This window comes from Manis pentadactyla, chromosome 2, assembly GCF_030020395.1.
Source record: "Manis pentadactyla isolate mManPen7 chromosome 2, mManPen7.hap1, whole genome shotgun sequence".
NCBI lineage: Eukaryota > Metazoa > Chordata > Mammalia > Pholidota > Manidae > Manis > Manis pentadactyla.
Window position 1 is genome coordinate 160,964,184 of NC_080020.1, and position 70,968 is coordinate 161,035,151.

Below are 70,968 nucleotides of genomic sequence, written 5' to 3' on the forward strand. Positions count from 1 at the left end.
CCAAGACAGGTCCTTCTGTTATTTTTCAGAGTTGGGAAATTCTCCCCTCCTTTGGCTTCAATGAAATCTACAAGTCTTATTATCCTGCTATTTCTTCTGGTGAATCCTTTTGATTCTTCTTTCGTGCTACTTTTGCTGTTATTAAGGGTTTTGATATGGGCCCCCTTCCCTTCTCAATCTACACATAGTCCCTGATTAATTTCTTCAATTCCCATGGATTTGACACCAAATTCTAATATATGCAGCCCTATCATTACACTAAATTTCAGATCTCCCTCTCTCACTGGCCCCTGATTGGTATCTTCTGAAGGTTGTCAAGTTCTTAACAGCCAACATGTCCACAAGAGAATTCATTATTTTCTACCATAAACCATGCCATCCCTCCTATGTCTGCTATCTCCTAATAATATCAACATGTTCTTTGCTCAAACCAGAAATAAAGGCACTATCATCAGTACTTTATATTTCCACAAACCTTGCCTGTTTCTCCTTCCTAAATAATTCTCATGTGATGTCCTAAGAAGCCACAGAGCATAGGTGCTAAAGATCCTTTCTCTAATGGAGACTTCCTGGCTTTAAATCTTGGTTCTTTGACTTAATACCTTAACTTTTTCACTCTTTGAATCTTATTCTATTAAATGGGGCTAAGAACACTAAGCATTCTTACTTCAAAGGATTGTAGTGGGTTGCTAAGTATAAAATTATTGGAACAGTACATGGTGCACAATGAGCACTTAATGAATTTTAACTATCCTTTTAATTATTTTCTGCTCTTAATTCCCATTGACATTTTCCTAGGTTAAATCCTACATCATCTCCCAAGTGCTATATTGGTCTCCTATGGTTTCTGATCTGTCTCCCTTCATACTGTCTATACCAAAGCCAAAAGATACGTTTACTACTATTGCTAGCATTCAACTATGACCCCCTGGTTCTTAATAGTAGAGATTCTAATCTCCCTAAGTTGAAGCTTAAATTCCTTAGCACATCTGCCTCTGCCTTGCATGACCTGATCTCTGATTACCTCTCCAACTTCACCTTATACCACCTCTTCCTTCGCTTACTGTCTTCCAGTTCCTTGAGCCATTCACCTTCTTCTTATGTTTGGGTTGACCGTTGCAATTGTTGGAATACTCTTCCCATCCTACTGACCCTCAGTGTAGTACCTCCACCCTTTCAATTATGCCCCTCTAGCATGTGTTTCAGCACACTATCCAGTTCTTCCTTATCATAGCATTTTTGTCATGTCATACAATAACTAATTTTCTTGCCTGTAAAATATCCTTGGAGATACTATCATCTCTAATAGGACAAAATGAGTGGCTGGCATATAATACTGTTTATTAAGTACGTATTGAATGAAGAATACATTTAACTAGGAGCTTCCATCCTGTACTATGCATCCTGCTTATTTTTGCATCTGCAAAACACACTCCATTTTTCATATTACCATCATCTCAATCATTGAAGTCAGGAATGTTTTGCCCTACTTGAATCTCTTCTTTATGTTAAAGTTCTCCAGTTTATTGTACAATTCTGTTATGATTTCTGCCATCTCACTACTCCACAATACTCATAATACTCTAGATGAATCCAATTGTAAGTAAATGAAGTATCCCAGGTTTTCTCAAAACACGATAAACTATTGAGAAATGAGATACTTGACTTATGTAGAAATTGTTGCTTCTATGCTTGTTTGTATAACATACTCTGACCAAAAGCTCTATTTCCTTTTAATGAAAAATTAAATTCTTCTTTCTTAAAGTGGAGTATCTTTCAGAAAGTGACATTTGAAAGTATTAGAACTCTATACCCACCCTAAACATTCCTATTTTAATCCCTAGGTGAGCTCTTCATTGGATAACACTTTATTAGACAATGTTGTCTTGCCAGTGGGTTTCAGCCCCGGGCAAGTTCACTATAGATTCAATGAGACTGAAAAAATGACAATGGTGCATTCTTGGGGTGAAAGCGTTTATACCCAACTTTATTTCCATGATGGCAGGTCAGTCACGAGAATCCCGTCCACCTAGAGCAAGCCTGCATGCAGCAAGCCGGTCTCTGCCGCTGGGCCTCTCTGCCCCTACAGCTGTCTCAGTCTTGGTCCTTGGCACCACCACCAGTCCAGTCTCTGCTTTTTTGCAGCCTTGCAGCCCTGCAGCCTTGCAACTGTCTAGAGCACTGGGCGGGGCTCTTTATATAGAGTCAATAACAACATATTGCCCACATGTGTGTAGCGAGCAAGACGACTAGGGTCAGGTGAGAATCCTGGCCACAGACACCTTCACTTTCTCCACGAAATATCAAAAGTATTCTATGGAAAAATAACTCCATAGGCTCTCAATTGCTGTTACTTCAATGAAGAATATTCCACAATCCTGACATTGGGAAATACCAAATTCAAAAAGCTTCTTTACCATGGGAATTCTGAAAACTTTAAATATATTAATGAGCACAGAACATCTGAGAGGGTGGATAAATATGTGGCTTTCCCTTAGGATTACTTGACCTTGGAATCTTTATGTGAACAGCACATCATGGGATTAGTGTAAACTCCATTTGGGAAATGTATTTTTCTAAGTAATAGATCTCCTTAAAAACAATAAAATGCTGTGTAGAACTTTGTTAACTGACTTCCCTAATGACCTTATTAGGAGGTATTTTAATACTCCATGTGACTGAAACAAAGCAAAGCATATAGTCTCTCCTTATAAACAGATTTAGAATTCAGACCCACTTATAATCCCAACTAATCTGTCTTTTCCTTGGGCACTTTTCTGCTAGAATAAACTGGTTCTTTTACTTATGGATTTTTTTTTCCCTCTATGTCTTGTCAATGGGTTTCAGCCCTGGACAAGTTTACTATGGATTCAGTGAGACAGAGAAATGACAATGGAACATTCTTGGGGTAAAAGGGTTATTACCCAGTTTATTCTCCCAGCGATAGGTTGAGCTCTAGAATCATGTCTGCATCCAGCAGTCTGCAGATCTGTAATCCTCCTTCATCTCTGCCTCCACGCAGAGCACTGGGTGGAGCTCTTTATATAGTGACTCAGTCAATAATAGCTTATTGCCTATGGGTGTGGAAGTATTAGTCTAGTAGTAGGCCAATTACATCATCAAATAGGTTAGGGTCAGGTGAGGATCCTGGTGATAGGAGCTTCCATTTTCCCCACAGGTAGCTTTCTTAATGCATACAGAGTTTGAATTATGTCCAAACTCATTTTTATGCATTCTTTTCTGACATCATATTGTAAAACAAATAAAAATGATTACAGGGAGTCTAAAATCCCTTCCAACACTGTAATCAGTTGCATGGATCTTGTAAGTAAATTACTTAGACAGGATAAGCCAAAGTCCATGTTTGATCCTCTCTGTTCCCTTTCTCACCAGTATTCTTAATCCCTGTCTGAGAGGAACCTCTGGCCTAAAAAACACAGATGAATGAATGGTATCTCCTGAGGCCAGTGATTGACCAGGAACTTGTCCACTTAGATAATGAAGGCAGTCCATATTTATCTGTGCTCTTTGGTGATATATTTTTATTTCACAGTGCCATATATGGTGTGGGCAAAATTGCAGTATTTCCAGAATCTCTCACCTGGCTTAGTTTATCTCCATATCAATAGGTGTTTCTAAGGGGTGGAGAGAAGTAGCCCATCTCTGTATCAACAGTAATTACAAGGGTGAGAGAGGGCATATCTGGATCGGAGAGGTTGAGTGGGGCCCCCTCTTCAGCAGCCAGGTCATGAGAGACACGTGGGACAGCAGAAGTGGAAGACTGCTCATGAGCAATAAATGGGTTTCTCCCACTTTATTTCTCCCTTTGACTAAGTTCTATTTCAATGTTATTTTGCCCCAGGACTTCCCTTCTGGAGTTACACATGGTAGAAGCAATGGGCCTAATTTCCTTCAAGGAAAGAGGAATGTCACATATGGAGAGATCTATTTTCCATTTATGACACCAAGTTTTTATCATTTTAATTATTCACTCTTATTTAATCCAGACAGATTCAACATCTGCTTTGCTATTAGGGAGATTAAAATATATTTGAGTCCTTGATTTTAAAAAAATCTCATACATCTCAGAAGACTTCATTATGTCATTTGTAAATATGGAAGAATCTGTTTGCAAAGGTACATGTTTTTCTTGATGGGCAAAGGAAGAGCATTTTTAAAAGCAACATTTCCCCTGAGAGTTCTAGAGAGCATCAGTTCTGCAGGATTTAGTTAGGTAGTAAATTGAGGAAAGGCATTGTGTTTGAGCATTTCAAAAACCCAGGATTAAACAAAGTGAGATAGGTTTCTTGACTATAGTTTCTGACAGCCTTTAATGTTCACGTGCCTTGTGAATTTCCAAAGGTGGCATGTCATATGCAACGTTTCCTGAATTTAATTTGATCCTAGAAACCTCTTTGGCTGTAGTGGTTGCTGGAGGCAAATTCTGGCGCGCTGAGACCTCCACCCCTTAAGAGCCAATCACCAATGCAGAACACACTCTACCCCTACTACTTCCTCACCCAGGAGCTGCTGCTCCCTCTCTCTGGGGGCAGCCATTTTCACTAACAGATAATATAATCTCTTGTGTGAGCCCCTGTCTCCTGAGTTGTTCTGGGGTAAGGAGGGTTCCGGCGAGATTCCATTTCATATAGTATGGTGCTTTTACTTAAAATAGAGGATACCCATGTATGTAGAAATAGGTACTTAATATATTTAAATACATATACAGTAAATGTGAATGTAAGCCCTTGGAAAATGTCTGAAGAACCCCACAAGGAAATGGAGGAGTGGGACTTGACTTTGATCCCATGTCCTGTACTACTTGAATTCTGGCAGGTGTGCAAGCTCATCGACCTGCGCTACCCACCACCGGCTAAGGAGGGCGCTGTGGGCTCCAGCATCCCGTCGGCCTCCGCGGGGACGACGTCAGCTCGGGCGGTGCCGCATGCGCAGTAGAAGGAGCCGAGGTGCTGTGGGTGTTGCTACCTAAACTCTTCCGGTCCGAAGTCTTGTTCTGGCCGAGAGGGAGCCGAACTGGCGGCTTTGGGGCTCTTGGCGTTGGGTGGATGGTGTCTTGGGGCCCAGATGAGCCAATGGCATCCTGCCCGCTACGGCTGGGGCCAGAGAGGCATCTTTTCCGGACCGCCCTCCGACGAGAGGAAGGGTGGAAGCCACGCCCCCGAAAGGTGAGCTGCCTCGACCAGGTGCGGGCCCGTCCTGCTCGCAGCTCCAGGGCCTCGTAGCTGCCTGAGCTCTGCCGCTGCGTGTGGCTGGCGCGCCTCTTCCTGGGAGGCCGTAACGCTTTCACTGCTCTGCTCACAGTAGCTGACGTGGACAGTGTGTTTTTTTTATTTCTCCAAGGGCCTTATAAAAGCGAGGCGCGGGCCCTGGTTCCCCGGGTGAAATAGAGAGGGACTGCTCTTTAAGATGGGACTGTCAGTATTGGGGCCACCCCTTACTTACCAAAATGGAGGCCCCCGCATTCCTCAAGCTGCGCTATTTGCCACAAAAATATTAACAAGAGCAAAGGTCAAATGAAAAATCTACCAGTACAACGAAACTTTCACTGAAAAAATGTGTGTTGTTTCCAGGAATCGCAAAGGGCATGCTGTTGCTTTCTAACAGGTCTCATTTGAGAACTCGCCCTCTGTATATTCAAATGGTTAATTTTGAGGCTTTGCTTTCAGTTAACTCTACTCCTTGAGATCTTGCTTTATGCCATCTCATAGCTCATTAAGTCCCCTTCGTTTTATGTCCTGAATATCTTTTCAATCTGTCCTCTCTCCTCCATCAGCATCCTAATACAGAACTTGCCTGATCCATTGCTTTTAGGTCCTAATTAGTGTATATATTTATTGATTCTTGTTACTGTTCACTCAGTTCTTCACATAAGACATCTTTTTAATATGCAGCTTGGAAAGTTCCCGTAAATATCGCACAAAAGCATTGCTTTAGGAATAAAAACAAACTCGTTTCCATGGCCTTCAAGACTGCGTGGTATAGAATCCCCTCTTTCCCAAGACCCATCTTGTGTCACTTTTGCCCTAACTTTCTATACTTAAGATATGATGAATTAACCTTAGTTAATTCTATATAAAATATTACTGCAGGCAGCTCAAATACTACCTTTTACTGTTACCCCTAGCCTTATTAAGTGAAGTTCACGGCCCCCTTGTCTATCAAATTTTCTTTTAAAATATGAACTTGAAGTTCACTACGCTTGCATTTGATGGCATTGGTTGTATTAGGACTAAAAATAAAGTGTAAAGTGAAAGAGTTAAACTGTTTCAGTCAACATGTGTGTATTAATGGCACCTTAGTATTCAGGATTGGGCTAGATTTTATTGGGGATGCAGAAGTTCTGGCCGCCTCTGGTTTTAGATGTGTCGTATTTGTTGAACCCTTTGCACTGTTGTGTTGCCTTGTCTGTTTTCGAGATGGGGAAGCAGGAAAAAGGGGAGTATAGGTTGATACTGGGTGGGGTTGAATAGGTGGAGCAGTAAAATGCAGAGTAGAGAGAAGAGAGGCCCTACTTTTGGGTTCTGCTTTTCATTTTCAAGGAGACTTCATTCTATGCAGAGAGACTGGCTGACCTAAAAATTGGCTAATAAGAAAATGTATTGATAGGTGGAAAGACTATATCACAGTTGGACAGTGGATTCCAGGGACCTGTTTCATTGCCTTCAAAGTTCATTTGGAAAAGGTAAGCAGTATTCTTTAAGAAATCCAAATTCACCGTGTAGAACACTGGTTCTCAACCCTGTCACACCCCATTTTCCCTTTTTTGTAGGAAATACTTTGTAATACCCTTTGGTATCCTGAAATGAAATTCATCTAAGTACAATCTACTTCCATTCTTAATTTTAAAGAAAGAAAACAATGTACTATAACATAAAGAATAAATAAGATAAAGGAATTCATAATACTGTAGTATGTATTTACATTTAATAGGTAAATGGCCATAACTATGCTAGACATAAAGAAATAGTTACTTGTTCCGTGTAATCAGAAAACTAAATGAGGCCTGATGTAGGTGAGTTATTTTGCCTAAGTGGCCAGAGTTTTCATAATAATGAACAGCTCTTACTTAGCAGATTTCCAAGTAAAGCAAAGCCTTCACTTGGTTGATAAGGTGACAACTGTCTTAATGGATTATACATTAAAACTGCAAAAAAACAGCCTTCATGTTTATTCTTGAAGTTTGTTTCTAAGGCTTAACTTACGAACATATTTTTCACCTACATGAATGTTGACTAGAACATTCAGAAGTCATTAGGGGGTAAGACACATTTGTAGGACTGTTATGAATTTGGCCAGATGCCTGGCATCTATGACCCTACGCACTAAATGCCATTGAGACACCTTTGTTACCACTGTCACAACCCAAAAAATAACCTGATCAGTATGGTCATGATTTCAGCATGGAAACTCTGAAAATTGAACTAAGAATGGAATAGGTGGGGAAAGCATTTGACTGTCATAAAAAAGGTGAGAAGAGGTTCATGTCACTAATTAAACTGCCCAGCATAGTGTGGATGTGTCTGTGGAAGAACTCAACTTCTAATGTATGGGGAATTGATGTAATTTGTGACTCATAGGTCAGGGTTCCTTTTTTTACTTGCTATGTCAGTTCTTTTGCATCTCTGTACTTAAAAACTTAGTCGTTTCATAAAGATAAACATATGGTTCTTATTTACATCCACCAACCCCAAGCATAGTGTTTTTTGACATATAATAAATACTTAACAATTCTTGTTGAATGAATGGACTCCCCACCAGCATTTGCAGTTCCTGAGGGGTTGCTCCTGTATTCCTCCTTTCTGTGTGATTGGCCCAACGCCTCAGTTGCCTATTCCATGGCCTCTAAAAGTGGATTCCTGAGGTTCCACGAGGGTCCCTGCTCAGTGCCTGTCTGGAAGTCCACCAGCAAGAGAAGCACAGGGAGACTCTTCAGTTCCCTTTCCTCCACGTTGCCCCAGGTGTCTTGCACACTGTCATTATGAAAAGCCTCTCCTGGCTCTGTGTACTCAAGTAGTTTTATTCAGTGTTGGGATTAAGGTACCATAAAGGGGATAACAGGGCTGTAGAACCACTCCCAGTGCACCCCCTTTTCATACAGTAGAGTCAGGAAGATGAAATATCTCTGTGTGACAATGAAATGTAACATTGGTCTCCTGTGTGTTTTATGGAAGTCACCAAGGAAAAGCAGCCTCAGTACTTGCCAGTCTCTCCTCAAGCACACTGGAATACAAAGGAGAATATGTTAAATGTCAAATATTTGCCATGGCGAGAAATTTCTAGGAATTCAAAGGAGGGGAAAACCGTAATAAGGTTAATCAAGGAAGGCTTCCTAAAGGATTAACACAAATTGGTTATCTGAAATTAGTTATTATTCAGATAGCTGAAGGTGGTATTTGATCCATCAGCTCCAACTTTGTGAGAAACTGGAGAGTTAATATGCCTTGATGTAATTAATTTACTCTTCAAAACTTACAGTATTATGCAGAAGACTCAACACCATAAATCTGTCAAATCTTCTTGCATTAATTATAAACTTATCATCATCTCAAATAGGCTCTTTCTAAAATTCATATAGAAGAATAGACTTAAGTAGCCAGGAAATTTCTGAAAAAGAAGAATAATGGTGGAAGGGGAACATCTAGCTGTACCAGATATTAATCTATGTTAAAGTGTTGCTGTACTATAGGTGCTTTTTAGGGCAGTGAAACTATTCGAATGTCACTGTAAGGGTAAATACTTGTCATTATATACTGGTCAAAACCCATAGAATGTACAATACGTTGAGTGACTCATAACATAAACTAGGGACTTCAGTTGATAATGATAGATCAGTGCCGGTTCATTGCTTCTAACAAACGGACCACACTGTTCTGGAATATTGAAGGTAAGTCTTTGTTGGGTGAAGGAGAGAGGGTATAATTGGAAGCTCTCTGTGCTTTCCACTCAGTTTTTCTGTGAACCTGAAACTGCTCTAAAAACTAGTCTGTTAATTGATAAAAAAGTATGTTGCTGGCATTTGAATAACCAAACATAACAGTATGGAAAAGAGCACATAAGTAAGCCAAATACATAAAAAAATGTTTAGCAATAAAATCCACCCTTCACATACATAAATATTCTAGAAGTATTTATAAGTGCCTATTTATAGGCACTCCCCTTGGAGCTGGAGATGCAGTGGGGGGCAAAACTGATGTGGTCCTTCTGGAAGTTTACTGTCTGGCTGGGAGACCAACATGAAACAAATAAACACAGAAATAAATGATAGAAATGAGCTTATTTTCTTCCTCTAATCTTTCTGAAAGAAAGCATTATACAATAGTTTGTAACTTCCAGAGGAGTGGAAATTTTCCTTTGCATCTCATTGTTAGCATCACGGGGCTTGAATAAATGGGTAATAAAATAAAGGATATTAAGCACCCATCTGCTCTTTCTTATATCATTCTCTCTGCCAGAGTTTTGAAGAGAATCTTGCTCCAGAAGAATGTTTTTCCCCCTTGGATCTTTTTAACAAAGTCCAAGAACAGAATGAAGAACTTGGACTGATTATTGATTTAACATATACTCACCGCTATTATAAGCCAGAGGTAAGTGAAACCCTTAATTGAAAAGAACCTTTCAGATACTGTATTAGTTCATAGTCATTCAGTAGTTATCATCTTACATAGGTGAATTCAGTAAATATCATCTTACAGTAAGAGCTCCCAATTATACCCTCTCTCCTTCACCCGACAAAGATTACCATCAATATTCCAGAACAGTGTGGTCCATTTGTTAGAACCAATGAACCAACACTGATCTATCATTATCAACTGAAGTCCCTAGTGTATGTTATGAGTCACTCAACATATTGTACATTCTATGGGTTTTGACCAGTATATAATGACAAGTATTTACCCTTACAGTGACATACAGAATAGTTTCCCTGCCCTAAAAAGGCCTTCTTTCAAGGATAATAGTTCAAAGAAGGAACCAAATGGTTTCCTTAATTATACATTTGGCAGTAAGCTTTGTATGTGCTTAAGAAATGCTGTAAGCTTTCGTGTTCTCTATTTTGAAAATGAAGTAAACCTGTAGTAAGAATAGCAGTAGTCTAATAGAAAGGAATACCTCGTATGTCCCTAGCACTTATTTTAAGCAGTTGCCTGAGCATGTGTGAGCATCAGAGGAAAAGACAGTTCTCTCAGTTGCATGCTTTCTATTCCTAATACCTTTTGCCATTGATACAGAAACCCATATAATCTGTTGGCCCATGTAGCATATCAGTGGGAAAGAATTTTCCTTCTGACAGTTGCATGGACTTGGGAGACAATGACACCTAACGTTTGTTAGTATTTGCAAAGCAGTTTGCCATGTAAAAACTGCTTGCACGTACACTGACTTAGTTGATCCTTGTAACAGTCCTTTGCTGATGAGGTAGTAGTACTAATATCTCCTAGTGATTGTCTTTCTGTGATATTAGCAGTCACTGATGATTGATAGTTTCGTCCATTAATTTGTTTGGGGCTGTGAGAAATGGTGAATTCTGTTGTTGTTTTCTTCATTTATTAGCTGGGTATACTTCCATCAAGAGAAGTTGCCCCTCATTATCTATTTGGTTGCCCAGTTGTAGTGTCATGATTCTTTCCTTTTATTTAACAGTTTTCAAAATAATGAGCTGATTCACTAGTATCCTCCAGTGGTGACCAATGGGATTTTGTTTTGTTTATTTATTTGTATCACTGTGGACTCCATTGCAGTTATTATTCTTAACTGAGGCCCCGTCTTTGGCCAGTTGGAGCTTCTCAGTTAGGCTCCTGAGTCCTTTTTTATCAGAGCTGGGTCAGAGCTAGGAAATGTGTTTCTATGTTTGCTTTTAAAATAACATACATCAAAAGTTCACATTGATACTTTCCGTTTAAGTTCAGAACAACAGGATTTTCAGTTTAAGTTCAGAACAACAGGATTTTCAGTTAAGCTCTTCTGTCTTTTATCAGTACCTACTCTCTCCCACGCCAAGAATAGCAGTTCTCAACAGTATCTGAAATTTGCTTTGTCTCACAATTCAAATCCAAGTTCTTCTCTGACTCTATTCTACTTAAATCACAGCTGCTTTGTGGCCCCTGAAATGTAAAATATTAGGTAGAACTATTTATGTAATTTCTGGTGACATATACATTCATTCACATGGACTTTGCTTGCAGTTTTATGTGCCTATTGACTATGCATCCTGCAGTTTTAATGAAAAGCAAGTGATACTTCCAGGTTGAAGCAGCTTTGGGGGAAAAAATGGCTCTTTTAGCAGGATTACTGACATGCCAAGTTTATTATAATCTCTTGGTTTTATTCTGGCTCCTCTAATTCATTTTTAATTCTTTCCCTAGAGATGAAATAATACACATTTTCATTGTTTTGCATTATAGGACTTACCAGAAACTGTTCCTTACTTAAAAATTTATACAATTGGGCATCAGGTACCTGATGATGACACTACTTTTAAGTTCAAATATGCTGTTAATGGGTTTTTGAAAGAAAATAAAGATAATGTGAGTTTTTTTTTTCTTACCTGAACTTCAGTATGCATTTTTTATGGGATTGGGAGTTTTTAATATTTTTAATAGTTTTGCCATTGGGCCTATTGTGTTTAATATTATTAAAGTGGAAATGTCAGGTGTCAGATGCTAATAGAGTGAGGTGTTACTTCTTCTTATGGCCACACAGTTAGCTTGGAAAGTGATTTTAGTGAGAGATATGAACTGAACTAGCTTATTCATCTATTTTTTAAAAATTTGATTGGGAAATATAAAAATGTTCTTTTATATATTGGTTAAGAGGTGGGACTTAAAGGAAAAGATAAAGAATCTCAGGGTCTTAGAGTATATAAAAGAGACAACAAAAGGCGAAGTTTTGGAGTGAGACAGACCCCTAGAAGTGAAACAAATGGACCAGTGGAGTGGCATCCTCATCATGGGTATTTAAGATATTCCTGCTATTTTTCCACTTTGGATTCAAGTGGGGAAGGACACTGCCACCTCTTACTGTCATTCTGCGGACAGAAAGAGCTTAAAAAGGCCAGTGTTTTCTTGTTCCTGCTTTAAAGTCTACCTTACTCTGTTGCAAATAGATCTTAATAGCTTCTGAATTTTAAGGATCCATGTGCCTTTTTCTGGCATCTCACTATCAGGAAGACTATTGCATTTGTCATATTTTAAAACTGAGGTCCCTTGTCTTTGGAAAGTGACTGGCCCACAGCGTGAAGTGTTCATTTGGCCATCTTTCTAAATTTAGCCTGAGAAATATACACTATTGAGCTGGACAGACAGTAATATTGCATATGTGTGTGTGTGTGTGTGTGTGTGTATATATATATATATATATATATATATATATATACACACATATCAACAGGGAGTAGGGGAAAAAGAATAGAGATGGCATTGGGAAGTTAGGGGATGAAAGAGAGAGACAGGAGTTTTAAGATTAACTTTTAAACTCCAACCTTCTTGTTTAATGCGGGCACTGGCTCTTAAATATCATAAGCCCCATTCACATATCTTCCTTCCACTTTGACTTTAGAACTTGGGAGGCTGAGTCTTGAGCAGGGCATCGATAGATAAGGTAAATTTTCTAATTTGTATAAATTGTAGTTACAGAAACATCACCTCTTAAGATTTTAGGGAGCCGCTGCCAGCTTGCTCACTCCTCCAGGCTCCTTTCCCTAGAACTACCGATGGCATCCCGTCTGTTCCATGAGGGCTAAAGGTCCCTGAGAGTGCCCGAGGACACATTGGTAAATCTCGGTCCCTCTCGGGTGTAGTCGTTGCACAGGCTGGCCCCGTGTTGGTCGTCTGCCCCCATGGTGCTAACTTGACGGGGCTCTGCCGTAGCGGTCTCGGGGCCTTGCTTATCATCATTCTGGCCACCTCTGTGATAGGCCCCTCCACAGACACCAGCTCCCAGATGAAGAGGACACGACATTTTCCACCGTAAAGACAGTGGGTTAATTATAATAAAAGAATTAAGTGCAATGGGAATATAGAGGAGAGACTGAGGAAGGCCTCACTGAGGAGACAGCATCTGGGCTAGGTGGTGAGAGAATTTCACTAAAATGAGGAAAGGACAGCCCAGGTATCAGGAAATGTACAAAAGCCTCAGAGCTTGGACATGTGCCATGGAGAGGCAGCCTCTGCTGTGTGAGGGGGTAGTGTGAAAGGGCGTGGAATTCATATGTGCACTTCCAACAAATATTTATGTGATACCTGCTAAGTTGAAGGCACTGTTGTGGGAAGTAGGAGCAGAGGACAGTTCTTGCTCCTCCATCCTCTGCATTCTAGCCGGGGAGAGAGAATGAAGTGAGTACATGGAATGTCATGACGATAAGTGCTTTGGAGAGCACCAAACAGGACGGAGAAGGGAGGGAGTGTCTGGGTGGTCAGGGAAGGCGTATGAAGATGTTGTTTGAGCACAGCCTTAAAGGAAATGAGGAACCAAGCCACTGGGTATTAGAGGGGTGGTGGAAAAGTGTCCTAAAGCAGAGGGAATAGTGGTACAAAGCCTCTGAGGCACAACTATGCTCAGCATGTTTGAGGACTAGTAAGGAAGTCAGTGTGGCTGGAGTAGGGAGGGAGCACTGAGTTTAGAGCAGTAGAAAATGGAATCAGAGAGGCTGGCAGTGGGCAGGAGGGAGGTGGGTCATGCAGGCCCTTGTAAGCCATAGTTTGGATCATTGTGGAATTACAGGTGAGTTGGAGACACAGATTGATATCTGTTTATAAGAGTTCTAAATGCTATGCTTAGAGTGTGGGCATTACCGTATGCTAGATGAAGATTTTTAGGCAACGGAGTAACCCAACCAAGTTTACATTTAGGAAAGATAACATCTTCCATATGGAGGAGCAATTGAAATAGTAGCGATTAGAAGTAGGAAGGTAGTAATCCAGACAGTAAAAAACAAGTCCTCTCTTATCAGACACCAGCTAGTCACAGACATACGCTTTGCAGGCGTAAATAAAAAACTACAGTTTTAAACTTTAATTTCTTTATAATGCTTTTAAATGATGGACTAAGAAATTCTGTGGCACACTTGGAGAAATCTTAGACTTGATTCTAGACTTAGTTCTGTTTGCCTGCTGGGTAGCTTAGACTTACATATTTCCAAGTCTTGCTTTTTCATCGTAAAATAGGGGCAGAGCTGTTCATCTGGGTACTTGCCAGGGTGCAGGGGCCCGTGGCCTGCGGGGAGCAGGCAGTGAGAGGAGGAGCTGAAGCAACTTGGGGCCTTGAAGGAGTGCTATAGGACCGGTTTTTTTAATAACTCCGCATCAGAAGTGAACCTCCCATTTGTGTCACTCAAAACCAGATTTCATTCTTCTTCTACCCTGTTTTGTTTTTTTTCCCACTCCCTTTTCCTGTACTTAAATCAATCACTGATGGGCGCTCTCTAGGAAGACAGATGGGTTTATCTCAATATGGTTTAGCTGTTTGGACCTGACCAGGCCTTCTCCCGTCTATACCCTTGCGTCTAACTGGGGGCTCTTCACAGTTTCCCAGAGAGTGAATTTTGACTTGGTATTAGATAATTCTTTATAGTATGTTCCTGAACACAAAATCACATTCCTCTTCAGAGTTACGCCTTTTCAGGGTAGTGGTAGTGTTGTGTGACTAAGAAATGTCACTCTCCAGAAAGGCGCATCACTTGTTGGTAGTGTGCCGTGACTTTAACCCTATTCCCTGTTTTACAGACAAACTTATCGGCGTCCACTGTACCCATGGTGTAAACAGGACTGGCTACCTCATCTGCAGGCGAGTTGCCAACCTCGAGAGGCAGACCCTGTTCCAGTTGTTTGGTTTACAATAGTAATGTAAGCTGGTTGCAGAAAATCAGCGTAGAAGCTTATGAGGGAGAAAGCAGTCTTACCCTCACGCAGAGATACCACCGGAAATCGTTTAACCTGCTTTTTCACACTTTAAAAATGCAGACATAAGCATATACATGTACTTTAATGGTATGATATTTATTTACTTATTTATTTTGAGAAGGGATTTTATTTTTTATTTTTATTTATAAATTTTCAATTGAAGTATAGTTGACATACTAATTTCAGGTTAATGGTATAATATTTAGACATCCTGTTTTATAATTTAGTGTATGGCAGATGTCTTCGTATAAAAGTCTTTGGAGACCTCATTCTTTTTTAAGGTTGCATTGCTTCTTCACTTACTGATGACCATAAGAAAGTCATAAGTTGTCGATATTATAAAATATTGAAGTAATGAATATTCCTGTATGAACATCTTTGAATACATATATACTGTCTTCTCAGAGACCATTTCACTCAGAATGGAATTTCTGAATCAGAGCAACCCTTGTGTTTTTGTGGATGTTGCTGCACTGTGCCAATTTATGTTCATTCAGAAAATATGTATTAGGCATCTTCTTTGTGTAAGCACTGTGCTGGGTGCTGGCAAAAAGACTTGTGAGACTTTGTGGGCAGAGAGACTTGACCAGCCTTCTCTGAATCCTACCAGTCTAGGGAGGGACTAGATACTCGAGAATCACATAGTTGCCTGTAGAATTACAACCCAAACAAGTGTGGACAGGTATATCTACATGTGAAAACTTATGTCTATGTGTGGAAACATATCTATCTATATCTATCTACTTGTGGAAACATATCTATCTGTCTATTTTTCATAAACTTAAATCTATCTATGTGTGTAAACTTATATCTATCTATATCTATCTACATGTGGAAACATATCTATCTACGTGTGGAAACTTTTATCTATCTATATCTACATGTGGAAACGTATCTATCTATCTACGTGGGGAAACTTTTATGTATCCATATCTATCTATCTGTCTACATGTGGAAACTTATATCTATCTATCTGCATCTGGTAACCAAAGTGGCACCAACAATCCTATCATCTCTTACATTATTATATAGCCATAGGAGTCAGCAATTTCCATCTCCTTTTCCCTTTCAATGAAAAACTGTATTTTCCCCAAGGAGGTGTATTTGGCAGCATTCTCACGCTCTTGTTGAGCCTGCCTCTTCATAGCTTCCCGCTCTGGCCTCTGCTCTTCTGTGACAGGCTCTGACACTTCTGGCCCAAGGATGTCAGATATCCTCCATGGACGTGGTATGAAGAAGTAGACCTCTTGGTTTATATATGGGCTTTTAGGCTTGGGTGGAGGCTGGTTCTGGGGCACAGCAGTGGGAATGGGCTCCTGCTGGAGAGAAGTGCAAGGTAATGTTCTGTAGGGTACAGGTCTAGAAGCAGCAGACTTGGTGACACTAGGCTGGGTAGACTTCGTCAGGTCTCGTTGGGTTGAGTTGGTCGAGACTGGACCCAGAGATGAGCAGGCAGGATCTGTTAAAGATGCAGGGGCTTGCTGGGATGAATTGACTGCAGTAGACAGAGCTGCATTTGTAGAGCCAGGCTGGGTAGAGGACGCCAAAGCTGGCTGGTCTGAGGCTGGAGACTGACGCCTACGAGGAACTCGGCAAACTGGAGACCTTTCTTCCATCAAAAAATGCAAAGGCACAAATTTGAGCTTCCCAGGAGGTGGCAGTTCACTCTGAGATGGAGATGGACACTCCTTGTTGACACTGCCATCTGGTTTCTGGTCTTTGACATGAGTTCTCTGAAGTCTTTTCCCCTCATGTAGAATATTCAGCCGTGGTTTGGTGGCCAGGGGTGGCTGGGGGTCTTTGGGGTTCCTTGAATTTCCCAAGTCCTGGGAAGAAGAGAATCGAGGTTTCTTATCAATCCTCTTCCCCAGTGCATGAAAAACCTGCACAGACTCCAGCATGTGCATGCCTAGCCTGCTTAGAGTTGTTTCAAAGTTCTCTTGGCTGAGCTCAGGTTCATCTTTCTTCCGCTTCATCCGGGGAATTGTTGGCTCTTTTTGTGCTTTGACTTTGTTTCCAGACTGCTCACCCTCTTCAGCTTTCTTGGAGTTCCTTTTTCTGGTTCTTATGGTCTTCTGTGCACAGCTCCTAGTTTTTCTGGTCCTCCTTGGTGCAGTTATTGGAGATTTGCGTCTAGAACGCTTGGACTTGTTCGCAGGAGCCTCATCACCATCTGCAACATTGCAGATATTCATGTCTCCCTCCGGTGCCTCGGGAGCACCACTGAGAGGCTCAGAGGCTTCATGATTGTTCTTCATTGCTTGACCAGGAGACCTCTTTTTTGCACATGACCTTTTCTGCACCTGGTTTAATTCGGTGGCTCTGCTATCTTGGGTTTTGCTCACCTTGGGACCTTTGGACTGAATAAAGTTTTTCAAGGAACTGAAGAACTGAGGAAGTTGACTGTCTCCTGCCTGGTCAGCAACGTTTGCAAAACTGCTGTTCGATTCGTTCTCATTTACAAGTGTGCCTTGGTCCTCAAGGCTCAGGCTGTTCTTCCCCAGATCAATGTTTTCAGAACAAGGCTGCTTCTCTCGGTTGAGGGGATCAGTGCAGGCCTGGAGATGGTGAGTATCAGGGATGTGTATAGGAGGTAGTACATCATCTTGGTTTTCTGCTGTGATCTGGGAGGCATCCAGAGGCTTCAGAAGCTTGTTTTTACTATCCTCCAAATTGTTATTCTGTGTTTGTTCCTGATTTTTAGCTGGAGGAAGTGTCGAGGGATTACCAGAACCGTGCACTGAAGCTCTCACTGAAATGCCTCCAACCTCAGGTGGTGGGTTATTCTCAAGTGTCTGGCTATGTGGATCTTGTGACAGACAAAATATCTGGTGAGGCTGCAAACCCCGGGAAGCCTCCATCACTACAAAGGAACAAGGAAGAAGTCAGTCTTTGGTAAGTGAGATGCTTCTAGATGCAACACAGAAACCATGCACTGCTCAACATGGACAAGACTTTTCTACTAGTTCTTAAGAGTCATGGGCAGCACCCTGTGCTAGGAGATAGAGGAGGCAGCTGTTCTAGTTCTTACTGCTGATCATTTGATGTCACTTTGCTTGGTTTCCTTTGTACTTCATAGGACTTTTAGAAGACAAATAAAAGGTAAAAGTGATTTTTAAAATATGAAATGTTTTACAAGGCCTAGCAGTCTTATATGTAGTCTTCAATAATCCTATCTTCTTTCCTGAGAAGTTAAGAAAACCTCACCCATAGACTAAGAGAGAGAATGGAGTTCTTCCTCATGAAATATGTAAGCAAGGACAGATTCATATCCTGCTTGTTTTGGACAAGATCCCTGAAAAAAAGGTCTTAAATCCTGGTGTCAATTAAGAAAGTGAGGGAAAGTTAAACTGGTACTAGCACAATAAGTGAAATGCCTTCCAAAAATCAGGACTAGATCAGGAAAAGGGAGTTCCTTGCAGTGTGGGAGTGTGCAGGGGGAGTGATGAGCTAGGGCCGTGAAAAGCATGTTATCCCTTGGCATGCTCTCTGTGCTTGTGGCATAGATGACCGTCACAGTGTCCTGCCTTCCCACCTCCATTAGGTCTGAAAATAAAGAGCACTGAGAGAGAGTGGTGGTTATTGAAGTCTCAGGACTTGAACTCTACCTATTTGACCTTTCTTTTGAATGCTGACCTTATTCCTCTCCATACGTGCTGTTTGCACTCACCTTGAAAACGTGTTTCTGTGATGGTTTGAGTAGACACGTAGTAGTGGATTCCAGATGTGGAGACTGGTGGTTGGGTACCTGCGGGCTGAATCTCCTGCAGTACCGTCATTTCTGGTCGAGGGGCAGAGGCCCTACTTCCTGTATTTGTCACAGAGCCATAGGATTGCCAGCAGGGGACAAGTTCTCCAGATCGCAGAGTCCCCGTTGTGCCTTGATTGTAATAATATATCTGGCTCCCTTGCTGGTAAGGATGTGACAGACTATGTCCCTGATTTAGCATCTGGGTTGGTATTCCCTGAACAAGCCTGCCAGGAAGTGATGGATACACAGGGACCATGTAGTTGGCATACGAAGTCTGAGCATAGTGAGTTGCCATACTCATGGCTCTGTTCTGGTTAGTGACAGTCATAGTGAAGTCTCCGACTGAAGTGGAGATCTGGCGCTGGCTGGTAACTGCAGACCACATAGTTGTGCTGGGATGTTGGTAAAGGTAGGCAGTACCCATGAGTGGCTGGAAAGAGGTGCCAGAGGCTGATGGCGGCAGCGATGTCGAACTGGCAGTGGGAGCAGAGACTCTGGAGAAATCGCAGCCTCTTCCTGTTAAGGAAGAAGCTGCATGGCTCACCACAGGAGCAGGGAGCTGCAGAGAATGTGAAGTTCCAAGTAAAGATGGATTTTGGAAATTTTCTGTAGGGAAAAAAATCAGTGAGGTTGAAAATTCTGTGTCAGAGTAGCAGCATTACCTTAAAGTTGCTGCTATCAGGAAGACTGTAACATCAACTCACTAGACCTGGCAAGAATCACTGCCTTTCTGCTGGTTCTCAGTGCTGGAGCAGTTTGGTATCCTTCAGTACTCACTGCCCATGCTCCCAGCTTGGTCAGATGTGCAGAAGACCCAGGAGAGGGGTTCCTAAAGGTTCTCTAGGCTAGAAGCAACCTTCTCCCTGCCCTTCTTCCCTATGAGCCTGCATTAGTATCTTCTCCTGTGCTATTTCCTAGAACTGAAGCATTTTAGAACTGGGAGGTCCCTCAAGAACTTCTAATACTCTTTTTTTACAAGTGAGGAGACTGAGGCTTAGAGAGGTCAGATGGGCTTGTTCGAGTTCTCCCATTATGTTAGTGTCATTACCAGGTTAAAGGACCCTAAGTATCCTGCCTTCCTTGCCAGGACTCTATTCTGAGCATTACACTGCCCAATACCAGAACAAATAAAACTTTTCATATGGGCCCCCCCCTTTTTTTTGGTCCATTGGAAAATAGCACATCTGCTTCCATTGTAATCCTCATGTCCATTTTGCTTGTGCAGTTCACATGCTCTTACCCAGAGTTCACATATAGCTTAGTCCAGTTGGTAAATTTAAGCGGTCATTCTTACCCTCTTCAAGCCATGTTTCTGATCCTCCCTCAAAATGACTACCTGAGAGTGAGTTTCTCAAAAAGTGCTTTTTGAGAGAAAAAAGTTATTTAAACTCTGTGAGCTTTAGGTTATTCTTCTATAAAGTGGTTATAATAGTAACAATAATGACAGTAAAAATTCATACATGGATAAAAGTGATATTACATATGATTTATATAGAGTGAAATATAAGTTCTGGAAAGATAATGAGAAAAATTATGAAAAACATATCACAAAACTAAAAAAGAAATATGGAGATACTAATGGAAACTGGGGTATGTATGGAGCAAGCATTAAGCATAAGTTTACTATTAAATGGAGTTCTGTATCGTATGTGGAAAACTATGAAAGTGAATATTGACTACTGTATGTTAGTGAGTACTACTGACCAAAAAACAGCCCACAGTAGAAGGTGATTTTGAATGAATTCCTAGACAGTACATTCAGACAGAGAAGATAATATCAGTAAAAAGTTGCATAAACAGCAGCAAAATGCAATAAATGTGTAAATACAGGTAGCTACAATTTTTGTAGAAAAATATTTCAGTAAAAACTGAGGCAAAGCAGAGAGCAAGATACTAAGTATAAAGGAATTCCATTATTGTGCTCTTTCATAGCTGTCTGAATATTAGCCAGCAAGTAACAGATATCAAGCCTAGTAGAAATATATATATTTCAATTAATATAATCACATAAGAGAAGAGAAAAGAGCACTTAACAAGTATCATGAAGGTTTTAATATTTATCTTAAAATCTACATCATAGTCTTCAACATACAGGACAATGTCCCCAAAGCCCAGAAAAACCATCATGGCTAGAATTAAATTTAATTTTTTTAATTTAGGAAAACCCAAAGGACTCCACAAAATTTTATTAGATAAATGTGGAATTAAAGTTGTGGGGCTTGATTTTTCCTTCTTAGAATAGCTAATATCTAAAAGCAGATAATGGGTGTTTATTAGTGTGCTCTCTGTATTAGGAAGAAAATAACTAAAGATAGAAAGCAGTCTTGACTTGGAACTTACTTATCACAAAAGCAGTTAGTCCTGATTCAAGTGAGGAGATAACATTTTTTAAAAAAGACTTAATTTTATTCTTAATAGGCAGAACATCTACATAGTTTAAAAATCAGAATGACATAAAATAGTGAAAATTCTGTTTCCTTCACTCTCCTAGATAACCATTTTAGTTTCTTGTTTATAGGAAGTATGATTTCTAAAACATACTTCTAAAATGTTTACATTCAAAACTGTAAGGTGTCATCTGTGGTTCACAGAGGCAACAGGAAAAAACGAACAAGCTCCTTGTTTCTGATGTGTGATTCCCTGTCTGGCCTTACTGTCCTTAGTCTACTCATGGAAGCATTTGCTTAAATCAAATGTGTTCTGCCCTGCTCTGAGCAGATTTCATTCTATGCTTCTGCTTTAATTTAAAATCTTTGATTCCTTCAACATTCCACTCAAACTGCTCCTTTTTTATGAGAGCTGCTCCATGCTTGCCTTCATTCTTATATTTTCTCTACCCTCTTGGTTCCTGTTGGCCTGTGCTGATGAAAACAATCTTCAACTTCCTTCCTTTTGAATAGCCTAGTACTCTCTATCCTCTCTCCTTACTTTCTCTTTTCACCTAGTTTAGATAGAACACTCCAAAATGTGTGGATAGTACTTTTTGAACATCATTAAATTAAAAATAGTTGATTTGAAACTTTAGTGGAGGGAGGCCACTACAGATGATACATCTCAACATATACTGCCAGTTTCCTACATCACCTTGTTTTCTCTGTTTCTGTTGAAGCACTTTCAAGATACCTCTGATTTCATTTTCTACATTGGTGCCCTTTAAAACTCAATATTGGAAAAAAAGGGTCCAGAGAGAAGTAATCTGCCTTCCTAATGTAACAGATGAGCAAAAAACAGTTTTTCTTGGAGAGTCAATGACTTTTCCAAAGTCACACAGCTAGTAAATGTCAAAGTCAAAACTGAAATTAGGCCTCCAGATATCTAGTTTGACACTTGCCCCCATTATTTCATGATATTTTAAGTCTGTACTACATTTAGGGGCAAAAAAAATGTAATGAAAATCTTTAAAAAGTTCCTTTCCTTACCAGACATGGCAGAGAAGAAGAGGAAACAACAACTATAGATATAAGAGATGAGGATAATATAGTAGATGATATCTCAGTGACTGAAGCCAAGAGCACGTGTGTCCAGGATGAAGATCACTGGTCACTGGTCACTTGAGATGATCCAGGTTTGTTTATAAGCAGCTCCATGGAAACCCCAAGATTCCAGCAGGTGTGGTAGGTTGGTGGGAGAACGATGTCACAAGCAGGCAGTGTGAGGTAGCCAATATGGAGGTCAGCTTCCCAACTAGAAGGCAGGATTTGATGGAGTAGTAGCAGAGCTGAAACAACATCTAAATGGCTCAGTCTGTGAAGGTGAAATCCTAGAAGACAGGTGTGATAGCCTCACTTCCCCCCAGGATCTTATGTTAGAGAAATCACCTCAACATTTCTTATACATGTTCATTACTATAAAAAACTAATTATTTATAATATATTTTATAACATATATGACACATTTTAAATTATATGTACTGTTCATTCATATCCTTAGGAAGGAGCAACATTTAGGTTGAGCAGTTACACTTGTTCTGAAATCATATCAGTTGATGTGTTTAATGCACTTGCCCTTTTTTCGGAGCGCAGGAAGGGATTAAGGAGCTCTTTCTGTAACTTGGTTCAAGAATTGGATGAATTTGTTGAGTGCACCTTGTGAGGAAAGATGTTGTCCAAGGATCTTTCCTTTTAGTTTCTTCTCCTTGAATCTGATCTTCCTTGGGCTGCGCTGGGGTAAGCCAGGTTGCACTTGCACCTCTATTCTGCTTTTTTTCTTGTTATAGGCATTGTTTCTGGGACAAGCCTTGATCCGGCATTCTCATGCTCATGGATGTTACTTTCTGTCAGCTTCCAGCAGCAGGGGTGCTGTTTTTAAGTGCCTGATCCTTCCCCAAATGAGCTTTGCCCATTAGATGCAAACACCAGAGAGCTAGAAGACATCACTGATTGCAAATCTTTCCTCTTTCAGCCTTTGGTTGCAGTTCTTTTGACCATAATTTGTTATCTCTGGCTTGTTAGGCTGCACAGGTATCCTGCCATCCCACTCTTTTATACACGAGAGACATTGCTGATATTTTCCCTTTTCCTTCTCACATAGTATACCCAGTGTGACAGTTAGAGTAGCCTCCTCTTCTCTTGCAAACAGGTAGAGTCTTGGAACCCTAGGATTCTCTGCCTGCCATGTTTAGGCACAATGCAGGCAAGCTGAGGAGGAGAATAGTTAGAGAAAGAGGCCATTCCTGGAGGACAGGGAACAGGCAAGGTGAACAGATATAGGAAGAGAGACTCGTGTGGATTTTTCAGTTTCTGTGAGAATCAAGTTGACACATTTTTATCCTCATATTAACAGGACAGTTCAATATATATTACATATATTTTAGGTAGCTAGGAGGGTCGCAGCAAGATACCCTTTCAGTTGCTGCTGTTTATTTTTTGCCTCTTTGCTTCCACAGAAAGCATTTTCTGTCAGTGTCACAGAGTACTTTTTTAAAATGATCTTTACATAAAGGTATGGACCTCTCATGTAATGCCTCCTCTTGTTTTTAAACAATTATTTTAAAGATTCACTGAGCATTAAATCCTAAGTAAACACCAAATACAAAGTTTGAGTCCCCATTCAGAGTCATTTATCTACAGGCAAGTATATCTCTCGGCTCTAGAGCAATCGTTCCCAAAATGTGGTTCCCACACCAGTATTAGCATCTCCTGAGGATTTATTGGAAGTGAACATCCTCAGACCCCACCCTCTGCCTACTGCATCAGACGTGCTGGGGGTGGAGTCCACCATTCTGTTTTAAAAAGCCTTTCAGCTAACTGTCATATATATGCTAATATTTGAGAATTTGAGCACCACTGATCTTGCCTGTTAGAATCAGAATGAAGACTCAGATCTCATCTGAGTAGCATAGGCACGTTTTTGAAACTAGATTGTACTCCTGGAGTAGTGCAAGCTCCACAGTGGAGGATGGGAAGCCGAGTAGCGAGAGCTATGAGAGTAACATATCCAGGGGATAGAGCATCTGTTCAAGAGGTGCCACAAGTGGAAGCAAAGGTTGACCTAGCTGGGCACATTGGGTGTTTGAGTACAGAGGTCATTAGGGATCAGCAAAGCAGGGTTGGTAACAAATGACTGGGATGCATAAGCTGAAATCAGGTGCCTGGACATATGGGCAAGAGAAAGACAGTGCTCAACCTTGGAGGAAACAGGATCCTAGAGATGTATCAAAGCAGGAAAAACTCAGAATTCCAGGGAACAAAACAGGAATCAGTTACAGGATTTTGTTATAGGAACAATGCTGAGGCCATGTCACTGCAGGAGTGCACTTGGTCTGAGTGAAATTAAAACTTAGTTCCAGTGATAGATGACCTGAATGCACTCAGAGTTGTTACACTCTTCTGAATTAAAGGCAGTGAAAGGTTCTGTAATATGGGATTTGGCAAACAGGAACTTCATGCTTGGCCAGGTGGCTTCAGAAGCTATAGAGATGCAGATATGGGGACCTTGACAAGGACCTAGACAAGATTGCCACAAAACCTTAGCTTCTTTAGTTAAATAACCAATTACTAACACCGTGTGGCTATCATGGCCCTATAGAGCACAGTGAATCTGTTTCTTTTTGCTTCTCTTCACTATTTGATTATCTGTAATGCTTAATAGCTTCATCGAATGAAAGATCCTGCTTTTAATTCTTCATTAAGCAAGGGCATAGATAATGTCCTTTTAATATTCTGGCTTCTATACTTATACATGTTACCTTGGAGATGTGACATCAGAACTAAATCCCAGGTGTGGTTTGACCAGTAAAGCTTAGATTCAAACAATAGCATTCCTTGTTTTGGACATTTCTATGATTTGTTTCTCTTTGGTGGTCCTGTTACATTACTGAGCAATATTAGTTATCTATCAACCAAAATTCCCAAATTTAATTCAAATGTATTGATTGCTCATAAAATGCAAATTTTACACATTGAGATGCTATGTTTTCTCCCCTTTCTCAGTGTGATGACATGGTTCACTTTGTAGTGCAGATCTGTAATATCTGCACTCAAGTTATTGATAAAAATGTGGCATGAAGTGCAATGAAAATTTAACCACAGTTACACTTATACCAATCAAGCTTCTGATTTCAGGTTTCTCCTTACTGCATGTTACAATATGTCGAAGCAACCACAGCATCACTACAAGTATTTATTAAAAAAAAAAGTTAATCAGAATGTTTGACTAATGGACTGCTTTAATCTGTATGTGTCACATTCACAATCCCTCTTTGACATAGTTTTAATATCCTTGCTTTATAAATACTCATGATACTTCTCAACATCTCTCAGAGTTCAATACAAATTATAGTATAAAATCTAATTATGAAAAAGGATAGTCCTGGAATAAAGTACAAGATTGGTAGGGCTCTTTAACATTTCAACACGAAAAATAAGTAGAGTCAAAATAATTCCTGACTTTTAGAAGACAATGAACAATCTTTATATTAGCTAGCTCCAGAATAACCAAAATTTCAAAATGTCCATGGAGGTGTGATATATTTCTTCCCTTGCACACTAGGAGAACACCATGTGTGCTACGCGATTCATTGGATGGCAGCTATTCTTAGGACAACAATTCAAAATGATAACTTTTTTTATATTGAGGGAGAAGGGGGACTGTTGGGGCAATCAGTTTGCACTGCAAAGCCCTTGAATGAACCAAAAATGGTGGTGAATGTGACCTGCATAGACAAGTTTGCAAAGCTCAGACAATAATTTAGCCTGAATGATGACTAACAGAAGCCTTTTGTCCTCCTTAGTTAGACCAGGCTTTCAGCACAGACATAACTGATTTGGGGGCTTACAAGATCAATAATTCAATAGTTGATTCCCAAGTCCTCTGTTGAAATATCGCTGTCTCTTTTTCAAGATGCTGTTTTCTCTGAAAACCTACTTGATTCTTCACACAACATCAAGCCTGAATTTTTCTATTAAGGATTTTTCCAAGCCTCCTCAAACAAACTTGTTTTTGTTAGTTTGTTTTTGCTTAATAGATTTCCAAAGCTGGGTGTAAACTTCTTCTAACATATGTAATAGTATTTTTAAAAGTTCTTTGAAAGTTTTCATATTCAGAGGGTGTGGCGTTTCTTCTATACTACCTGCTTTGCTAGCAGTTCACTTAACTATTTCATGGTTATACTTGAGGCAATTGGTGGCCAAATTTGGCAGTTTTAATAATGAAGAACATTATCAATTCAGGGCTCTTTTTTGCTTATAAGACACAGAAATAAACAGAAGCCAGCTGATGCCAACTTTGGTCAAGATTCTTCAGGTACCGCCTCTAGTAAATCATCTTGAGCAGGGTTGGCAAGGTGGATGGCATATATGGGTGATGTTGGACAGACTGAGCGAATGGGAAGGGTGAACAAAATCCTTATAATTTGGGCGCACACTATAAAATGTTCTGCTACAATCTACTGAATAATTCTTAAAAGTCACAATGCCAAGAAATTACCTTTAATTTTTGAACTCGTAGTCAATTCATTGCACTTGGTGATGAAACACTTTCAGATAAAACATAATCCAGGTTATAAATGTTAACAGGAAACTTACCTGAATCAGATAGCAATAACCCTGTGTTCCATTATGAAAAAAAACTTTCTTTGATTGCATTTTCTTTAATGACATTTTTATTTTTGTAGATAATTATTTTTTATTGAAGAGTAGTTGACACACAGTATTACATTAGTTTCAGGTGTCCAACAGAGTGATTCAACATTTATATACATGATAATTCTAGTTACCAGCTATCACCATACCAAGTTGTTACAATATTTTGACTATATTCCTTATGCTATACATTACATTCCAGTTACTTATTTATTTTACAATTGGAAGTGTGTACCTTTTTTTTTTTTTTTTTTGTTAGGGCATCTCTCCTATTTATTGATCAAATGGTTGTTGACAACAATAAAATTCTGTATAGGGGAGTCAATACTCAATGCACAATCATCAATCCACCCCAAGCCTAATTTTCATCAGTCTCCAATCTTCTGAAGCATAACAAACAAGTTCTTACATGAAGAACAAATTCTTATATAGTGAATAAGTTACATAGTGAACAGTACAAGGGCAGTCATCACAGAAACTTTCGGTTTTGCTCATGCATTATGAACTATAAACAGTCAGTTCAAATATGAATATTCATTTGATTTATTTATTTATTTATTTTTTAATTGAAGGGTTGTTGACACACAGTATTACATTAGTTTCAGGTGTACAACACAGTGATTCAACATTTATATACATGATAATTCTAGGTACCAGCTATCACCGTACCAAGTTGTTACAATATTTTGACTATATTCCTTATGCTATACATTACATCCCAGTTACTTATTTATTTTACAATTGGAAGTGTGTTTATATATATATATATATATATATATATATATATATATATTTTTTTTTTGTGAGGGCATCTCTCATATTTATTGATCAAATGGTTGTTAACAACAATAAATTTCTGTATAGGTGGGTCAATACTCAATGCACAATCATTAATCCACCCCAAACCTAATTTTTGTCAGTCTCCAATCTTCTGAGGCATAACAAACAAGTTCTTACATGGAGAACAAATTCTTACATAATGAATAAGTTACATAGTGAACAGTACAAGGGCAGTCATCACAGAAACTTTCGGTTTTGCTCATGCATTAGGAACTATAAACAGTTCAAATATGAATATTCATTTGATTTTTAACCTTGATTTATATGTGGATACCACATTTCTCTCTTTATTATTATTATTTTTAATAAAATGCTGAAGTGGTAGGTAGATACAAGATAAAGGTAGAAAACATAGTTTAGTGTTGTAAGAGAGCAAATGTAGATCATCAGGTGTGTGCCTGTAGACTATGTGTTAATCCAAGCTAGACAAGGGCAATAAAACATCCATGTATGCAGAAGATTTCTCTCAGAACAGGGGGGTTGAGGTTCTAAGCCTCACCTCTGTTGATCCCCAATTTCTCACCTGATGGTCCCCCTGCGACTCTGCCTGTCTTAGGTTGTTCCTCCCTTGAGGAATCTTACCCATCTCTGGCTAACCAGTCGTCTTCCGGTGCCATACAGGGAAATGTAAAGTTGGTAAGTGAGAGAGAAGCCTTATTGTTTGAAAAGGATAGCTTTTTACTTCTTTGCAGATTTATGCCCTGTGGCTTCTATGCCCAGCATTTGTCTTGAGGTATCTTCAACACGTGGAAGAATTATGATACTCAGTAAATTCGATATGAGGCACGAATTCTATTTAAGGGTTGTAATTAGGAAGGAAGAAGAAAAGTTATAGAAGTAGCAGGTGGAAGAAAACATGGGAAGATTGATTATTTCTTTGACATATCTTCTTGTAGAGTAAGTTCAGCATGTATAGGTTTTAAACTACTAATTAAATTGCACACACACATTAACATAATAGGAGTATAGTTACATAACCAAAGTATACCTGTAATTACCATCCATCTCCAGTGAAACCAAGAAAACCACTTAGGCACCTTAGGCATTTGTGAAAACTTATCTATGATATGGTGGATACTGTCCAACTGAACTTAACAGTCTGAGAGAAATCAGACAAATTAAAACAACCCATTCCTAGGGACTGTTCACATCCCATATGTTCTTTTAACAGTAAATAGTCTGTGGTTGTAAGATTTTGGAGCGTTACAATTTGCACTTCTTCTAATTCTTGGTTGAGTTCCAACAGTATAGATCCAGTCAAATTTGTTGTTTTACTGTATGCACAGGCCAGCTTAGATATCTCCTTCCTCATTCCCATGGCAAGTTCAGGAACTGGTGGGACGAGTGCGTCTACAGCTATAGCAGTGCGTGGATCTTTCTTGGAGTTTTTTGATGATGATCTTCTGGCATGAGTCTTTCTGAGAGTGCTGATGTTGGAAGTTCTTTTTCATATCGTATCTTAGTTCATTTTCTGGGTAGCCAAATTAGGCTTTGATCCTCTGTATAAACACAAACAGACCCTTTACCTACACTTTTATATGCCCTTTATACCCTTGTGTAGAACTCATTGGAGGTCACCACACAGGAACTGCCTTTTTTTTTTTTTTGGTATCATTAATCTACACTTACATGATGAATATTATGTTTACTAGGCTCTCCCCTATACCAGGTCCCCCCTATAAACCCCTTTACAGTCACTGTCCATCAGCATAGCAAAATGTTGTAGAATCACTATTTGCCTTCTCTGTGTTGTACAGCCCTCCCCTTTCTCCCACCCCTCCCATGCATGCGATTCTTAATACCCCCCTTATTCTCCCCCCCATCCCTCCCTACCCACCCATCCTCCCCAGTCCCTTTCCCTTTGGTACCTGTTAGTCCATTCTTGAGTTCTGTGATTCTGCTGCTGTTTTGTTCCTTCAGTTTTTCCTTTGTTATTATATTCCACAGATGAGTGAAATCATTTGGTATTTCTCTTTCTTCGCTTGGCTTGTTTCCCTGAGCATAATACCCTCCAGCTCCATCCATGTTGCTGCAAATGGTAGGATTTGCCCTTTTCTTATGGCTGAGTAGTATTCCATTGTTTATATGTACCACATCTTCTTTATCCATTCATCTATCGATGGACATTTAGGTTGCTTCCAATTCTTGGCTATTGTAAATAGTGCTGCGATAAACATAGGGGTGCATTGGTCTTTCTCAAACTTGATTGCTGCATTCTTAGGGTAAATTCCTAGGAGTGCAATTCCTGGGTCAAATGGTAAGTCTGTTTTGAGCATTTTGATGTACCTCCATACTGCTTTCCACAATGGTTGAACTAACTTACATTCCCACCAGCAGTGGAGGAGGGTTCCCCTTTCTCCACAGCCTCGCCAACATTTGTTGTTGTTTGTCTTTTGGATGGCAGCCATCCTTACTGGTGTGAGGTGATACCTCATTGTCGTTTTAATTTGCATTTCTCTGATAATTAGCGATGTGGAGCATCTTTTCATGTGTCTGTTGGACATCTGTATTTCTGTTTTGGAGAACTGTCTGTTCAGTTCCTCGGCCCATTTTTTAATTGGGTTGTTTGTTTTTTGTTTGTTGAGGCGTGTGAGCTCTTTATATATTCTGGACGTCAAGCCTTTATCGGATGTGTCATTTTCAAATATATTCTCTCATACTGTAGGGTTCCTTTTTGTTCTATTGATGGTGTCTTTTGCTGTGCAGAAGCTTTCAGCTTAATATAGTCTCACTTGTTCATTTATGCTGTTGTTTTCCTTGCCCGGGGAGATATGTTCAAGAAGAGGTCACTCATGTTTATGTCTAAGAGGTTTTTGCCTATGTTTTCTTCCAAGAGTTTAATGGTTTCATGACTTACATTCAGGTCTTTGATCCATTTTGAGTTTACTTTTGTATATGGGGTTAGACAATGGTCCAGTTTCATTCTCCTACATGTAGCTGTCCAGTTTTGCCAGCACCACTTGTTGAAGAGACTGTCATTTCGCCATTGTATGTCCATGGCTCCTTTATCAAATATTAATTGACCATATATGTCTGGGTTAATGTCTGGATTCTCTAGTCTGTTCCATTGGTCTGTGGCTCTGTTCTTGTGCCAGTACCAAATTGTCTTGATTACTATGGCTTTATAGTAGAGCTTGAAGTTGGGGAGTGAGATCCCCCCTACTTTATTCTTCTTTCTCAGGATTGCTTTAGCTATTCGGGGTCTTTGGTGTTTCCATATGTATTTTTGAATTATTTGTTCCAGTTTATTGAAGAATGTTGCTGGTAGTTTCATAGGGATTGCATCAAGTCTGTATATTGCTTTGTGCAGGATGGCCATTTTGATGATATTAATTCTTCCTAGACACGATCATGGGATGAGTTTCCATCTGTTAGTGTCCCCTTTAATTTCTCTTAAGAGTGACTTGTAGTTTTCAGAGTATAAGTCTCTCACTTCTTTGGTTAGGTTTATTCCTAGGTATTTTTTTTTTTTATGCAATTGTGAATGGAGTTATTTTCCTGATTTCTCTTTCTGTTGGTTCATTGTTAGTGTATAGGAAAGCCACAGATTTCTGTGTGTTGATTTTGTATCCTGCAACTTTGCTGTATTCCGATATCAGTTCTAGTAATTTTGGGGTGGAGTCTTTAGGGTTTTTTATGTACAGCATCATGTCCTCTGCAAATAGTGACAGTTTAACTTCTTCTTACCAGTCTGGATCCCTTGTATTTTTTTGTTTTTTCTGATTGCTGTGGCTAGGACCTCCAGTACTATGTTAAATAACAGTGGAGAGAGTGGGCATCCCTGTCTAGTTCCCGATCTCAGAGGAAGTGCTTTCAGCTTCTCACTGTTCAATATAATTTTGGCTATGGGTTTATCATAGATGGCCTTTATTATGTTGAGGTCCTTGCCCTCTATTCCCATTTTGCTGAGAGTTTTTATCATGAATGGATGTTGAACTTTGTCAAATGCTTTTTCAGCATCTATGGAGATGATCATGTGGTTTTTGTCTTTCTTTTTGTTGATGTGGTGGATGATGTTGATGGACTTTCGAATGTTGTACCATCCTTGCATCCCTGGGATGAATCCCACTTGGTCATGTTGTATGATTCTTTTGATGTATTTTTCAATTCGGTTTCTAATGTTTTGTTGAGTATTTTTGCATCTACGTTCATCGGGATATTGGTCTGTTATTTTCTTTTTTGGTGGGGTCTTTGCCTGGTTTTGGTATTAGGGTGATGTTAGCTTCATAGAATGAGTTTGGGGGTATCCCCTCCTCCTCTATTTTTTGGAAAACTCTAAGGAGAATGGGTATTATGTCTTCCCTGTATGTCTGATAAAATTCCGAGGTAAATCCATCTGGCCCGGGGGTTTTGTTCTTTGGTAGTTTTTTGATTACCACTTCAATTTCGTTGCTGATAATTGGTCTGTTTAGATTTTCTGTTTCTTTCTGGGTCAGTCTTGGAAGGTTGTATTTTTCTAGGAAGTTGTGCATTTCTCCTAGGTTTCCCAGCTTCTTAGCATATAGGTTTTCATAGTATTCTCTAATAATTCTTTGTATTTCTGTGGGGTCCGTCGTGATTTTTCCTTTCTCGTTTCTGATACTGTTGATTTGTGTTGACTCTCTTTTCCTCATAATAAGTCTGGCTAGAGACTTATCTATTTTGTTTATTTTCTCGAAGAACCAGCTCTTGGTTTCATTGATTTTTGCTATTGTTTTTATTCTTCTCAATTTTATTTATTTCTTCTCTGATGTTTATTTTGTCCCTCCTTCTGCTGACCTTAGGCCTCATCTGTTCTTCTTTTTCCAATTTCGATAATTGTGACATTAGACCGTTCATTTGGGATTGTTCTTCCTTTTTTAAATATGCTTGGATTGCTATATACTTTCCTCTTAAGACTGCTTTTGCTGTGTCCCACAGAAGTTGGGGCTTAGTGTTGTTGTTGTCATTTGTTTCCATATATTGCTGGATCTCCATTTTGATTTGGTCATTGATCCATTGATTATTTAGGAGCATGTTGTTAAGCCTCCATGTGTTTGTGAACCTTTTTGCTTTCTTTGTACATCTTTGTACCGTTTATTTCTAGTTTTATGCCTTTGTGGTCTGAAAAGTTGGTTGGTAGGGTTTCAATCTTTAGAATTTACTGAGGCTCTTTTTGTGGCCTTGTATGTGGTCTATTCTGGAGAATGTTCCATGTGCACTTGAGAAGAATGTGTATCATGTTGCTTTTGGATGTAGAGTTCTGTAGATGTCTATTAGGTCCATCTACTCTACTGTGTTGTTCAGTGCTTCCGTGTCCTTACTTATTTTCTGCCCGGTGAATCTATCTTTCGGGGTGAATGGTGTGTTGAAGTCTCCTAGAATGAATGCATTGCAGTCTATTTCCCCCTTTAGTTCTGTTAGTATTTGTTTCCCATATGCTGGTGCTCCTGTGTTGGGTTCATATATATTTAGAAAGGGTATATCCTCTTGTTGGACTGAGCCCTTTATCATTATGTAGTGTCCTTCTTTATCTCTTGTTACTTTCTTTGTTTTGAAGTCTATTTTGTCTGATATTAGTACTGCAACCCCTGCTTTCTTCTCACTGTTTTTGCCTGAAATATGTTTTTCCATCCCTTGACTTTTAGTCTGTTCATGTCTTTGGGTTTGAGGTGAGTTTCCTGTAAGCAGCATATAGATGGGTCTTGCTTTTTTATCCATTCTGTTACACTGTGTCTTTTGATTGGTGCATTTTAATGACATTTTTATCAATTCAGATAGAATTTAACTTAAAGTATAATTTCAAGTGATAGTAAAACAGAATGATTTTCAAAAAAAAAACAGCTGAGTACTCTATGCTGCTTTACTTTGATGTGAAAGTAGTCATAGGCTCTTTATTATTGTTTTAGTGGCATTTGTAATTAAATGAATGGCTATCAGTTCAGATCCCCAGAAAACCAACTAGTATCAATATATAGTAGCACCTTTCAAAATGGAAAACTTGACCAAGAACCTTTACACCTTTTGTAATGTAAAACCTGACTAGTAAAGGATGACATACATTTTTATAATTGTATTTTGCTTTAAAAATAGAACTAGGCAAATAAAATCAGGTAATGTCCATACTGAATCAGAGAATAGATGAATTATAGCACCACGGCCTTAAGGAAGTCAAGTGAGAGTGGTTGAGGTGATGTGTGTATGGTTATCTCCTTTGTTAAAAAAATGCGTGATCATTCTGCTTCCTTCAGGCAGTAATTAATTTCCACACAGTTCTGTCTCTCCTAAAAGACTGTACAACCTTTAATTTTCAATGGATACTTACTTTTTTATCATATTGCTATATAATTTCGAGTTATATCATTTGTCTCAAAATAGTTGTGAAACAAGTTAGCGCATAAGCCTCATCTCCCAAGTCTTTTATACACCGTGGGTAGGGCCCCCCTACCAGATGGTAGAACACACAGAAGGCACTTGGTAGATACCTAAGGTTTCTTACTGAATTGCCCTGATCTATGCTTGGAGAATTTCTAATGTAGAGATAAAGCACTCAACATTATGTGGGCTGTGGTATACCAACCACAAAATAATATATTTATTTTTCCAACATTTTTCTTTTATTGATAAAAACTACACAAAAGCGAATTGATAATTAATTTAAAAGGCAACGTTACACATTATCTTGTGTTTAGAAATTTGTCAGCTTGGCAGTTTCATTCATTGACCACATGGCCATTGTTCTTCATATAGGCCTCGTCTATGTGAGAATATTTCCGCAGGTCTTTCCAATTGGAGGTCTTCACAGGTCTCTTTTCAGACTTCCTACACAATGAAAGCTCACAGAGAGGAATGCCAGGGGGAAAACACAACTCCTCACCCTGCATCTTGAAGGATCATCTCCCAGAATCTTAATGGATTTTCATTCCAGTAGTTTTCGCAGACTTTGTGGTCAGTTGCTGTTTCACTGCGGTCTGTGTTAAAGCACATTTTGTTTTGGTACAACGTAAGTACTAACGCCCGTGTTCAGCATTGGAACAGAATCACGCGACCAGGAAAAAAATAAAAATAAAAGTAATACAAAGCAAACAAGAACAAACAGCATTTTTAAAAGGAAAAGTGAAATAAAGCAATTGAAATAAAGTGCCAGAATGCCACACGCCTAACAAGGAAAACTGGATTGTCTCCCCGACTTCCCACCCACCCTAGGTTTTTTTCCTGCCCTGTGGTTCTCCAGCCCAGGAACCATGCAGTGTAGAAAAAGTAAATATACAAACAAACCTCTATGTAGCTGGGGTGAAATCTACTTTTGTAAGAACTTGACACTTGTACTATTTACATCCAGGAGCGTTTTTGGATGTTTTAAGGTTGAGAGCAGAGAAAGTCTGTAGTTCTCTCAGCTATGGTGCAGGCATTCTGCTGCCCTCTTGTAAGCAGTTTTGGGTTCCTTTCCTCCAAGTTAGAAGCGTTTACGCAGGAATACGGGCCGGCGAGGATGAAGACGCACCCTGCTTCCAGGGCAGGGTGCTCCAGGCCCGGCTCCCGCGAGCTGTGCCCGCACATCAGTTTGTGAGTCTCTCCAGGTAGATGGCGGGCGCCGCCGACCTGGCGATGGTGGCGATGAAGCTGCGGTCACGCCCAGCTCCATGCTGGGGCCCCGTCCTGCTCCGGAGACGTGGCCTCGTAGCCCTGGCTGACGCGGAGCGGCCGGTGCGCCTGGCAGTACCCGATCACCGGCTGCTCATAGCTCTGTGGTAGGGCAAGGGCTTCACGCTGTGCGGGGGCTGCGCGGGAGAGAGACAGACATGAGTTTAGGTGCTTTGCAAGGATGCGGAGTCCACGGTCACGGGGCTGCGGGCTGCGCTCTCATGCTGCGCTCTCATGCTGCTTTCGCTCATCCACTGCTCATTCAACTCTAAATACATTTTGCAGAAAATTAGCGTTGTTAGTATTTAGCTCGCTATTTTGTCCAGATATATAATATCCATTTATATGATTTTATATACAAAGTATGTGTGCATATATATATATATATATAAACATATATATTTAGAGGTGTGTATATGTATTAGAAATATAGAAGTATATGTGTATATATAAAATGCTTTATATTAGACAGCATAGTAATATAGTAATATATTATGTATAATACAGTATACATATACTATATTATAACATATAGTATAGTACATATGTACTATATTACATATATTACTTTACACACACACACACTTTGTATATATAAAGATGGTTCCATAGTTGTCCTATTATCCATCCATCCATCTAATCTACTGTCATAACAGGAAGTTAGAGATAACCTAAATTCCCCTCAAAAGGGGATTCTAAAATACACTATGTACATTCATATGTTTGAATGTAGAATACAAAGGTTGGAGAGTATCAGTCTGTTTGTAACATGGCGAGCTATGATATTAAGTGAAAAAAGTTGAAAAGATTATATAGTATGATCCATTTTGTGTAAATACAGGTGTAAACATACAGAGATTTTTTACTTTTAAATATACCTACAATTGAAATCTTTTTTATGGGCCTATATGACTTTTATTTAAAATTTAAAATAATAACCACAATTTCCCATACATTATTTTTAGCAATTCTGTGAATTCCAGACAAAAGAACTTTAGAATCATGAAAGGATACATCTTTTTATTCATGATGTGTAATGTTATTGACTTCGAGCAAACAAGTCAAACATGTATCAATGTTAATAGACCTGAATAATGGTCTATAAAAATAGCTTTACTAGGAAAAGCTGAAAATATTAATATTGTGGTAATGTTGATTCTGTGTGGCTTTTTATTAAACCAAAAATTTCTGACACAGCAAAATGTGTCTCAGCTTAGTAAAAGGAAATGATTGTTTAATTCTTGATATCATGCTAGCACTATTCTCGTAACTCCCTAGATCCAACCTGACATTCTTGATTAACAGTCCACAGAACATAAAATTGTGAAAATGCTTCACCATCCTATACGTTTTGAGGTGGTGACAGTCTGAGCTATCGTCTTTCAGCTCCTACCCCACTTCTGCAGTGGGCTTTCTGATGCGGGGCTGGGGCTTTCAAACCCTGCTTCTCTTGAGCCTGCTACTCCCTGTTAGGCTGGGGACCGCTGGAGGGAGAGGGCAAGGCTCGAGGAGACAGAGGGAACTGCTGCCCTGGTGAGTTTCCCCTCTGCTCCACCAGAGGTCGGCCTCCGCTCCCCTGGGAATTCCCCAGAGCAGGGAGTTTGCAGTCATCCTGATGGCGTGCTGTTTCCACGGCTGGAAGCTGAATGTTTGTAGAACTTCCTTTGCAAGAAGAAATGGTGACCTTTAAACTTTCGTCAAAAGAGAAGGAAGTAAAATGCCATCATAAGGTTCCTTCAATCAACACCACCCAGCAGGGCTAAGAATCTCTCATCTTTGGTGTGACGTCAGCAGAGTCCCTGAGAGACAGTCGGGCAGCGGCTCCATGGTTGCCCGGGACCTAAGCCCCGCCTGCCTTCCCTCCTGTCTTCTGCCCTGCACTCTCAGAAAGCCTTGGATTCCATCTTCTAAGGTTAGGGATCAAAAAGACTCATCAGTAAGAACTCTGTGGTCCCTACCTAAGCCTATTTCCCAAACCTGTGCCAGGGTGTGTCTCCATGCGAACTACTTCATCAGCCACTGAGCCTTCCCTGGGTGAAGAAGGAACTTTCTACCTGGTCACAAAAAAAAGGTCCTCCTTGGACTTCAGGCTGCTCCTTATCAGCAGAGGCCCTGCAGGCTCAGGCCTCCTGCAGGTCTCTTTCTTGGCTCCAGGCCCTGAATCCCTGTGCTCAGAGGCCCATCCTTCACTCCCTCCCTCTCTTCCTCCCCTCCTCCCTGGCAGGAAGGCCATCCCTAACTGACGCCTGGGTGTCCCCACTGACCTTCACATTCTCCAGAATTGAGCTGCAGCATCTCTCATTTATTCTTGCAAGACATCTCCCTTACCTGTGTGCTGGCACATTCTTCTCTGGACACGACAGACTCCCTGAGAAGCTTCCCCACAGTGGCTGCTGAAGGACACAGAGGACAGGAGGGAAGGAGGGAGAGATGGTGGCAGGGAAGAAAGAGGGACAAAGGGAGGGAAGGAGGGGACACTACTTACTGAATACAAAATGTAACCAATATACTGGGCAGTCTGAACTTAGGGAACTGAAGACAATAAATGACTTGATTTTCCTCCAGCAACTGCTTCATCTGTGCCCTGTCAGACCTCTCTGACATCTCCAGACATCTCCAGAACTTTCTGGTGAACAACCTTCATGTATGAACAGTTTCAGATTCCAGAAAGAGATGGCAGATATGAGTTTCGCCACCTAATTCTATTCCTTTCCCCAAAGCCTCAGTAAATAGCAGTAAAGGGATCTTAAAGTCACAAACCACAAGGATGGAGAGAACAGGAAAGCAGGCAACAATGATGGCGGGCAGATGAATTTTTTTTTTGATCAGTCAGGCAATTCCCTGGCATGCACTTCACTGAGTTCACATTCACAAAAGAAGTTTGAGACAGAAGCTCACACAGGAGTTTTTTAAGAAAAAAAATTTTTTTTGTAAGCTAGGAAGCACTTGGACAAGTGGAAGCCGATTCTTGGTGAACAGAAGAAAAGCTGAGAACCAACCAACATCCGTTCCGTTGAGAATAGGAGGGGAGGGTTAAATACAGAAGACTGTTTGAAGCTGATAAAGAAATAGAGAGTAAAAGAAAAGTACATATTGTATAATTCCACTTCTACAAAACTCCAGAAAATGTAAACTAATCTATATGACAGAAAACTGATTGGTGTTTGGGAATGAAGGAGGGAAGGAGAAGGAATTGCAGAGAGGTCTGAGGAACCATAGGAGGTAACGAATATGTCCGGCATTTTGATTGGGATGACGGTGTTTGAAAACACCAATTGTACAATTTGAATATGTGCAATGTATTATATGTCAGTTTCCCTTATTTTTAGGGAAAAAATAAAGCTATTTTTAGAAGTGTTGGCAGAGCTGTGAGGAATTCTCATTTGTTGCTGACTGATTCAGTCTTGTTGAAGAACAACATGATAATCATTTAACATGCCGATAATAATAAAAATGACATTAATGGGGAAAAAATAAATAGTTATATCCATAGATCAGTTTTCCCATACTAGCAGAAGAAGCAAGTTAATTCTATAAGATGTGTGAAATAAAGGGTCTTTATATTAGGGGACACCGGGCACATTTAAGGTTGGGAGAAAAGTAATTGAAAACAGGGTGATTCATGAAAGCATGACGTGTGCTGTTGCGAATCCCAGCCCTTCTCCCCACACCATTTTCAGAAGGATACTTCACTTCAGGAAGGGGCCTCAAAGAAGCTTCTCTGGGCGAACAGGCCAGCGTTAGGCCTTCTCCAGCTCAGTGGCCCTGCAAGTCATGCAGTGATGACGCTCTCAGCCAGCATGCCTCACCAACATCCTCAGACCTCCCAACCAGTTTTGGGTTTGCCCACTCTTACATGCAAGCAGAAAAGCTGGGATTACCAAACATCTGCAGAGAGTTTCTAGCCAAATGGGTAAAAACCAACAGAAAACAGTAGGGGAAATAGAGACTATGCAAAGAGAAGGAAACTTAAAAAACAAAATAAGGATTATGAATATCCTCAGAGTAGTAATGGAGTAGAATCATGAAATGATAGCAAAATAATTTGGAGGGGAGAGTATGGGGAGTATTCAAAGAACAAAAAAATATAATAAGACAAATGAAAACTTAATAAAAGTTAAGCAACTCACCCAGAAAGTAGAGCAACAAGATAAAGACTTGGAAAATAGGATCGAATTCGTAAGAACATGAGAGGACAGATCCAAGAGACTCACAAGTTGAATGTAGAGGCTCTAGAGGAAAAAAAGAAGAGGAAAAAGCAGTGAGGAAAGGCATTTAAGTAATCAATGAATAAAGTTTTCAGAACTTGAAGGACATGAGTTTGCAGACTGAAATGGCCCATTGACAGTATGGCAGAGTGAATAAAAATATCCCACACCAGGACATTTCAGAACATCAGGGATAAAGTGATCACCCCACAATATTCCAGACAGAAAACAATAGCCCCAGGGAAATAGTCAGGCACTTGAATGGTGTCAGACTCCTCAGCAGCAGCATTGAAAGCTAGAATAAAATGGAGCACTGCCTTCAAAATCAGGGAGAGAATTAATTCCAACGTAGAATTTTATATACAGCCAGATGTCACAGTAGAATAAAAACATTCTCAGACATGCAAGTTCCTAAAATTTTTTTTACTTCTCAGGCATCTTTTCCCAGAAAGCCACAAAAGGGAGCAAAAATCAAGACCGAAGAATACACGGGAAACAAGAGGGAGGTCCAGAGCAGGAGCAGGAAGTAGGGAATCCCAATGGTGAACAGAAGTCCCATCAATAAAGGGAGCCACCAGTCCATACTGGAGTAGGTTGTAAAGCTTTAGGAAATATGCTTTCTCTAAGATAACAGAAATTGCCTAATATGTCTAAAGGTCTTAATACTTAAACAATTAGTGAGAATCTAGAGTTGAATTAATGATAATCGGGTGGATTTACTGTGAAGCTAATCAAGCAGAAATTTCAGGATGCTTCCTTTCCAAGGCCCTGTGCCTGATTTTGTATTTTTATCTTACATTTGTTTTCTTAAAGAGGGCTGCTGATAGACAGCCCTACTGATAAGTCTATTAAAACTAAACAAATGAGAAAAGATAATAACTATCTCAAGGGAAAATGAAATGTCAGACTGGGAAGGAAGAGTATCTAGTTTACTAAATGGCTCAGCTCTGAATAATATTTACATTTTCATAATAATATCAACACTGACCATCAATTTAAGAAAATCAGAATGTAACTGTGTTAGTAGAACCAGGAAGTGGGTAAGGCGGATGTGTGTGGCAGAGGTTGGGGCAGGACAAAGAACCGACATCTTCATTTTCCAAAGTGGGAAGATAATTGTTCATGACTAAGACTTAAAATTCAAGAATAAAGCAAGCATGTCATTATGAAACAAGGGTTTGTTCTCCAAATGGGAGAGATGGAGCAAGAGGACAGGAATCAGATACTTTCTGTAACAAATTTTGCGCAGCTATTTGACTCCCTACATGTAGATCTTTGATTTTTTTTAAAAAAACACAATAATAAGACTGCATGATTTTTAAAAAGTAAGTTTAAAAGGAAAACAAAAGCAGTCTAAACCATCTCATTTCAGACTTAAAACTCACTTCCAGGTTGATCCACTCAGTCAAAATCAAAATTTCAGTCTCACATGTGACCATTACACCAATTCCTTACTCTGAAAAGAGTGATTAAAGAGAAAATAATTTAACATTAGCCTGCCTCTGTGCATGTGTGTGTGTGTGTGTGTGTGTTAAGCAAATATGAAGAGACATCCAGAACTACTGGTTTATGAAAAGGAGTACGCAGGTGCTCACTCTGCCAGTGTTTAAACTTGTCTGTGTGTTTAAAATTTTTCAGGACTGAGAATGGAAGAAGGGGAAGGAAAAACTCCAGTCTCACATCTAATTCAGTGTGTTGCCTTCTGCCCCGCCTGACCTATGGCCCTGGGAAGGGGAACATGTCTGGCCCTTCATTCTTTCCTCCTTCCCCTCCCTTTCTGCCTTTCCCTTGTCCCCTGATTTGGATCATGGAACGAGGCAGGGGGATAGAGGGAAAGTCTTCCACACCTGGGGCTTGCCAGCGAGACCAGCCTCCCCCAGGGCTGGGATGCTTAGCTGAGGCCTAGGTGGTACTGGTGCTTGGCAATACCTAGTCCAAGCAGGTCAGACCAGTGGGTGGGGTGAGCCGCAAGAAGTCATTCATTGCATGAGCTGGTTGGTATGGGGTGGGAAGGTCTGCAGAGGAACAAGCTGTGAGGAAACCCTAAGGCATTCTTCCCCAGTAGATGCCTCTGCTCAGCACAGGAAATCAGAGAGAAAGGGGCTTGGAGGAGTTCGTTCTCCAAGGACTCTGAGAGACACAGATGTAAAAGTACCCAGGACACAGAGGGAGGCGGTAGGGACTCATTCTTCCACAGATACAGAACAGCCTGGTGCCTGTCCCCAGGCACACATGTCCTCAGAGGACAGGTGCTTTGGGAAAGCCAGGCCTCTGGCATGGACATCAGCCCTCTCTGCTGGTCCCTGGAGCAGGGCCAGTGCTGTGCCCTCACGCGATATCCCAGGAAGCTCTCAGCAACATCAAGGGTGGTCCTAGGTGGGGACTGTAACTGCCAGACTGATTTGTATGTGATGGCCTCAGATGACTCTAAAATAAGCCACGTTGAGAACTGCAGGGTGAGATTGTTGGGTTCTTGGGCAAAAAGGAACAGGAAGCAGGGAAATTGGAATAACATGGTAACTACAATTCCTACCTTCCACACAGCTGTGAAGCCCAGAGAGTCTCTGTTTTGTTTTTGTACAAAGAATCTTTTAACAGCTTTATTGAGGTAAACTTACATACAAAATAATCACACAAATTAAAACTATACAATTTGATCATTTTGACATAGTCATACACCAAAGAAACTATCACCACATTCAAGATAATGAACCTATTACTCCCAAAACTTTCCTCATGCCCCTGGGAAACCCCCTCTGGCCCGGCCCCAGCACCAGACAACTCCTGCTGTTTTCTGTCCCATAGATTATTTTGCTTTTTCTATCATTTATGTAAATGAAATCATATAGTGTGTGCTCTTTCATCTGGCTTCTTTCAGCATAATTATTTTGAGATTCATCCACACCACTATATGCATCATCAGCCCGTTCCTTTTTGTTGTTGAGTAGTATTCCATTGTGTGGAGACACCAGAGTTTGATGACCTGTTGATGACACTGAGTTGTCCCCATTTTTAGTAATGACAAATTTGCTATGAATATTCCTATACAAGCATTTGTATAAACTTATGCTTTTATTTCTCTTGGGTTAATAAAGACCTAGGAGTTGAAGGGCTTGGTCATGTGGTAGATATATTATGTTTAACTTTTAAGAAACTGTCAAATCATCCCGCAGTGTGGTTGTACCATTTTGCACTCCCACCAGCAGTGTATGACGTTCCAGCTCTTCTATATCCTCATCAATCATTGGTATGGTCAGTCTTTTTCATTATGGACATTCTTATAGGAGTGTAATGAGTCCCAGAGAGTCTGGAGTGACATTGGTATGTTCTTTGGCACCCAAAAAGGTACCAAGCAAAGAGGAATTACTTGCTGCTTGATCAATCAGTCTTTTACGGTAAATGGAATTAGTTACTAACTGGTAGTTCCACTGGGTTAAACTTTGCCAATCAAAGGGCACATACACAAACACAGAGCCAGTGAGGCACAGAAGACAGAACAGGGGATCAGAGAGAGGTGCTTGGCTCTAGTTTAGGCCTATCACCGAGTAATATATTAAGAAGCATGGGCAACTCACTTAACTTCCAGGGGCTCAGTTACCTTATCTGTAAAATAGAGCATTGGAATAAATGATTTGTCAAAATTTGTGGATGATCAAAATTACATAGGTCAGTGAAGAAGGTCTTGCTATAATGCATTACAGAAATTTCATTTCTGTGAGAGATGCAAATTTCCAAATATTGTAAGGACTGTATCTGATGCAAAGGAAGGGAATTTGAATATTTATGAGTTTTTATTTTTCACCAGGAAATTCACATTTTGTTTGATTTGCACAACTACTTTATGAGGAAAGTGTAGCTACCCCCATTTAAAAGGGTAGAAAACCCGAATCTGTCTGACTCCAAAGCCCAGGTTTTTCTTACTACAGTAAGACTTGAAACAATTAGTTCCCTGTGGATGCATTAACCACTCCAGGCCCCTAACATGTGAACTCTGTCACCCAAACTGAACAGAGTTGCCATCTCATAGTAAGTCTCCTCTATCATCTTTACGCAATGGAGACAAAGTTATTTCTGGAGGCAAAGTTATTTCTGGAGGCAAAGTTGCTGAGGGTTTAAAAGAAAAATCTGATTCACCTCTGCTTCCTTGGAGAGCAGCTAGAACCCAGTCCATGAGTAGAGAGGCCAGCCCACACTGTCTTTCACACCCAGAGTGTTCAGGAGTCAGCCATCCTTCACACATGGAGCCTGCCCTGAGGGAAGTAACCAGCCCAGCGGAGTGGGGTGAGGGACATTTCTCTTGTTAGAGAAGAGTCGGGAGCACAGAAGAGATGCCAGCACATCCCCAAGGGGCCACCTGTCGTGTCAGAACTCCTGTGCATCTTTGGGGGCATGCCTTGGGTAAACAGTTGGGACTCACAGAGGAGCTTACAGATTTGGGTTCACCAGAAGGGAGAACATTCTAAGAACAGAGCTGCCCAGATGTAGAGTGGGCTGCTTTACAAAGTTACAGGTGTCCCATCTCAGATCACCCTCACCTTCGCAGGAATGTGACAGAAGGTACTCACTCCAACCCTGAGGAAGAGGTTGGACTAGGAAAACAGCTCCAAAATTCTAGAGGTAAAAGGTATAGCCACATACTAGGAGTTTTCTAAAGCCTTGATTTAATGAAAATGAAGAGTTGAAACAGGAAATGCCAAACTAGACCTACTAGAGATTGCATTAAGACAATGCAAATAGACAGTAATAAGGTAATGGGTTCTAGGCATGGCTCAGTTATAATGGTGAGGCTATATGAGGTCATGGCGATGTAGGAACAGTTCCCAGATATTAAGTAATGCTGAGCATTAGGCCAGCTCAGGGGGAGAACGACAGACCGGAAGGACTTTGTAAACTGGTCGGCTACCTTACAAACCACCAAGTTGTTCAGTGAAAAGGGAAGGACCCACCCACTTCAAGAGCCCAGGAGGAAACGTTCTCAAGAACTGGAGGTCAGAGGAAGATCTCGTAAAGTTTTCATAGACAACTGGGAGAGGCACTTTTTTAAATGTTTTGAAACATGTTTTAAATATGTCTTAGTTTAACAACAATAATTATACTTGCTATGGAATTTTTTAAATAAAAATAAAACAAAGCACGAAGAAAAAAATTTAAAACATCTATGATTCCCACCCCCTAATATATTCCTGTTGTTGATATATTGATATATATCCAGACAGTCCTTTGTGTTTTTATAAAATGGAATCATAATATATATACAGCTCAGTAACTGAAACCAGACGGAAATGGAAAACATATACCCACTTCATCTGGGTCAGTGAGTTTATATTACTTTTTAAAGAGCTCTTAAAAGCTAACAATAGAAGTTGAACAATAAAAAGTTCAATTAAAAAAGGGTAAAGGTCATTAACAAGAAATGAATGACTTTTTTTTTAAGCAAAAATAACCAGCACTGGTAAGTATGGGAAAGTAGACATTTTCAGACAATGCTAGTGGCAGTAAAAGAGGCACAGCCTTCCTGGTGGGCAGTTTGGCAATTGAGTACCATAAACCCTTGGGCCCTGAAATCCACTTGTAGAAATTCATCATAAGGAAACTTATCCCCCAGTATTATGTAAGTATCTGCCTTTATTTTCTGGTAATTTTATGATTCCATTTTTTTGTGTTTAAAGCTTTAACAAATTTAGAATTTAATTTGTTATGAGGAAAATAATTTTTCATTTTTTATTTTTCCAAGTGGTTTATTGGTTCCCAAATATCGCTTATTAATTAAATGCACACATTGTGCCTCTGATTTTCAATATCGGAAGTTTGGCTTTGAAATACAATCCACTGTCCTGCAGGCCACAGTTGAGGAAATCTTAAACTGAGAGAAGTTCCTGTTTCCTCCCTTAAACCTATGAGACAATGACGATGTCACTGTTCTCACTTAGTTTCTATGAACTCCTTTCCAAACTGTGCAAGGGCACTGGTTCAGTTCTATAGACATTCCCAGGGGGCACAACTAATGAACATGGGGAAATCTGGGAAACACTTACCTATTTGGCAAAGCCTCCCCTATGTGGTGACTCAAACTGTCTAGAATCGAAATCATCTTTTTCCTACACACACCATTTCCTCCTCAAGACTTCTCTATTTCTGTTGCCAGACTCAAGGTCTGGTGTCATCCCAAAACCCTCATTCTGACCCCCCTGCACATGCTGAATCCTTGGCACCCCCTCTTCCACCCCGTGTGGGGCTCTCAAACCCGTTGCCTCCATGTCGGCGCCACCAGAGCTTCCCTCAGCCCAGGGCGCCTTACCTTCCACCCTGATGAGCAGACTAATCTCCCAGCTTCACTCACTTCCTGTGCTAATCTGTTGAGTTCATCACTGTCAGAATCTTCGGTGTCACATCATTGCTCTGCTCAGACGCTCCAGGGGTTCCTCATTGCTCATAAAAGAAAGTCCAAACATTAAACTCAGGGAGACCCATGGCGGTGTGGTCCCACCCCACCTACCGCTGCGGGATTTTCTCCTTACTCTCACACAGCTGTCTGCCTCTGAAATATTTTGTTAAATATTTCTCTGCTCTTCTGTTTCTAGTCTGAACTGGCTTTAGGGCTATGAATTCAAGTACTGAATAAAGCCTATGATGCCCGATCTTAATTTTTAAAATTTTAAGTTTTTTGCATCTTAGTAACCATGGATTTACTTTACTCAGTTGTTCAGTAGCCCTCATAAACACAAAATTCCCCAGCCCAGGATCCCTTAAGGCCTTGTTTTTTCCAAGCTCTTCTTTTCAAAAATATAAATGTCTACAGGTTGCACCACATTAGGTCTTGGTGTCAAAGGTGTTACCAGAACACTTTCCTCTAAGTCAAGAAAGAGCTGGGAGCAGAATAGGACACTGGGTGGCTGCAAAGAAGGCTGGGGGGAGCAGTGAGGGATGCTGGAAGGGAGTCCACGGTGATCTCACCTACACGGAAAGGTGCCGCACGCCGACCCTGCTTCCACATGGTTGTAGCAGAGCCACCAGCTCCCGGGTCTCCCGGGCCACCGCACTCCGTGTTTCTTCCCACACTCTGCCTCTGCTCCCGGCCACCTTGCCCGCCCATTCCTGAGCACCTCCTGGCTGGTGTGCGGGCCTCCCCCTCGCAGCCCCTGGCCCTCTCGCTCACTGCCCAGACATCCCCGGCTCAGCACTCAACTCACCAGCTCAAAGCCCATTGTCTCTTCCGAGCTGGAGACTCAGGCACGCAACCCCCCCTGGGTGTGCCCCAGAGGCTCCTCACAACCCCCGCCATTTTCTCCAAATCTGCTGACATTTCCCTCAGGACAGGGTGCTTTGGTACTGCTCACTGCTCCTTCCTTATCCGAGTGGGCACTTTTCTCTGAGCCACTATCTACCTCCTACCCACATCTAACCAAACCCCAAGTTGTGGTGATTCAACCTGCTAATAAGTCAAGTTCATTCCCTTCTCTCCATCTCCATTGCCACCACCCATGTCCAAAGCCAGCCTCATCTCTCACCTGCATGATTCAATAGCCTTCTCCCCACATTTGCTATCCCCCCTTTAGAATCCATACAGATCTTCTAAAAACAGAAACCTAATTTTGCTACTCCCCTGTTTAAAACACCTCAAAGCTGCCTTCAGGATAAGTTCAATGTCCTTAATGCATTGACAAGGTTGCTCATGATCAAGCCAGGCCCACCTCTGCAGCCTCATCTAAGTCACTTTGCCCCCAAAACCGGGCTTCAGCTACATGACCCTCCCGCAGTCTCTCTCCCGCCTGGGGCCCTTCTAGCTTTGGGGCCTATGCGCATGCTGCTCCCACTACCTGAGGCATGACTCTCTTTCCCACATCAGCCTGCACCTTCACCAGGCTAAACCCTACCCTGCCTATCTGTTATGCTGCTTTCTCAGAGAGACTTTCTATGACCTTTCAGACTAGAAAAGGTTCTCTTCTTTCCCCTGCATGTTTCTCCATAACATCCCATAGTTTCTCGACAACCATCATGACTGTGCAAGATATGGCTTCTCCGCTAGCAAGACGTTCCATGCAGTTAAGACCTTATTTGTCTTAATCACCACTCAGTCGAAGCATGCTCCTGGATCAAAGTTCCTCCTCTTCTATGAATGAATGCGTGAACTGATAACGCTTAATGGTTCTTCCAGCCTACTATACCCACTGTAGACAAGCTTGCGTTCTACTTAGAATTCCTTCGACTATAACCTGATGTTTGTTTAACCACTTTGAAATTGCCTGCAGCAAACCCATGCTTTCCATTCTCTGCCAAGGAGGAGCCTGGAGCAGCAGAGTAAAGAAAGGTAAACTCCATGGATAGAGGAGGGGGAGTAAGTCCCAAAGAGGGAACAGCCTGAGCGAAGCTCAGAGATGGAGAATGTTGGTCATTTTGGAAAGGGAAGGAAACTAACACTACACTGAACACTCTTCAAACACAATCTCATTTAATCTTTCCAAAACCCTGTGAAGTCAGAATAGCCTGGTTTTACAGATGAAGCAGCCAAGCTCTAAAAGGTAAGGAATGTACCCAAGGCCACACAGTAGGAGACATAGACATGAAATGTTATGCTCTAGGCCTTTACCCACCCTATTTCCTCAGCTTGGAATATCCATTCTCCACTCTGCAATCTAACTCTTCAGGACAAGGTATAATGCAGCCTCCATGAAGTCTTCCTTGATTCTCTATGTGTTAGTTTCAGGCACTCTCTTCCCATCTGTTGGTTTCTGTCTCTATTACAACACTTTTTTATTCTACGTGTACTATAGTCATCTGCCCAGGTCTACCCACAGCTTATTAAGAGCAGTGGAGTCTTTTACCACCTCTGTTCTCATGGCTTCTGGTACAATGCCTCACAGTGAAGCAGGCTGCCAAGCTGGCTTTAGGAAGGTTTCATGGAACCATGCTCTGTAGGAATACCTGCTCTCCTCAGCCCCCCGTCCTGCTCCTGAGCCCAGCCCCTCTTGGGTCTGTTCTTTCTCTCCCAGGAGCCACAGTGCCTTTGAGTAACCCAGCAGGGGAGATAATGGCCTACTAGGGATAGCACTAAAACCCTATGGAGGGCAGAGTGCAGAAAAGGGAAAACTAAGACCATGTTTTTTCTTTAGATGTTCATTTATTTAATCAAAATGCTCCAAAACAAGTCCAGCCTTTCAGACTCAGAGACATTAACTTCCTTTTCTTGAGGCTAAACAAGGGCCCAGATGGTCCTTTGTGTGTGTCAAGCTTTCTAGAATGCAAGCCTGAGTCATCACCACTTAGATGGAGTAAAATTGCCATTTCCTTCTAATTTATTAACAACTGTATATATTTCTGTACTAGAAAAGGAACTTGTTTCTATTCATACCCAGAATGACAAATCAAATTTGCCATTGAAATAATGAGAAAGCATGTATCTGTTTGTGACTCAACTGTACGTGTGACCAAGAAAAGATTCTACAAAAAGGGTAGTAAAGCATGAGTCCAGGCTGGGCCCCATGTAACCAGACACAATGTTTCAAGAGGACAGAGGTACCGCAAAGCAGACCGTAGTGGTGTTCGGGATAGGCATGAAATACGCAGTGGACAGCCAGGCCTGGGAGAACCCCAGGAGTCATCCAGTCCCATCCCTCCCTTTATCGACAAGGAAAGGTCTGAGATGTGTGGGAATTGTCATAAGCCACACAACTGATGGGGATCAGAGCTGTATCCAAGTCTCCTGCCTCTCCAACCACACTGTGTGTCCCGCCCTGTTCCACAGTTGCCCCACTCAGGAGCCCATCCTCGCAGCAGCTGGGGATTCATACCAAAAGGCAGGAGAAGACAACTTTGCTATAGGCATAAGACCTTGGCTAGTGACTGCGCCTGCATAATAAGGCAGCCTCACATCATGTCAGATGCTTGCATCGATGTTTACAAAAAATGTTTTGAAAAACTGTAAAGCACTATATTAATACTTTAATTTTTTAGTGTAATTATCATACGATTTGTATCTGGGATGTTCACTCAGCCTTATTACTGGCCATTTTATTTTCACAGCTAATATATCTTTATATCTGGAATTGGAATTTGGCAAAATGCTGAATGAAAGCAAATCCTTGCTAGAAAATTCACCTCCAGAGAGTGGAGAGTATGACAAGAGGAATACTACCCTAGATACCACTCTGCCCACAGAGGAAGTGGTATGTGAAAGAGGAGGTGTTGTCACCTTGCAGTTTGTGGTAGAGAAAGGAAGGATTATACCTCAGTAACAAATAAGCTCTGAAATCTCAGTGACCTAACACAGTGAAAGATATGTTTCTCACCCACACAAAGTCTAATGCACGTTGTTCTAGTCTCATATATTTGCAACCACACTTCGTGCATTTGAAGCTCCACCATCTGAAATACGTGACTTCCAAAATTGCTGCATCAGAGGAAGTGGGAGATGACAGAGGCACACACACATATGGATTCTTGATTACATCAGCCTGGAAGTGTAACACCTTGCGGACACTTCCTGCTCACAGTGCATTGGCCAGACAAACCACGTAGGCAGTTAGACCAAGAGATGAAGACAGACATTGATCAAGCAATCCCGCTAATGAACAGATGGGCATTTGGTGAGCACAGTCTACTATACATATGTTCCCTAGATTTCAGGAATGCAAACATTGAAAAGCTCTGAGTATCCCATTTGCATTAAAAAAACCACATATGCCTTGAATAAAGCAAGAATGAAAGGAAAATATGCCAAAATATAACAGTTATTCAATTATTTCTGGGTTTTATTTTCTTCTTTATATTTCTTATATTTCACCAGCAATATTTCATAACCTGTTATTGAACCCAGAAAAATAATAGAAGTTATTTTTCTTAACTGAGAAACAAGTTCAGACCAGAGATAACTATGACTCCAATGAGGAAAATGACTCAAAAGAAAAGGGAATTTCTTTAAAATGCACTTGTGATTAGACAATCAGAGTTAGCCATCAAGAAAAGCAAGAGACAGGCCCAGACATGACTATTGCCAAACAGGAAGCTCTCTCAATGAACTCTGATTTTTAAAGGGCATCCGTGAGAGACACAAAGAAATACACAGGGCCAAGGGAGAATGCAAAGGGGTCACTGCCCTGTTAACCACCATCCCAAGAAAAGAAAGGGAATTTATAAACCAAAAGCACATACATTGGGGAACAAATGAGCTGAGGCAGAGAGGAGAATCAGAGCTCACAGGGAATTTGATGGCTCAACATGAAGCTGTCGCTTCCAGCTGCAGGCTTCTGCCAGCTTGAATTTCTCCAAGCCACAGCCATCGTCTGCTCTCCGAGTTCCTGGAACACTTGCCCCCAAAGTGGCCTGGGTAAAGACCTTAGTGGATCTGCACAAGGCCATGGCTGCCTGGCTCTCACCTCACTCCCCACCCTCCTCTCGGTACACCCACGCCCCCACCTTTCTGGGCTCAGCCTGGATCAATGCCCTACTTTCACTTACTTGCCCCTGGCAGCCTTTGCTCAGCCAGAAATGTTCCCTCTTCATTCCCCGTGGTACTTCCCACTCCCAGCCTAAGACTAGCTCCTCTGTTGGATGCTCTTGCCCCACTTACCTCACTTTATACTCATCCACTCAGTTAGGGGATTAGTGACAGACGTGTTCACTGTCAGCTCCCAGGAGAAGAGGAACCTAGCTGGTTTTGCTCGCTGAACGGGGACTCATTGTTTTTAACTGCTTGTTCACCACAGGTGAGACCCCGTGGGGGAGAGGACTCCTTCACCTTACCTCTCTTTACTGAAGAGCCAGCATCGCTAGCGAGTAGGAGGTCTTGAACTAGAAATCAAGAAACAGGGAGTTTTCATTTTTGTTCCCGCTCTCAGATGAACTCTCCATATAACCTTAGGATTTTGACACTTTCCCTCTTTGAGCCGGTTTCCTCTTTTATTAGGTAAGAGTTTAATCTAGACAGTGTCTGGGGTGCATCCTTCTCTAACGTATCATTCGAGGTCCTTCGGTAGACTAACAAGAGAAAGCAAAAAAACTTAGCCCTTAAAAAGGTAAGAGGAAGGGAAGAGTTTGCACTCACTACGGAAAGAAGACACCCGGGACTGACTGAGGCTGTGCTTTGGTGTCTAAATCTGATTTCAGTTTCTTGGTCGCCCTGCAGCCTTGGACAGTTTGCTCAGTCTCCCTGGACTATGAACTTCCTCTTCTATAAAATGCAATAAGAACCCTTAAAGGTTTCATCGAGGATTAAGTGAGATACAGATGACACCTGTAACATGGAAGATTATGCTCCATGTTAGGTCTTTTCTACCTTCCTAATAACTTTCATGGAATTTAAAAGCAGTTTATGACCAAATATGGTATGAGTTGAGAAAAAAAACTCAATTAACTCTGTCTGTGATGGTTTATGCATGCTTTATTCCTCTGAAGAGACTTTCCACCACCTAAAAAGAAATAGTCATATCCCTTGAAAACTCAAGAGTAGTGTTTCTCTCTTCCTTCAAGCAATCCTGTCAGATCTAACTACATGCAGTAATTTTTCAGGTTGATTCCAAAGACATTTCCAGATGTTTCTTGTCTTCTTGGCACAAGGGAAAGAACAGGCTAAAGTCCACACCCAGAATCCACCACTGACCATGGACTCAACCCCTTGACCCTCTCCCTGTATGCCCCAGAATGAAATGGGATTGCACTGGAAGAGGAAAGGAGACGGAGGGGGCATATTGCAAGCCATTTCTGGTTTTTTGTTGTTTTTTAACAAGGAATCCTAGAATTGCTGATGTTCGGGTATTTGAGATGGTGACTATTCAGACCTTTACTGATGCCCTATTTCAGTCCTATCACCTGGCAGTGGTGGTGAGAGACCTGAGCATCTCTAGGCAGCAGGAAAAGAAGATTGGACTTGGAATCAGAAACCTGAGTTCAAGTGCTGGCTCTGCCCATTTTGTGACTGTAGGTTGGTCACTTAAGCTCTAAGGGTCCTCAGCTGTGGAAGGGGGTGGCAATTACCACCTTTTGTAGGTAAAGTGAGGAGCCAGTGAGACAGTGCAGTCAGAGCCCAATGTGACCATAAAGCACTTTCTAAATGAAAAGCATCTGTGACTCTGGACTCAGGACCTCCATGCTCATAAAGCTGATCTGTTCACCTACCAAAAGAGCACACCTCATCCTGCACGCCTAGTTTTGTGAATCATGAAAGTAAGATAGTGATGCCTAGCAAAAGTCCTGGCACACAGCAAGGGTACAATAAATGTTTTTCTGGATGATTTAGATGAAAATGACTAAAGAAGGCTTTTGAGGCCTCCTCAGAGCCAGAAGGAAGGTGCATGAAGCCACTCAAAGCCCCTGTCACAGGACAGCCCCCAAGCAGCCTCTGGGCTCCAGTAGAGCCCCACTAGTACGTTCCTCTCTCCGCTCCTAGAAGCAGGCAGTCTGGGGATGAGGCTCACCCAGCCCTGGTTCACACTCACAGAAAAGTAGGCTCCCCAAAGCAAAACAGGACTTCTTGCTCTCTAAGCCTTGCCCACAGTGTTCTTCCTTTAAAAACCAGTTTCCAAAAAAAACCAGTGTCCAAGAAGGTCATGATAAGAAGAAAGTTAAATTGGCTATCTAGAAAAGACCCAAACTTTCCTCAAGTAATTCAGCATCCCCATCTGGGGAATCCCCTTTAGAGGAGTGACATAGGGCAGGATGGGTGTCACCCTAATGCTAGAACGAAGACGTGTTCCCGGATTGCCAAAGAGGTGCTATACATTCCATCTGGGGCTTCGGTGGAGGTCTTCCTGTTTTTTTGACGTATGGCAAATACGTCATTCTCATGAGGGTTTTTTATAACTGTCATTGAATACTTACTATGTGTACTGCATTGGGTTGGGGACAGAAGGGATGCCAAGATTCTAAAAGAAGTTCATAATCTAGTCGAAGAGGCAGATACATTTGTAATTAATTCAAGAAGAATGGGGAATAGCTGCGTGCGGGTTAAGTCATTCATTAAGATTCTCAGAAGCTCAGAGAAGCAGCGTTCCCTTCGGGGGCATCTGCTCAGAGTCAGGCTGGGCTGACAGCTGCTGATGTTCTCTGTTACAGAAGTGAAGATGGCCAAAGTCCCTGACCTCTTTGAAGACCTGAAGCACTGTTACAGGTAGGAAATAGGTTCTTTCTCTTGTGATTTCATGAGGGGATGAAGGTGCATGAGAACCCAGCTAGGAGTTACAGTGACAGCATGGGCCCAGATTGGCAGGGGCTTCAGAAGAGTCCTACATCTGGAGTCAGGGCAGGTGTAGCAGACACCCAACGAAACTAAGCATGCAGCATGTTACACTGAGATGAAGGAACAGGGAGACAACCATGGTAGAAAAATGGTTGCTAAGGTCTGCTGAGTCCTAGTGAATTTGAGCCTGTTACTTAGACATGGCTTTAGTGGGCTCACATGCTCTGATACAGTAATGGGTTTTAATGGACTGTCAGAGAAAGAAAAACCATTCTTAAGAAAACCTGTTCTCAGTCTGGGATAGAAAACAGCTCTGCAGCAATTTGAGCATATGAATATACAAACACAGTCAAACCTCATTCAGATGTAGGAGAAAAGTAAATGAATAAGAAGTTCAAATCATACAATACTCCAACCAAACGTGCAGTTCCCATTACCTGTTAGTATACACTAACACAAACTAGGCTATCAAAGTGTCGTCTGGATATTTTGCCAAGTATATATTATTAATCTTTTTTTAGTGAATATATGAAAGCAATGGGTAACATAGGATCTGTTTGGTTAAAATTAAAGTGATTGCTTCAGAAGTACTTCTCACTTGAGGAGATCAACCTTTTTTCCTGAAATTCAATTACAAGTCTTTAACTTATTAGCCAGGCCCAATCATTATAGATAAAGCACAAGTAAAGTTCAAGCTGTGTCCTGATGATTACTAACTCCAAACTAGTAAGTTAGTAATGACCCAAATGACTGTATGGATGTGTGTGCATAGAAGTCCTTATTTTCCAAGATGACAGTAGTGACTGTGTGTGTGTGTGAGTGTGTATAGTGTGTGTTACCCAAAGCTAAGGTGGCCATTAAAAATCATGATGCCCAGTGACTGTAGTGACATAACAAACAGAATTACATTCTCATTGTCTTGTTTGATAGTGAAAATGAAGACTACAGTTCCGAAATTGACCATCTCTCTCTAAATCAGGTAAGCAAATGATCCTAATTCTTATGGGATTGCTTTTCTGACACAGTATTTTCTCCACATGAAGAGAATAGCAATGGTTTGAATCCTAGAGGCTTTTGTGTTATGGTTCCTAGAGGCCCAGAGACATGCTTTTCTTTATTTTAAGTGAGACCCAGTGGCTCTCTGCTCTGCAAGAATGGCATTCTCCATGCTCACCAGATTTTCCCAGAACAGAGCAGAACTGTCCTCAAACCTGGAGTCTCCTGGCACAGCTTCATCACAATTTGGTTATGCTCTGCTGAGACAGCCCCTTCAGGCCAGTTCGCTGGGGTCTGCCTCCTGCAGTGATGTGCTGTGATCATCCTCTCTAACACCAGCTCCAGAGATTAGCGTCGCCCTCCAAATGGAACAGCCCCAGAAGCGAGGTGAAGGAGGCAGGCAATGGAAAGCTAGAAGTCTGTAGTCACATCAAGCTGGGGTTTTGTGCTAGGAGGCCATAAACAAGTATTATAGTTACTGGCTCTAAAAGTTGTTCACAACAGAGTATTTCTAAAATGTCTGCATGTGTCAAATGGATATTTACCCTTCGGTGGGGGAACTGGAAGGCTACCACACACTAAGATCACTTGAAATCCTGTTTCATTGCAATATCTCAGTTTTGAGTCTGCACATGGTTGACAAAGTCTATCCTTTCAGGATTTCCCAGGAAGGAAGGAAGGAAGAGAAGGAGGGTGGGAGGGATGAAGGAAAGGAGGGAGGGAAGCAGAGAAAGAGGAAAGGGGAAGGGGGGGTGGTACTGATGAGACCAAAATGGAAATCCTTCTCACTAAGTCTGTTGAATAAAACTCCTGTTGAAAGGGCCTCATTCCATCTTTCTTCCTCACAGAAATCCTTCTATGATGCAAACTATGACCCACTTCATGAGGACTGCAGGGATAAATTTAAGTCTCTGAGTACCTCTGAAACCTCTGCCTCATCCGTGATTACCTTCAGTGAGAGCATGGTGGTGGTGACAGCCAGTGGGAAGGTCCTGAAGAAGAGATGGTTGAGTTTAAATCAATTCATCACCAACAGTGACCTGGAAGCCATTGGCAGTGACACAGAAGAAGGTAAGGGGTCAAGTAGAAATAATATCCTTTTCATTCTTATGCAACCAGCACAACAGAGTACCGGGGGTAATGAAACCTAGAATCAGAGTAACAAGAGGGCACCCAGGCATTAGTCTGGTACCTATAAGGAAGGTAAATTAATTTATATCCTTCTTCAGACCTAGAATACTTGCTCACAGACTCATTTCATGGCCATATCATAAAGGCTGTATGACTTTTAGCCTTTAGGCAGAAAGCAGTCATATAGTGTTGGTAGGTGACAGCGTATAAGCTGTGTTCCTCCTGCCGCTAATCATGGCTCCCTGGGCAAGTCACTTAACCTTTCTTGCTTCAGGTTCCTCTACTGTGAAACAGAGATAATCAGAACCCCTGCTAGTGAGGTTAAATGAGTCAGTACTCACAAGCTTCTGGACTAGAATAATGCCCAGCGTATAGTAAATATCCAACCAATGTTCAGTATTGCTGTTATTTCTGTTATTCCTACCACTACTGCCTCTCTTCATACTACCAGCACGGCTGGTTTGTTCATGGCTCCATTATCTCTAAACTTGACAGCAGCCCTACATTCTCATTTTCCATATGAGGAATCTGAGCTCAGTGAGGTAGTAAGTAATCCGGCCAAGTTATACCACTTTCACCAAAGTGTACAAGTGGGAAAACCTGAAAACAAATACAGTCTGACTATAAAAATCATGATTTTTCTCCCATGCCTCTATTGCTCAAGCCTCTATATGAAACACAAACCCAACATTTTTAATGTAACAGCTTTTTAAGAAAACAGCTAAACACTAATACATGTTCACATAGAAAATTGGAAAACACAAGAAAATATAAGAAAGAAAACCCAAGTTGCTCGTACTGCCACTAAGAGCTCCCCACAGCCAGCACAGTGGTTTGCCCCTTAAAGTCCTGCATGCACACACATACTCCTTTGACATTATTAAGATCATACTATATAAAATTTTATATCCAGCCTTTTCACTTAGCAGTATATCAAGGGCATTTTATTTGTCGCCTTCGCTGCTTTTCTTTCACTTTTTCTCATTAAAATAAAATTGATATGAAATATTGGTTTCAGATGTACAGCATGCTGATTCGACAATTATATTCATTATGAAATGCTCATCGTGGTAGTTATAGTCTGTCACCATGCAAAGTTATTACAATGTTACTGCCTATATTCCCTATGCTGTACTTCTATCCCCATGACTTATTTATGTTATAATTGGAAGTCTGTGCCTCTTTATCCCCTTTATCTACTTCACCCATCCACCTACCCCCTCTCCTGTGGTGACCCGATTGTTTGCTGTGTTCATGAGTCATCAGGCATTTTAGAGTGCCAAGTTTTCACCATCATAACTAATGCAACATTGATCATTCATATCAATAAATGTTCATTCTTGTCGCCATTTATTTCCTTAGATTAGATTCCTAAAAGTAGAACTACTACCAATATATACAACTGTGAAGAAGGAGGGGAGACATTTAGAGCTGCATTCTCCATGATGTATAATTCTTAATGTGTTTGGTTTTTTTTTTTCCCAGTGTGCATTCATTTGAAAATATAGGTGGGGGATACTAGGAGTCTTCCTGATGTCTTAGAAAGCTCCAAACCAAAACTGAGAAAGTTGCACAAATAATCTTGTTGTTATTTATTTTTTTTTAATATTACCTAAGGAGTTTAAGTTTAAAAAGAAATGAATAACTACTGGGATAATCCTAGATCCAATACTGCTGCTGACTGGGTGGCTTCACTTCTCTCTCAATTTTCTCACCTGGATCAGAATATCCTTAATGTCCCTTCCTAGCTACTTTCTTTGTTTGCATTGGGGAAGATCTGTCACCTGTGTTTGTACCTAGACATTAATCTGAGTTTGTGATAATGGTTTTAGAAATCATCAAGCCAAGATCGGCATCTTACACCTTCCAGAACAACGTGAAATACAACTTTATGAGGGTCATCAAGTCCCAATTCATCCTCCTCAATCAAAGCATTGTTCGAGTCACATGGGGTCCATACCTCTCAGCGACTGCATTGCAAAACATGGAAAATGCAGGTGAGTGGATGTCTCTGTTATTTATTTCTGTATTTCTTTCAAGCTTTCTGATTTCAATGAATAAGCCTCTCTACATTCCTGGCTTTTCACAATTCTTCTACAATGAGATGAAGCACATCACCCCTGGTTATAAAAAACAATGAAAAAAAAGGCAAGAACAGAAGCTGCAGCCAAATCTGGAAGCTCCACGAGAAAGGCTTCTGGCCTTGGAAAGCACTGAATGGGGTGTAAAGCTTTCCGAGGCAGAACCTCCTTTGGTTCTCTCATTTGTGCTTATCCTCGGTTTTAAGGATGAGGAGATTGAGTCTCAGAAATATGAATTTACCCAGAAGCTGATGAGGAGCAATCACTGTCTATGAGAAAGCCTGAGGACCAAACATAGAAATAATGCCCAACGAGAAAGAATCATTATCTTTTTTAACGTAATTAGGAGCAAAACAGCCAGTCAGCTGCAACATATTCTGAAGGATGAACTTAGCCTCCCAGAAATTTTGTCACAGAGATCCAGCTGCCGTGGTGAACATATTTTAGCCTCAGGCCGTGTCATCAGTATACAAAATTATTTTCAGAGGTCCAAAGAGGCTACTTTACAATAAACGAACTGTGCCCTTTCTCATTGGAAATAGTTCAACTAACATGCTTTCCACTGTATGACACTTGTACATTGGTTTGTGCTCTATGTTCCTACTTAATATTCCTTGATACAGTTTTTCCGCACTTTGACATTGCATACATATTTGCCATATTCTGTGGTACTGGAATATTTCATCATATTGCTATGCTGGTCCCTGTGTTTGCTTTAAAGAACTCTACTGCAAATATCTTTGTACATACAGTTTTTCAGCTAGGAGATGATTTCTTTGGTGCATATCCCAGAAGTGGAACTCTTGGGTTCCTACACATCAGTAATTTTGCTGCTCTTATTAAGCATTGTTCTCTTAACTTCTTGAGCTACTTTTCATTACCACTAGCAATGTGTAAGCGTACCAGATTCCTGAAAGTCCTGCATATTAGGCCATTATGAACTCAGCCTCACAAATAAGAAGGGTCTTATCTCACCGATGTAATTATAAGGGATTCAACAGATACTCGGCCCTGGAGCATTCATTTAACAGAAAGTTCTGAAGAATTAGAGCCAAAAATTCTAAAGAACCAAGTATTTAGCTACCTAGCCAATGTAGTGGATATTGTGAAGGATACAAAAATGTATCAAATTGTATTCCTGGTACTTACACCATAGCTGGGGACCTAACTACACGTGCCCACGCATGCATCCACACCCAAAATATCTGCATAAACACACTTGATTTTAGACAAATACAATGCATTTACATTTTTTTTGGCTTTTCTCTTCACCAGTGAGATTTCACATGGGTGCTTATACATTCAGAAGATGATTCTAAACTTCCTGTGACTCTAAGAATCTCAAAAACCTGGCTGTTCTTGAGTGCTCAAAATGAAGATGAGCCCGTGCTGCTAAAGGTCAGTTGTTCTTAGTCTCCAACCTATCTTCATGTTACACCCCATACATTTGTAAGTGATCCCAAAGGGCAGACACCCCAGCAGGGTAGTACAGTCCTATTCTCTTCTTACCACAGCCCTCACCTGCCGACATGACCCCCATCCTTCTCACCTATCCCCAGAGGCAATTCTAGGCAGGGTCTGTGCAAGAGGGAAATGGAGGTGGCAGGAGGTAAAGGTCAACTACCTTCTTCCTTCTTTTTCCTTTCCTTGCCTAATCTTATTCACCTCCCATCCCAGGGCATCCATGTTTGATCAATACTGGCATCAATACTGACAATACTGGCATTAGGACAATGGGGCCTGAGCTGACACTCAAATAAACCAACTGAGATCAAAGAGGATTAGTCACCTGCTAAGGGGCACAAAGCCAAAAGCTGGGTGCCAAGACTCAAAATCCGGCCTTCCAACTCTAGGGCCCCTCCTTCAATGGGGCCAGCAAGATCCCTCATCCCGGCCCATCTCCGCTACCTCTCAAGCATACAGACACACACATGCCCACTACAGCCTTCAGTGCCTTCACCACCGATAAGCAGGTGACTCTCATTCAGTAAATAATCCAAACCCACCCCACCTGAGTAGGATTTATGTGGATGCATGTGTTTCTCTCCTCGAAACAAGGGAGGTGAAAGTGACGTCCACAGAGTAGGGCAGTAGCTTCATTCATGAATTCATTCAACAAACATTATTCATTAGGAGCCTTCTGTCTTTCAAGCAGTGTCAACAGCCATGTGGACAGAGGCGAGCCAAAGTCCCTAACGTTACAGAACTTAGTCCTGTGGGGAACACAGGCAACAGACAAGCTGAACAACTAGCAAAGAGTGCCAGATGCTGTAAAGCAAATGAACAGGCACTAAGATAGAGAAAAAGGGGAGAGTGCTCTTTAGGTAGCGTGGCACAGCAGTGCTCCTGAGAGGTGAGAGCTGCTGATAGGAGGGGGCATACCAGGCAAAGGGGCAGGCTGGGCATTCTACTCGAAGGGATCTGATCGCATCTAGGCGCTGAGCTTCCAGGGTTGAAAGGCCAGCTTCAAGACCAGAAGGAACACTAAGAGGAGGACAGATCAGCAGAGGCTAGTTTGCAGAGCCTTCTATTTGGATTCCATCTGAGGGACAGTGAAAAGCCTTACTTAATTAAAGGGTTCAAACAGGGAAGTGCCATGACTTTATGTATATTTTCTGAAATGGAGAAGAGATCAGCAGGAAGACAATAGAGAAAGCAAAGAACCCAATTTGGAGGTCCTAACAATTGGGGAGAGTGGGGAGGGTGAGACAGGTGGAAAGAAGTATTTCAGAGACAGGACCAACAGGAGGAAGGGGAGAAACTCCATTTACTGAGATGGGAGAGACTAGGAGAGGAGTAGGCTTGGGAAATGAAATCCATGTTGACATTGAAAACCCCAAGGAAACCTCAAAAGGATATTAGTTGCTTTAGATTAAAAAGAGTAGGGAAGCATCCCAAGTTGGAATTTGAATCTTACTGCGTGAAAGTGTTTGTTGTTAGATTTTATTCATACATATGGGAAAGTACAGTCTGAAGAGATCACAATTATCAAAACTTGTATTGAAAGGATTCGACTGCCAATCTACCTACAAAGTCTGTGTGTGTGTTTGGGGTGGGGCGAGGGAGGAGGTTAGTTAAATTAACCTTTACTTGCCAGCTTAAACATGCAGATAAACATCTCTAAAATGATAAATTATTTTCCCAAGGGTATGATTTGCACACTTAGAGGTCAAAACGTTTTAGAGGTCATAGAATTGCCAGTACTCAAAAGGCCTTACGGCTACGCTGAAGGCAGGACAAGACCCATGCTTCACCCCACCTGCCAAGTACAGTGAGACACTAGTGCCACTGGCAACCTTCATGACTAATTTGGATTTCTCTCCAGTTAACTAAGGAAATAAACTATGATGTATAGGCTGGGCCAGGCATCTAATTGGCATATAATAAATGCTCACTGAGTGAACGAATGAATGAAGAGCTTACCTCATCATATTACAGAGCCATAGTCCTAAAGTGCTATGTTTCTCACAAAGGCCAAATGTGAAGGGATTGAGCTTTAGTTCTTTTTCTAGCATCTCCTTTTTCTCTAACAGATCTCTGTTGTCCTTATCAAAGGAGATGCCTGAGACACCCAAAACCATCAAAGAGGAGAGCGACCTCCTCTGCTTCTGGGAGAGGTATGGCAAGAAAGACTACTTCACATCAGCGGCACATCCAAAGCTGCTTCTTGCCACAAACGAAGGAAAACGGGTGCACTTCTGAGTAGTTCATGAATACTATTCTCTCTGCTTCTATTTCTCTTTTTATCTGTCTTTTTTTTTTTTTTTGGTCTGTTCTCTGCTTATCATGTCTCCTAAGCATGAAGTAGTTTCTGGTTCTTAATCCCTTTGCTTACCAAGGGTCATTAAAATAGGGTTGTGGTCAAAAAATCAAAAGAAAAGCTAGAAAATACAGTTGGGATTATGCATACATCAACCCCCATATGTGTTCGCAGGTTCCCTCTTCTCACCTGTATGGGAAGGGCAGCTGCTGACTTGGCCAGCCAGCCGCCCAGCAGAGGGAGCATCCTGAAGATTGTCTAAGAGAAGCCCCCAGGCCGGCGGTGCAGGATTCCTGGGACCGGAAGCAGGGTGATGGTTCTGGATTCGCAGCACGGAGCGGCCAGAGAAAGTGCTGGGAGGCTGTGCTCGTGAGGGAAAGAACTCAGACCTCAGAGCGTGGCCATGGCCTGCAGAGCCTGGGGTCAGGACCTGTGATCAAAGAGCCATGAGGTCCTGAGTTGGGTTTCAGTCAGGAAGCCCTACTTCATCCATGGATACCCTGCTTTCCTGCAGATTGGGACCCATCTCCTGCCTTCAAACTTCGCAAATATTATTATCCTAACCGTGGCAAGAATATCTGACAAAGATAGCTTGTAAACACTGAACTAGAGATCACATACATAATAGTAATGAAAATGCTATTTCAAACTGATTATCTAGAAATGTCACATGATGCTACCTGCCTTCCTAGGCCCTGCAGTTCACGTACTCAAGACCAGTGACCACACTTGGCCCCATAAGATAATGTGACCAATAACCTCAGTCAGGGTATGTGAGAGACAGCAAAACAGGCAGGGTGACAGACTAGCAATTCCTGGGCAAACACACAATCAGCTGTAACCCAGGGGCATGAACATGTGGGTGTCCCTCTAAACATCGCAGCAGCCCAGGTCCCCTGTCACACATACCCAGCCCTGGTGGAGCTTCCACCACTAGTACATACTCAAGTCATGGGTCAGGGTTTAGGACCCTCAGAGGGACAGGTACCTGAAGAAAATGCAGCAGAGCATTTCAATGCTTACCCGTGTTTTATAAGCTTGTCATGTTTCCCAAAATGCTGAATACTCAAGGTATCAATAGAGATCAGGGTCCATCATCATCATATCTTAAAAACCAAGTATTTAGAATTTGAGAGCAATGTAGATTTTTTTCTAATTCATGTCTGAGACAGACAAAGGGATGCGATGATCTCCAGTGCAACGTTGCAATATTCATTTTTAAATGTCAACATAGTCTTAGAACAAACTGCAATACATATTTTGGTGAAATACTTATCTTCATGAATTTCAGAATTAACTAGAATCAAACCCAGAATTCTTTAAGAATGAGTGTATATATAAGCTTCCTACCTATATCTTAGAATGTTCTGTACAGTTAATCCTGAAAGGAAAAGACAATGTGAGCCCAGGGAACAAACGCCATCTATTTTTTAATGTCCTCTTGGGCAATGGAAGAAGCAATTCTGCATATAATTATACATAGACTAATCACTGAGGAAAACCCAGTTTTCAGATGGGAGCTCAGAATGACATCAATTACCTGTAATTGCATAACTTAGTCCTTTGGAGCCAACCCCAGCCACTTGGGATCTTTTTATTATTATTGTTGTTGTTAAGGTATCATTGATAAGGACTCTTACGAATGCTTCACATGAAAAAGAATGTAGTTACTACATTCACCCATATTATTGAGTTCCCCCATACCCCACTGCAGTCACTGTCCCATCAGTATAGTAAGATGCCACAGAGTCTCACTACTTGTCCTCTCTGTGCTACACTGTCTTCCTCATGATCCCCCCACACACCATGTGTATCAATCATAATACCCCTCAATCCCATTCTCCTTCCCTTCCCACCCGCACTCCCCGTCCACTCCCTTTGGTAATCGCTAGTCCCTTCTTCAAGTTTGTGAGTCAGCTGCTGTTTTGTTCCTTCAGTTTTGCTGAATTGTTATACTCCTCAAATGAGGAAAATCATTTAGTATTTGTATTTCTCTGCCTGACTTATTTCACTGAGCATAATACCCTCTAGCTCCATCCATGTTGTTGCAAATGGTAGGATTTGTTTCTTTCTTATGGCTGAATAGTATTCCATTGTGCATATGTACCACATCTTCTTTATCCATTCATCTACTGATGGACTCTTAGGTTGCTTCCATTTCTTGGTTATTGTAAATAGTGCTGCAATAAACATAGGGCTGCATATGTCTTTTTGAATCTGAGAACACGTATTCTTTGAGTAAATTCCTAGGAGTGGAATTCCTGGGTCAGATTGTATTTCTATTTTTAGTTTTTTGTGGAACCTCCATATTGCTTTCCAAAATGGTTGAACTAGTTTAAATTCCCACCAGCAGTGTAGGAGGGTTTCTCTGCATCCTCACAAGCATGTGTTGTTCTTAGTCTTTTCAATGCTGGCCATCCTAACTGGTGTGAGGTGATATTTCATTATGCTTTTAACTTGCATTTCCCTGATAATTAGTGATGTGGAGCATCTTTTCATGTGCCTGTTTGCCATCTGAATTTCTTCTTTGGAGAATTGTCTGTTCATATCCTCACCCATTTTTTAATTGGGTTATTTGCTTTTCGGTTGTTGAGGCATTTGAGTTATTTGTATATTTTGGATGTTAACCCCTTGTCAGATATGTAATTTAAAAATATACTCTCCCGTACTCTAGGATGCATTTTTGTTCTGCTGATGGTGGCCTTTGCTGTACAGAAATGTTTTAGCTTGATGTAGCCCCATTTGTTCATTTTTGCTTTTGTTTCCCTTTCCTGAGGGGATGCGTTCAGGAAAAAGTTGTGTATGTTGTCTTCTAAGAGTTTTATGGTTTCATGACTTAGATTCAGGTCTTTGATCCAGTTTGAGTTTACTTTTGTGTATGTAGTTAGACAGTAACCCAGTTTCATTCTCTTGCATGTAGCTGTCCAGTTTTGCCATCACCAGTTGTTGAAGAGGCTGTCATTTCCCCATTGCATATCCATGGCTCCTTTATCATATATTAATTGACTGTATGTTCTTGGGTTTATATCTGGGCTCTCTTGTCTGTTCCATTGGTCTATGGGTCTGTTCTTGTGCGAGTACCAAATTGTCTTGATTACTGTGGCTTTCTAGTAGAGCTTGAAGTCAGGGAGCACAATTCCCCCCGCTTTATTCTTCCTTCTCAGGATTGCTTTGGCTATTCGGGGTCTTTTGTGGTTCCATATGAAGTTTAGAACTATTTGTTCCAGTTTGTTGAAGAATGCTGTTGATATTTTGATAGGGACTGCATTGAATATGTAGAATGCTTTAGGCAGGATGGCCATTTTGACAGTATTAATTCTTCCTATCTATGAGCACAGGATGTGTTTCCATTTATTGGTATCTTCTTTAATGTCTCACATCAGTGTCTTTTTGTTTTTAGGGTATAGGTCTTTCACTTCCTTGGTTAGGTTAGGTTTATTCCTAGGTACTTTATTCTTTTTGGTGAAATTGTGAATGGAATTGTTTTCCTGATTTCTTTTTAAGCTGGTTCATCATTAGTGTATAGGAATGCAACAGATTTCTGTGTATTAATTTTGTGTCCTGCAACTTTGCTGAATCCTGATATTAGATCTAGTAGTTTTGGAGTAGATTCCTTGTTCTTTTATGTACAATATCATGTCATCTGCAAACATTGAAAGTTTAACTTCTTCCTTACCAATCTGGATGCCTTTTATTTCTTTGTGTTGACTCATTGCCATGGGTAGGACCTCCTGAGCTATGTTGAATAAAAGTGGGGAGAATCAGCATCCTGTTCTTGTTCCCAATCTTAAAGGAAAAGCTTTCAGCTTCTCGCTGTTAAGTATGATGTTGGCTGTGGGTTTGTTATATATGGCCTTTATTATGTTGAGGTACTTGCCCTCTATACCCATTTTGTTGAAAGTTTTTATCATGAATGGATGTTGAATTTTGTCAAATGATTTTTAGCCATCCATGGAGATGATCATGTGGTTTTTGTCCTTCTTTTTGTTGATGTGATGGATGATGTTGATGGATTTTCTAATATTGAACATCCTTGTATCCTCGGAATAAATCCTGCTTGATTTTGATGGATGGTCTTTTTGATGTATTTTTGAATTTGGTTTGCTAATGTTTTGTTGAGGATTTTTGCATCTGTGTTCTTCAGGGATATTGGTCTGTAGTTTTCTTTTTTTGTGGTGTCTTTGCTTGGTTCTAGTATTAGAGTGATGCTGGCTTCATAGAATGAGTTTGGAAGTATTGCCTCCTCTTTTACCTTTTTGAAAAACTTTAAGGATAAGGGTATTACATCATTTCTTAATGTTCGATAAAATTCAGCAATGAAGCCATCTCGTCCAGTGGTTTTATTCCTAAATAGTTTCTTTATTACCAATTCAATTTCATTGCTGGTAATTGGTGTGTTCAGATTTTCTGTTTCTTCCTGGGTCAGCCTTGGAAGGTTGTATTTTTCTAGAAAGTTGTTCATTTCTTCTAGGTTATCCAGTTGTTAGCATATAACTTTTCATAGTATTCTCTAATAATTCTTTGTATTTCTGTGGGGTTCGTGGTGATTTTTCATTTCTCATTTCTGATTCTCTTTATGTGTGTAGACTCTCTTGTTTTCTTGATAAGTCTGGCTAGGGGTTTATCTACTTTGTTTATCTTCTCAAAGAATCAGCTCCTGCTTTCATTGATTCTCTCTATTGTTTTATTCTTCTGGATTTTATTTATTTCTGCTCTGATCTTTATTATATCCCACCTTTTACTGACTTGGGCCTCATTTGTTCTTCTTTTCTAGTTTCATTAATTGTCAATTTAGACTGTTATATATGGGATTATTCTTTCCTGAGGCAAGCCTGTATTACAATATACTTCCTTCTGAGCACAGCCTTTGCTGCATCCCACAGATTTTGCGGTGTTAAATTATTGTTGTCATTTGTCTCCATATATTGTTTTATCTCTGTTTTAATTTGTTATTGATCATTGATTATTTAGGTGCATGTTGTTAAGCCTCCTTGTGTTTTTGGGCTTTTTCATTTTGTTTGCATAATTTATTTCTAGTTTCATACCTTTGTGGTCTGAAAAACTTGGTGCAATTTCAATATTTTTGAATTTACTGAGGCTCTTCTTTGGCCTAGTATATGATCTATTCTTTAAAACGTTCCATGTACACTTGAGAAGAATGTGTTTTGGGGTTTCCTGCTGCCTTTGTGTGGCATGTTCTGTAGATTTCTGTTAGGTCCATCTGTTCTAATATGTTGTTCAGTGCCTCTTTCTCCTTACTTATTTTCTGTCTAGTTGATCTGTCCTTTGGGGTGAGTGGAGTGTTGAAGTCTCCTAAAGTGAATGAATTGCACTCTATTTCCCCCTTCAATTCTGTTAGTATTTGTTTCACATATGTACATGCTCCTGTGTTGGGTGCATGTATATTTATAATGGTTATTATATCCTCATCTTGGACTGACCCCTTTATCATTATGTAATGTCCTTCTTTGTCTCTTGTGAATTTCTTTGTTTTGAAGTCTATTTTGTCTGATAAAACTACTGCAACCCCTGATTTTCTCTATCAGTTGCATGAAATATCTTTTTCCATCCCTATACTTTTCATTCGTGTATGTCTTTGGGTTTGAAGTGAGTCTCTTGTAGGTAGCATATAGATAGGTCTTGTGTTTTTATCCATTCAGAGACTCTATGTCTTTTGATTGGTGCATTCAGACCGTTTACATTTAGGGCGATTATTGATAAGTTAGATTCGTGGATATGAAATTTCAAGGGTAACTTCCTTACTATCTAACAGTCTAATTTAACTCACTTAGTATGCTATTACAAGCACAACCTAAAGGTTCTTTTTTTTCTCTCCTCCTCCATTATTTATATTTTAGGTATAATATTCTGTATTGTTTGTCTATCCCTTGACTGACACTTTGGGTAGTTGATTTGATTTTGTATCTGCTTAGTAATTAATTGTTCTACTTTCTTTACTGTAGTTTTATTTCCTCTGATGACAGCTATTTAGCCTTAGAAACACTTCCATCTATAGCAGTCCCACCAAAATACCCTATAGACACAGTTCATGGGAAGTAAATTCTCTCACTTTTTGCTTCTCTGGGAAATTGTTTAATCTGTCTCTCAAATTTAAATGATAATCTTGCTGGGTCAAGTGTTTTTGGTTTGAGGCCCTTTTACTTCACTGTATTTGCTATATCATGCCCCTCCCTCCTGGCCTGTAAGGTTTCCATTGAGAAGACTAATGATAGCCTGATGGTTTTTCCAATATATGTGATCTTTTTTCTCTCTCTGGCTGCTTTTAACACTGTCTTTATCCTTGATTTTTGCCATTTTAATTATTTTATGTCATAGTGTTGTCTTTCTTGGGTCCCTTGTATTGGGAGATCTGTGCACCACCATGACTTGAGAGACTATCTCCTTCCCCAGATTGGGGAATTTTTCAGCAATTACCTCCTCAAAGACACTTTCTATCCCTTTTCTCTCTCTTCTTTTTCTGGTACCCCTATAATGCAAATATTGTTCTGTTTGGATTGGTCACACAGTTTTCTCAATATTCTTTCATTCCTAGAGATCCTTTTTCTCTCTGTAACTCAACTTCTTTTAATTCCTCTTCTCTAATTTCTATTCCATTTACAGTCTCCTCCACTGTATCTAATCTGCTTTTAAATCCCTTCATTGTATGTTTCATTTCAGGTATGGAATATCTTAATGATTGAATCTTTGTCCTAAATTCGTCTCTGAATTGTTGAATATTTTCTGTACCTCCATGAGATGTGTATGATTTTTATTTTGAAATCTCTTTAAGGAGGATTGATGAGTTTAGTTTCACTTGTCCCTTTTTTTTGTGGGATTTTGGGTTGAACTAGGTTCCTTGGATGTTTCATATTTGTATGTGGCACCCTCTGGTGCCCAGAAGTTCTACTCTTTGGAGCTTCTCAGCCCTTGGAGTGATGTCAGATGTCGCAGGGAGTGATGCTGGTGCCTGGAGCGGGGGAGGAAAGAAATGTTTCCTGCCTCTTGGGTGCTGTGCCTGTCTCCACTGCCAGAACCAGTGAGCAGAGTGCACAGGTGTAAGCCTCTATGCTTTGTGTTTCTGGCTGCCATAGGCTGGGCTTCCCTCTGCTGGCCTGACACCAGCGCAGGGGATGCCGGAGTGCCAGTTGTTGCTGGCTGGTAGGCAGGAAGGCTCGGCAGGCTGCATATCTTGCGGGGTGGTCCTTGGAGCTATGTAGCCTGCCAGGGGGATGGAGCACCTGAGCTCCTGAAAGTTCCCAAACTGCTGGGCAGACAGCGCCCAGACAATTTTGTTCAGCTGTCCTTTCTCCTGAGCAGCAAGCTCTGTGCCATCCTTGCCCCTGTAAGGAAGTCTCTAGGACTACCTGCTCTACTTTTGTCCCAGAGCAGCGGGATGTGGATCCCTGTTTTCCACAAGTGGCTGGAATCTCAGTCTGTCCAAGTATTCTGCCTGTCTTAGCTTTCCAACCCCACTAATCTGCAGAGCACTTTGCAATGTAGGTTCATGCTCCCAGAGCAGATCTCTGGGGCTGGGTGTTCAGCAGTCCTAGTCCTCTCTCCCCTCCATGCTCTGTTTCTCTTCCTCCCACAGGTGAGCTGGGGTGATGGAAGATCTTGGGTCCTGCCAGATCACAGCTTTGGTACATTACCCTGTTGCATGAGTTCTGTTCTTTTCTCCAGGTGTATGGAGTCTGGCACTACCTTCTTTCCTTCAGGATTGGTTGTATTAAGTATATTTTCATATTATATGTGGCTTTTGGAGTAGTTGTCTGTCTCACCTCTCACACCACCATCTCTAAGCCCTACAATATTGGCACTGGGAATCTTTAATAACTAACTCACACCCCTCTCACAAGTCAACTAGCTCAGTCCCTCAGCCTCCTGCTGCTCTGGATCCCAAGTAATTAAAAGGTGCCTGGGGCAGTTCCATGTCCTAGTTAACATCAATCATTACGTGGTGAGAAAGCTGTGGTAGAGAATGAGCTGCTCTAATCACCGCCCTGAAAAATAACACAAGCTGTTTTCAATGTCTATTTTGGCCCCATGTTCCTGTAAGTCTCCTCTTTCTTCAGACACCCCTCTATCGAGAAAACAAAACTCCCATTCATTGCTACAGAAGGTATAAATTGTTGCAACACTTATGAAAAGAATTCTGTCAGGATCTATTCATTTTTGTTTTTGAACAGATAATTCTATACCTGAGAATTTATCCATTATAATAAAAGCACCATTTAATTAAGAATATAAAAACACACAGCTATATGATGGGTGGTAATCAACAATTAAAAAATAAATAAATTCCCATCTGTAGAATTGGGGTTATTTTCAAATATAATATATTCCTTCAAAACAACAGTCTACAGTCATTACAAAGACTTTTTTGATGAATACAAGATTAGTCATAGAGATTTTTTGGTGCACATATTGTTTATTATTTCCTCTTAAACCCTCAAGGGAAAGAATCAAGTAGACAATATAACACATTCACTATAGAGATTTACCTGATGAACTCTTACAAGAAGACAGAGGTGCCACTGGATACAACCAAAGCACAAAAGATTATCATTGTGTAAAAAACACAGGGTCTCTATACCAGCATTTCTCCAAGAATCTGCTTTTTCTCCCTGTCCAGCTCACTTAGTTTGAGTGTTCTGACCAAATTATGAATTCATTCACTCAGCACACAGTAAAGACACACTATTTATCTACCATCCATCCCATCCACAAGTAGAAAGAGATACTTGCCTCTGATGCCTAAAATAACAGCCGGTAGCCTGGGAGCAGCAGCCAACAGACAAACACTCGGAACACCTCACGTCCCTCCTGCCCTGGGAGCCTCCCTGGGTCAGCAGCAGAGGGAGGAGCTGCTTCCTTCTCCAGGGCAGGCGGGGTAGAGCCAGGCAGGAGAGCCACTTGGCCCGCCCAGGGTTTACTCTGGACACACACCTCTACATCCTCAGGGTCTCTGATAGATCATCAATAGACAATTTCTTCAGAATAAGAGGAACTCACAAACTATATCTGCCACAGTGGAATTCATATTTTCATAATCTGACCCTACTTCAACACAAAAGTCATCATTTGTATCCTTACTAGTTTTCCTTCAAACACAGAATACATTTTATTTTGTTTTGCTCATGTGAGATGCTCCACCTCTGGTCTCCTTTTGCCTCTTTCCACCCTGCTGCACCCACCAGGAGATTTGCATGTTTCCCTAAGGGAGGCCAGAGATAAAAGGCCAGATCTAGTCCTGCTCCCACTTATCAGGAACCACCAGACAGACTTCTCAACATGGGGTTCCCTGCTCAGCTCCTGGGGCTGCTGATGCTCTGGATCCCTGGTTAGGGCAGAGGGTGGATGAGAAAGACAGGCAGGTGGAGAGGCTCAGCTTAAAGGTGCCACTGCCTTCTATGTGGTAGATAATATGGCGTGT

General features: G+C 40.9%; 1 protein-coding gene, 1 pseudogene and 1 gene segment (V, D, J or C); 2 read left to right on the forward strand and 1 right to left on the reverse strand.

Moving 5' to 3' along the window:
• Positions 1-14,943: 14,943 nt before the first annotated feature.
• On the reverse strand, positions 14,944-19,051 carry LOC130682678 (uncharacterized protein C2orf78-like). Its single transcript, XM_057497537.1, has 4 exons — positions 18,586-19,051; positions 16,799-17,778; positions 16,271-16,705; positions 14,944-14,961 (listed from the first exon to the last, which is right to left on the reverse strand). The coding sequence occupies exons 1-4, from the start codon at positions 19,049-19,051 to the stop codon at positions 14,944-14,946; spliced, it is 1,899 nt and encodes a 632-aa protein (XP_057353520.1).
• LOC130682565 (interleukin-1 alpha-like) lies at positions 17,777-59,979 on the forward strand (annotated as a pseudogene).
• A 10,783-nt stretch (positions 59,980-70,762) lies between these two features.
• The window catches only part of LOC130682679 (immunoglobulin kappa variable 2-29-like), a 17,183-nt gene continuing 16,977 nt past the window's right edge, over positions 70,763-70,968 (forward strand). The window contains 1 exon segment of the V gene segment in view: positions 70,763-70,875. Coding sequence covers positions 70,827-70,875 — 49 coding nt within the window.

Bases quoted from the DNA above. Each gene is read 5' to 3' on its own strand.
- LOC130682678 (XM_057497537.1), bottom strand. From the start codon at position 19,051: ATGTGGTCTGCAGTTACCAGCCAGCGCCAGATCTCCACTTCAGTCGGA. The intron at 17,779-18,585 runs GTGAGTGCAAAC...GTTCCTTTGTAG, and splicing joins CACAGAAACACGTTTTCAAG to TGATGGAGGCTTCCCGGGGT. The intron at 16,706-16,798 runs GTTTTTCATGCA...AAAGACCCCCAG, and splicing joins ACATGCTGGAGTCTGTGCAG to CCACCCCTGGCCACCAAACC.